At 41.1% G+C, this 55,412-nt stretch overlaps 2 protein-coding genes, 1 long non-coding RNA gene and 1 other non-coding gene across 9 annotated transcripts; 1 reads left to right on the forward strand and 3 right to left on the reverse strand.

The window, feature by feature from the left end:
- Positions 1-457: 457 nt before the first annotated feature.
- slc2a10 (solute carrier family 2 member 10) lies at positions 458-8,173 on the forward strand. Of its 5 annotated transcripts, none has more exons than XM_028576319.1 (6): positions 458-568; positions 3,125-3,202; positions 4,679-5,935; positions 6,207-6,329; positions 7,437-7,572; positions 7,665-8,173. In XM_028576319.1, exons 2-6 carry the CDS (start codon positions 3,199-3,201, stop codon positions 7,759-7,761), a joined length of 1,617 nt encoding a protein of 538 aa, XP_028432120.1. In that variant the 5' UTR covers positions 458-568; positions 3,125-3,198; the 3' UTR covers positions 7,762-8,173. The 5 variants fall into 5 exon arrangements, with proteins under 5 accessions (XP_028432120.1, XP_028432119.1, XP_028432117.1 ...); XM_028576318.1 differs by lacking the exon at positions 458-568 and adding an exon at positions 681-765; XM_028576316.1 differs by lacking the exon at positions 458-568 and adding an exon at positions 1,289-1,490.
- Positions 8,174-9,677: 1,504 nt separating this feature from the next.
- Positions 9,678-11,238, reverse strand: LOC114554793 (uncharacterized). Its single transcript, XR_003692465.1, has 5 exons — positions 11,033-11,238; positions 10,436-10,512; positions 10,273-10,355; positions 9,989-10,191; positions 9,678-9,914 (listed from the first exon to the last, which is right to left on the reverse strand). It is a non-coding gene; the product is annotated as an uncharacterized LOC114554793 (long non-coding RNA).
- A 1,131-nt stretch (positions 11,239-12,369) lies between these two features.
- Positions 12,370-38,188, reverse strand: csnk2a4 (casein kinase 2, alpha 4 polypeptide). Of its 2 annotated transcripts, none has more exons than XM_028576364.1 (13): positions 38,029-38,188; positions 36,300-36,551; positions 33,658-33,769; positions 33,449-33,550; positions 27,596-27,646; positions 27,229-27,288; positions 26,876-26,959; positions 25,898-26,008; positions 22,465-22,566; positions 21,070-21,170; positions 18,234-18,382; positions 18,043-18,129; positions 12,370-13,869 (listed from the first exon to the last, which is right to left on the reverse strand). In XM_028576364.1, exons 2-13 carry the CDS (start codon positions 36,398-36,400, stop codon positions 13,751-13,753), a joined length of 1,179 nt encoding a protein of 392 aa, XP_028432165.1. In that variant the 5' UTR covers positions 36,401-36,551; positions 38,029-38,188; the 3' UTR covers positions 12,370-13,750. The 2 variants fall into 2 exon arrangements, with proteins under 2 accessions (XP_028432165.1, XP_028432164.1); XM_028576363.1 differs by having other exon boundaries at positions 36,300-36,592.
- On the reverse strand, positions 27,397-27,537 carry LOC114554995 (small nucleolar RNA SNORA57). Its single transcript, XR_003692514.1, has one exon. It is a non-coding gene; the product is annotated as a small nucleolar RNA SNORA57 (small nucleolar RNA).
- Positions 38,189-55,412: the final 17,224 nt, after the last annotated feature.

The raw sequence follows: 55,412 nt of genomic DNA on the forward strand, positions 1-55,412 counted from the left end.
CTAGTTGCTTTTAGTCTGAGACTGTAAGATAACCAAACTTAATTTAAATATAACGTACAAATAGGGAAATAAATGTTGACGTTAAAGTCTTGTTTATGAAAGGAAAAGTGAATGACAAAAAGATACACTGACCCTTAACCATCTCTACATCATACATATATGTATATAAACTATCGCTCCGTTCAATTAATTAAATGATAATGTAATGAAAATGTATTTCCACAATTGCATTATAGGCTAATTTGAGTAAAAATGAAAATCCAACAAAAAATGGCAATTAGCCGGCTCTGTTTTAAAGCTAGAGTAAAGAAAACTAGACGACCTAAGGAATCCAACCAACAACCATGTCATGCTAACTCCGTTCTCTCTGGAACATACAACAACAAACTTCTAGCTAGCAAGCTACACTAGCAAGCTAGCTAGCAAGCTACACGCTAAATGCCAAATTTTGAAGAAGAACATTTGGATTGTGCAACAAGGCAGGCCTGTTTGGTCATACGCAAAGTCCCCCTCACTTCTGAAATAAGGCTACACCCCTGCGTGAAGGGGGCTAAATAATACTCAAAAGGTAGGCTACATTTTGGCGAAGGAAAAACTGAAGCGACTCCACATGATTCTAACATAGAAACATGTTTATGGAGGCTTTTGGGGAGAATGGCTGTAAAGTTGATTTAGTGCTCAAAACAGGGTTTTCACATCACAGGAAGCATTGTGGAGGCGTCTTCACATCATTCCCACACAGAAACATGTTAATGTGAGCTTATGGTAAGAAGTGGCTGTAAAGTCGTTTTAGTGATGCATACAAACTTTTCACCTATTCAAAAATAGTGTAATTGAATTTTTCTGCATACTGGGTAGAGGTGTTAAAAGTCGCATTGCCGACGTGGACAATTCTGCATGATGCAGTGCTGACCATGATCGATTAGCCTACTGCTTGTGGATTTTGCAGTCGCTGCTGTGTTGGTTGTGTTAAGACTGTTAAGTGTCATTTTTAAGAGCAGATGCAATAAAAAGGGGAGTTCATGTTCATAGTAAATATCTGACTGCTTGAATTTGTTGATGAAAACCACGTGTATAATAATATTGAGGAAGCAATGCATCATGCTGCCAGTATGTAGGCCTACATCATTCCGAATGATGTAGCCTGCATATTTCTCGATATTCTTTTAATAAATGGCTCGAAAAATAGTGCAAATACCTGCTGTTTGGGAAAAAAAGACTAGGTTTGGATTAAGCCCTGAATCTAAACAGCTGGCTCCAAAGTCCAAAATTAAAACTACTGACTGGTCCTTTAACCTGTGAGTGGTGTGTTGAGCCTCTTCGGGACTTTCCTTCCTGGGAAAGTTGGACAGTTGTCGACCTCTGGTGTCAAAACTTCGCCAATAAGTTTTTCCTCTTATGACTTGACACGGCTGCCACGTAGCTCAGACTTCGAGGGAAGGGCCATAATCTTCAGGAGCATCTCTTTATTATCCCCTCCGCTGTTTATGGTGAGTCTATTTCCCTTCCCGGATGTCTCATAGCCGAACTAGTCCACAGCGGATTAAAGTGTCTTCATAGTTCATTAACAGTGTTACAAACACAGCGAGGCAGCAGACTGTCGCATCTACTGTCTGTCCCTTTAACAACGGACAAATAGTGCGAGTCGATGAATAGAGGCTCTATTGTCCACAACTGAAACTGTTAGCAGGTCAGGGACTGTAGACAGCGAGGACTGGAGAGAACATGGTCACTGGTCAGGTCGGTTTTCTTTTAAACTAAAGGAGACAGTTGTGAGATAGACCCAGTGGTGGAATGTGACCATACAATTACTCAAGTACTGTACATTTTTGAGCATTTCCATTTCATGCCACTTTTTACTTCTAGGCCTACTCCACAACAGTTTGGAGGGAATATTGTACTTCTTACTACACTTATCTGAAAACAGTTAATCTAATTAAGAATTTCCATACAAAACATATAAAGAAATAATAAAATATGATGCATTGCTCCAGTACATTTTGCTTGAGTAAAGGATATTCCTCCTCCACTGGATAAACCACACTCTTCACTTCCTTATGTATGATCACTCTACTGATTTAGTTTCTGCAGGTATATATTGCATATTGTAAACTAGCTAGCAGCTATTGTAAAGTTTCTCTGTTCGAGTTGAAATTGTCAGAATTCTGAATTATGATGCTAGGCTACATATGTACATACATACATACAACCTTCACAGTTACAATTGATGGGAGGTTTTGTGTGCCTGTCCAAATATTGTTTTGAGTTTTAAATATCCACAAGTTAGTCAGTTCTGAACCAAAAATTATAAATGAAGACTGACCTCTGAAACATCCCTCTCCCAGTTAGGACTGTCCTCAATTGAAGAAATTCTTGATCCACATCTTTTAAGATTACTTTTTGGGGATTTCCACCTTTAATGGGTAGGACAGCTAGATATGTGAGATTCAAACCCTTGACCTTCTGCACCGAGGAATAAACCTTTATATACGTGCGCCTGCTCTACCAACTGAGCTAACCCAGCCACACACTCATGTGATTTTGTTGACTAATTGATTAGTTGATTTATTCGACAGATCTGTAAAACTGAGTTTCCCCACAAGAAGCATGCAAAGCACCACTTTAAATCTTGTTTACCAGAGATAATAAAATAAGTTCCTTATAGGAAATAAGTCATTCAGTATGAAAAAAAACATAAAAATGACTAATCGACTAAAGAAATCTTAGTCGTCTAAGACCAAAACGGGGGGCAGCCCAACTCAAAGTTAATTTCTGTAGAGGTGGTGCTTGTAATCACACTGGTGTAGATTCCTCAACCTAATCCCCACTGCTCTGTCATTATCAGCTGATATTTGGTGTTAATATAGGACTAAACAAGCTAACTGATTGCATCACAGCTATTTATTTTGTTGAGCCCATCTCAAGTGGATTCCCTAATGAAATCATGGCAATCAACAAAAGGGTTGTCATGGTGACAGGGCTGCAGCAGGCTCTTGTGGGCTCCCTTGTCTTGTCTATTCACAGTACACAAGACTCACAGTGGGTGCCAGACCAGGAGAGCACTGCAGGAACTGGAGATTGTCCGAACCATTTTATTTTCTTATGTTTTGCTTATATTTCACAGAGGATGTCTTCCAAGAAAAATTAATCCAGTCTTGCACAGCCTGACTGAAATGTGAATGTAACAGGACAGAAGAAATGGGTAAGTTAAATGTAAATGTGTGATTCTCCATTGTAAAGCAGTTAAACAGTGTTTAGTTTTACTCTGATGTAAAGGAAAGCAAGGGAAGGAACAAATGCATTACATTGTTTCCCTGTAGGGCTGACCAGTGTGTCCTGGTTGGTGATGGTCCAGTGAATATGAAACATTCCTTTAGTGTGGGAGATCTGGGTTCAATTCCCACTGTTATACATTAACCAATGTGTCCCTGACCAAGACACTTAACCCCTAGTTGCTCCAGAGGTATGCAACCTCTGATATACTATATAGCAATTGTAAGTCACTTTGGATAAAAAGTGTCAGCTAAATGACATGTAATGTCTGTTTAAAGTCAATGCAGATACCATTACTTTAGTATCACAGCTCTGAAACTACATTTAGACCATCAATAGTACTTAAAAAAATCATAAAACTTTTCAAATCAATCAATCAATAAAATGTGCAAAGAAACTTAATTATGTCAGGTTTACACATGGACTGTGTCTGCAGTCAGTGAGGAACTGTTGAATTGATGGCAGGGTTAATCTTTTATCAGTATTGAGATTCAGAAGCTTTCATGTGGACTACCGTCTGCCTCATTTGCATTTTTGTCAATAGAACACTGCGCATGAAAGACTCAGGTTAATGTGAGAAACAGCTGCGGAACAGTTGGAGTGATGAATGTGAATCATTCATTTGGAATTAACTAAAATATGATACATTCTGTAAACTAATGTAAAAAAAAAACATTTTGAGATTGGATATACTTTGCACAACAGAGCTTTGATCAAATTCATAAAAACACAGGAAACCTATAGACTGCGACGACTTTACCTTATATTGTATATTATGTATTGCGTAAAGCTAATTTATATCTACCTGAGTAAAAACATAGTCTACATTTAGACTATAGACTGTAGAAAACGTGGCTTTAGCTTAGTGGTACCCAAACCTTTTTCAACCACAGCACCCCTTCATAGGATTTGTTTAGCTGAGACACGCCGGAGTGAAGCAGCACCCATTTTGGAAACCACTGCTCAAGCATTTATGACCTCATCCATTGCTTCCTGTAGGCACATTTTTAGGATATGACTTATAGACTTGCTGCTATCTGGAGAGGTTAATAGAGCATGAAATTCCTGTAAATACAGTAAACAATCTCTAAAATATACCTTGCTTTAAGCCAGAATCAAACTGAACACTTGTTAAATATGAAGTCAAATCTGCTGTCTTGAAGAAAAAAAGGACTTTGTATTTCTTTTTGTTTGAATGGATGTTAATAAAGCTGCAGATTTTTTGGAGTCAGCATCTATTGGCCATTAGTGGTACTATCTGATGAAAACCCCATGAAGGTGAAACATTGATATAAAATTCACAAGTTCACCACAGAGTTTATTTTGCTGTGTAAATGTATATATCTTTTGTTAAGAGTGCTCTTCTAAAATAGTATGCCACTGATTTTTTTTCCCTTCCTCCCAGGTAGTTCCATCCTCCCGTTGGCCAGTGTTATGTCCAGTCTGGGCGGCCTGGTCTTTGGTTATGAGTTGGGCATCATCTCAGGTGCTTTGCTGCAGCTCAAAGCAGAGTTCAGACTCTCATGTGTCCAGCAGGAGGCTCTGGTTAGCTCTTTGTTGATAGGAGCTCTGCTGGCCTCCATTGTGGGCGGCTGCTTGATCGACCATCGGGGCCGCAGGAACTCCATCCTCCTCAGCAATGTCTTGATCCTTATCGGCAGCCTGGTCCTGCTCATCGACTCCTTCTCTGCACTGGTGGTGGGCAGGATGACACTGGGCTTCGCCATGTGTATATCCTCCATGTCCTGCTGCATCTTTGTGTCCGAGATGGTTAGCCCGGACCGAAGGGGCTTTCTGGTAACACTGTATGAAGCTGGAATCACTGTGGGCATCCTAGCAGCTTATGCTATGAACTACATCCTGTCTGACTCCAAAAGAGGGTGGAAGTGGATGTTTGGATTAGCCGTAGTACCAACTATGATTCAGCTGGTCTCTATCTGGTTTCTTCCATCCAGCACAAAGGAATCTTTAAGCCAAAAGTATTGCTTTCAAACTGAAAGAGACCAAATAAGTACTGTCGGAAACCAAGAAGCAGATGACTCAGAAGTCAGCTCCAGTATGGAAAACAGGAAGGTTCAGTTCAACAGCATGTACCTTATCCAGCGTAAAGACAACATGAGGACTCGGACTGTCATTGGCCTCGGACTGGTGCTCTTTCAGCAGTTCACAGGCCAGCCCAATGTTCTCCTCTACGCCTCCACTATCTTCCACTCAGTGGGGTTTCAGAGCAATGCCTCAGCAGTGCTGGCATCTGTTGGCTTGGGGTTAGTCAAAGTGATCGCTACTCTAACCTCCATGGTGTTTTCAGACAGGGTGGGCAGGAGGCCTCTGCTCATCAGTGGTTGCTCTGTTATGGCGCTGTGTCTGATAACCATTGGATTCCTCAGTGGGCATTCACTGATGAATGCTAAGAGGCCTTGTAATTCTGAGGACTTTAACGTTAACAGAACAGATGTACCTCATTTAAATGTTTTTGACATGCCTGAGAGCCAAAGACTCCTTAATACCAACACACAAGATGTAGTACTTGATCAAGTTAGACAGAAACTACCGGACACTCCTCTGGCATCTCCTCCTGGCGCCCATGGCACAGTTGTGAACTGGATCATTCTTGTGTGTATGATGGCTGTCGTCAGTGCATACTCCGTTGGATTTGGACCAAGTTTGTATATTCACTCAAAATGTTTATTTTTAATTTTTAGATATAACCATTTTTATTCCGAATTGTGCATTTAAAGCTACACAAGGCAAGATTGATAGAAATAGCCATACTATAAACTAATACACGTACTAGTATGTGTAATAGACACTTTAATAAGCATTTTGGAGCTGCTAGCATGCAAAGATGCCTACCGCCTTTAAAATAACCCTATCCAACTTTGAGTGGGTTATTAGAGCTAGTAAATTAAGCCGTTTCTTTTGTCTTTGACCAGTGACCTGGCTTCTCCTGAGTGAAATATTTCCACCCGCTGTCAGAGGAAGGGCATTTGCATTCACCAGCTGCTTCAACTGGGCTGCCAACCTGTTGGTCACATTCACATTCTTGAATTGTATCGGTGAGTTCCCATACATCATTTACCTGGCGCAAATTTTCACTAGTAACCGTAGGAAAAGTGCAGGTGTAACTAAAAAAAAGAATAATGTTCCATTGACATGATAATATCACCTTTTAAGAAGATATGGTGAACTTGTTGGCAAAATGCAAACTGTAAAGGATGAAGTAGAATGCAAATGAGTTGCAAGGTGGGATATGTTAGACGGAAACAGTAATTGGAATAATGTTAATTTGTCAGTCCATTTTAAAATTCAGTTATTAAGTAATTATTAGGATATATATATATATATATATATATATATATATATATATATATAAATGTAATAAACAAGTGATCTTTTATTATAATAGTGTAGCATGTTGACTTACTGGCATGGCACACAGAGACACTTCAATGAAGTGGAACTGTTCATTTAATTAGTTAAAGGTGCTCTAAGTGATGTGACACGTTTTTTAGGCTACAACATTTTTTGTCACATACAGCAAACATCTCCTCACTATCTGCTAGCTGCCTGTCCCCTGAACACACTGTAAAAAAACGTGGTTTCTGTAGACAGCCCAGGCTCCACAAATGGCAACAAAAACAAACCGCGCCAACCTGCACAACGAACCATAACAAACAGTGTTCCAGCCAATAACCGACAAGGAGTTGGTTGAGTCATGAATACGCATTGTGGAATTAGCCTACGTGCTAATGCTGCTGCAGTCCAACTCCTTCTTGTCGGTTATTGGCTGGAACACTGTTTATGTTTACACACTTACACAGGAGGACGTCTTATCAAATGAAGGGAAAACATCTGTGTGGGTGGACTACTGTGTACCACTTTAATGCTAAAAAGCTAGCAAGATGTGAAAGTAGCATCTCCTCTGGGCTCCGTAAATCCATAAGTTATTTATTGCTGTCGGTGTGTAAAGATCATTTCAAACTATATTTAAAAAAGCTTATTTTGGAAATAGTTACTAAGCCTGCCTTCAAGATAAAATAAATAAATTGTAATGCTGCTTCAAAGTAAATTTAAGAGCAAACATGACTTATTGTGTGATCTTATAAAAATATGATACTACTACTAATGACCAGCAGAGAGTGGACTCTGTTTTTAATCAACAGATGCGATCGGTCTGTCTGGGATGTTTCTTTTGTATGGGATGGCTGCTGTGGCAGCTGCGGTCTTCTTCTTCTTCATGCTACCAGAGACCAAAGGGAAGACTCTGGAACAGATAGACAAGGAGCTGTGTTCAAACAAGTAAGATCTATATTTGTCTGATTAAAAACACAAAATAATTTCAGGTGGCATGCTAAGACACTGATGTGTGTGTTCTTGGCCTTGTTTTGCAGGTTTTATCATAGTGAGGAGTGCTGTTGCATCATCAGCTGGAGAAACACTTCCCCACAGTATCAAAGAGTGCACTGTCAAGTTAGCCCCTCAGGGTGATTAATACTGACAGGCACTGACGTAAAAAAAACAAAAAAAACATGATGGTTTTAAACTCATGAGTTTTTTTCTCCATTGCACGTAGATATTGGAATACATGTGTGGTATCTTCGTGATATCTTTGTGTTTTGTTTTTTGTGATCACGTTTTTTGTTTTGTAGTCGTACCAGCTATCAAACTGGCTCTTTTTGGCATTGAAACATTTTTACAACATAGATAGACCTTCTTATTTAACTTCAACTTATCACAAAGCTGAAAGCTATTGTAAATGACATGTTGGATGTGTTCATTTACATTTTTTTGCTTACTAGCAATTCAGTTTACACTCTTACCTGTGGATTTGTCTGATCATTTGACCACTCTAGTTTGGGTCTCCTTCAGCAATAAAATGAATTAATAAAAAAAGTAAAACTACAAAGAACACAATGATATTGTGAGTTTTTAATGATCTTTGAGCCTTGAGCCCTTGACAGTATTGCTCGTTCTTAGCATGGCCATAGTGAGCTGTTAGGGGACGCCAGGGAAAATATTTGCTGTTGCTTCCAAGTTCCCATGAAGTACGGTGCACACAGAACTATAGACTATAGTTAGAATATTTTTTTATATTTTGCAGAGAGCACCAGAAAACAACCAGTACTCCTTTACAGTAACATAACATAGGATGGAATAGAATAAGTATCAGATATAAAAGTATAAAAACAGTATAGTATGGGTATCATATAGTAAAATACAGTACATGTAGTAGGTCTGCAACTAATGATACTTTTCATAGTCAATTAATCTGTTAGTTTAGATTAATGTATTAGTTGTTTGGTCTATAACATTTCATAATATGGTGAAAAATGTGGATTAATGTTTCCCAAAGCCCAAGATGATGTCCTCAAATGTCTTGTTTTGTCCACAACTCAGATATTCAGTTTACTGTCATAGAAGAGTGAATAAACTAGAAAATATTCACATTAAAGAAGCTGCAATCACACAATTTTTACTTATTTCATAAAAAAATGACTCAAACCGATTATCCAAAATAGTGTCTAACTGCTTGTCAATCACTGCTCAGGCACACGCATTAATTCTCCCTTGTGGGGGGAGGGGCTTAGGAGACCATTTGGGCTTTAGCAGAAAGGGGAGGAGGGACTGAGAAGTTTTTGATGTTCAAATTCTCTGGCTAAATCCTGGATCTTCACAATCCTACCTACAGCACCTTTAATATTATGAAGATCTACTGTATGCCAATGCATGGCTTTGTACAGTATTTGTATTTAATTGCATCTATAATATTTATGTCCATGTAAATTGTTCCCTTCAAGTGGACTTAAATTGTTAAAATGTGTGTGTGTGGATAGCAGCAGGTACAAAGGACTGCCTGAAGTGCTTAGATGTTCAACCTGGGACCTATTCCATCAAGCAGGCTAAAGGCAAAGCCAAGCTTAAATGGCCAAGTCTGGCTAATATGAGTGAGAGTTCAGTTCCATCAAAGAGGCTGAGATTAGCCCCAACTCAGTAACCATGGAAACTATGACTCAGGCTAAGCCTCAACCATGGCTAAGCCAGAACTGTGGCTCAGGTTACCGTTCCATCAATCTGAGCCTCAACCCTGTTCCACTAAGGTGGCTAATGTGAATGCCAGCCAAGTAACCATGGTAACTTATGCTGCCGGGCAAACCTGGTCTGTAGCAGGCTAAAAGTGAAGCTTAGCACCATCTATGATCAAAGAATGTCCAATAGACAGAAACAGAGTCACACAACTGTCATGGAATGATAAAATAATATGTAAAACATAAAATATATATTTGTTTTTTATTATTTATACTAATTATTATATTATCTATAAGTACATTAAAGAACATTATCACAAAAATATAATAAAAAATAAGACAAATAAATACAAAATTAAACTAATTAGCAAACAAAATATAAAAGGAAATTGACGCATTGAAAATAAAAGATTGAATATGTACACCAAACCAATTAGACGTAAATGCCCTCCAATCTCATTCAAACATTCTTAAATCCATTTTTAGAATCTTTTTCTACAATTTACTGTAGGTGATATCAATCAAAACCAAAGTTCAGTGTCTTTGACTAAGTGAGACAGGACATAGTAGTGTTGAAACATTTGAATGTTATGTTGGTGGGTCACGCAGGTCAGGCTGTGGAGACAGAATGGAACATTAAATACAGTAAGAACAATAACCTTTTGCTGTGCATTTGGATTCATACTTACATCCTTTTCCATCTTCCTGATCTCAAGTTTGATCTTCTTAATCTGTAGCCTCTTATACTCCGTTGCATGGAGGAGATACCGCTTCTAAATTGCACAGATGTCCTATGATGACTTAATGCAGTTAATGGTGGGTAAAAGGGAATGGCTACTCACTTCACTTCGTCCAGCAGATGTAGTCCTCTAGCTGGGGAAGGCCTAGGTTCCTGCAGGAGGGTGTGTGGTATATTATGAAGGTGTGATTTTAACATTTCAAACACAACCAGTACATTAATGATTAGGCTTACATCTTGGAGCTCACTGTCTCGACCGGTGAGTGTTTCATCATCGTCATAATCATCATCATCATCATGTGGCTGTTGGCTTGGGCCTTCGAGAAACAACAGTTAATGGGGGAGAGGGAGGGGGCTGACTGCATGTAGTGCAATGTTTCAACAGGTTAGGACCTACTGGGTTGACTTGGGTCCCGGCTGCATCCTCAATGTGCACTTGTGGTGGGTCAAGGAGAATAATTTGATCCCCTGTCACTATCAGACACACAGGTGCATAGTTAGTTATCCCTAATGAGGGTCTGTCACCTGCATTCACTTAGTTACTGTAACAGGGGTCCTCATCTCCATTGAATTGTTTGATTTGCTAAATGATTCTAGATAAATAATAATGCAGGAAATCAATTAAAGCTATCCCATCGATTTGCATAACAATCAGTTGATAAATGTGATGAATATCACTTTCTAACATTACTACTAGGGCTGCCAAATGAAAAAATATGGAGAATTTCACATAAATTGCAGTGAAACAATAATGCTATTTTAATTATTTTCATATGAATGTTACTTATTAGGCCTGTGTTTTTTTTTCTTTGGGGATTTTCCTTTTCATTTTAGGAATTTGGTTGCATTAATAGGTCCACATAATTGATTAGTTTAAAACAAAAACCATCAAGAAATCAATTGGTAGATTATTGTCTACATATATTTTGTCCCTTTGATGGGAGATTTATATAACATGATGATGCTGAAATACTTAAATTTCTTTATCACTTACGCATTCAGCCTGTCGGCAATATTCTGCCACGCCACATCCCTCGCTTTATTGATTGCCGCGGTATTGCCCTTCTTTCGGATTATGTGGCTGTAATCCTCATATACCTCCATGAGGAGGGTTTGCTCCACTGCGGAGAACATTTCTGCACGCTCTTTTCCCTTGCTTTTTGGCATTTTGGACAGTTTTCATTATCGACTAGATGGGGCTTTTTATTTTCCCTGTGGGCGTGCACAAGTTGAGGCTTAATAGGTGAGGCTTGACTAAGTGTCAAGTGGAGCCAGCTGATTTCACTTGATGGAACGACTTGGAGCTAGATTGGGAAGTGGAGCTTAGTCAAGCTTCAAGTTTACACCTAAGTCTGGCAATTCTTAGCTACGTTGATGGAATACCCCCCTAGTTGGGATGATCCAGTGCCTAAATGAGCTGCCCATCTGCCAACAGCTTGTGTGCCACTGACTCCACATTGTCCAGTTCTAGCCCAATCAGAGCTGGACTTGATGCCACCTACCCAGCACACTGGCTACTACAGAGTGATGGAAGCGCTTCAGAAGCCTGTTGCACACACTGAAGGATCCGAGTCTCCTCGGGAACAACAGTCTGCTCTGGTCTTTCCTGAAGAGGGCTTCGGTGTTGTGGAACCAGTCCAGTTTTTTTTTTTTCCTTCCGAGTCCACCCTCTCCACTTCCTCTCCCTGGATGATAAACAGGACAGCGGCCCTCTTGTTCCTCTAGTAACCCACCACCAGCTCTTTTGTCTTGGTGATATTGAGCTTCAGTTGATTGTTGTTGCCCCACGTGATGAAGCTCTCCATCAGTCCTCTGTACTCGACTTTGCTGATGCATAATGCATTACCAACATGTGCATATGACATTTAAAGTTATTTGTCTTCGTATTTAATCTTCCTGCCCATACTGGCCACAAAGTAATACCTCCCTATTTTGACTCAAATGTTAAATCGTGGACAAAATCTAGTCCTTGTTTTGTTCTTTTAACACTGAGGTGATTTTGTACTCCGAGGCTAACTCAGAAGATATCCACTTCGGATTTGTCGAACTCAAGACTGCTGGAGCCTCATATTAGCACAGCATATAAAATGGACTGTGAATTCTGTTTGTTAGTGTCACATTAGAAAGGGATAACTACACAACCAGTATGGACAGAAGGAAGAATTACAGTAACTATTAACTCTCAATTTTAATAAAAGTTTATAAATAATGCATTCAAAAACTTGGAAAAACCTTTAACTTATACTGTAAATTGTAGCAGTGTTTTAAATCCATAATTTGCACTGTTGTATATGTAAGAAGAGTGGTCTGTATGAACATGACAGTCAAATGTTCCTGATAAATAAAACACGTGTTTATTTACACAAATATTTTCAAATACTAGTCTTCTACATAAGGACATAAAAATATATACAGCGATGTAGGGACTCAAATTGCTCCGTTCTCAGGTCAATGTACACATGTTCAGATTTATTTGCATTTTCAGGTTTTGAAAAAAAAAAAAAAAAAAAAAAAAAAAAAAAAAAAAAGATGCGCATGTACAGCCGGATCTAAAACGTACACTTTCAAACTAAAACACTGGGAAAAACTCTACCCTTGAAGTGCTATTCAACTCCAACATTTCCCTCAACAGGTTTGTGAAAGCCAGTAAAATGTCTTGTCACAAAGCTTACCCATGTCACTACTCATTACAGATCTTAGAATGGCTTACAGCACTTCAGTCACCTGCAGCTTATTGTATCATGTTGTCATCTTATTTACTAGAACCCACATTGTCAACCTGCATTACAGTATCTCCATTAGCTACTCCCACAAAACAAAACTAGGTTTGGTCAGTGTCTTCTTCCAACCAACTGAGGAAACTTTGGTTATGTCTTGAAGTAATTCAAGGAACTGGAAAGCAGCACATTTGAGAAACCATTTCTTTGAGAACCTGAATGAACCTTACCTGGCTTCTCAAGAGATCGTAGTACAACACTAGAGTCAAACCACTTGATGGTGACGAACCTTATCCAGCAGTCTAGAACATTTCAATACAAAAATGTTTAATAACAGATGATGTGACGGACAGCCGCATATCAAAAGAAGACTGGTGATCTGGTTTGGCAAGAAATGCAAGCCAAAACTACTCAGAAAGTGTTGAAGTGTCATTGTGTTCACATACACTTGGAGCACTGAACAGCACTAAACACTTCCAAAATGCTGTGATCTGGAGGGTGTTGAGACTCACTTGGGGTGATAAATTAAGTGTCATCAGGTCTTGTTTTTGACAATGCTGCATTAGTAAACTATACAGGATGTGCTCTGTTTGGTCCTGATGGCCAACATCTATTTTTTTGCTTTCTACTGATGTACTTTTTGACCACTGCCTTCACAGTGCAATCTAAAACACACAGGACGGGTTGTTAAGTCCCCGAATCAGCCCTTGATGACACTGTCTCAGACTCGCCACACACAGACACGCAACCCTTTGTATTGACTACGGCTTGTGGGAAAATGAAAGGAATACCTGTATATTTCAATAACACAGAACATTCATTTCAGACGTCAGGTTAACAAGTTCATTTGAGGAGGAAAAGGAACGGAAAAACATCGTTCTTTTCTTAGACAACTGCTTCCTTCAGCCAGAAGGTTAGTAACCCCCCTCCCCTATGCTAGGTGGTGTTGGAGAGCCTGGGGAGAAGGTGGTGAGTGTGGCGATTTGGGTGGGGTATCACTGCGGGGCACCGACAGCAGCTGCCACCGGGGTGCTCAGGACGTTGGTGGAGGCAGAGAGGACCGGCGAGCCAGTGAAAGGGCCCAGGGCAGTGGAGGCTGGCAAGGCAGAGATACCTGAGGGAACGACAGCCAGAGTGACGGTTAGAAAACCAATACCAAATACTTAGTTCAGTCACCAAACAAACGTGCAAAGATGGTGTGGCCCTAGTTCAGCACACCATCTTTCTTGCTATTCATCAAAAATTGACCCAAACAGACACGGCGACTATTTGACAAAGTTAAAGTCACGTCAATATATTTGATAAATGCACAACTTCAGACTGGCTGCCTGAATTAGGGGTGGAAAAAAACATTGATTCACGTAGGCATTGTGATTTTTTTTTTTTTTTTTTTTTTTTTTTTTTAATGCAACAATTTTTAAAATATTCTTTTCATTAACCAATGATTCCCCTAAGTATGTTCTGCTTATACGGTACCGCCAACGACGACTACATTCAATCCAGCAAAACAGCAAAAAATTGAGAAAATACAGGTTATGTACATCTTTACAAATTAAATAAATGTCAGACTGACATGTTCATAGCATTCTTTTAAGAAAACAATTGAAATGTATCATGACATATTGTCTCTAGAATAGGCATGGGCTGGTTCTCGGGTGTAAAAGGCATATCACGGTATGAAAAAGTAATGATTTCAAAACCACAAAAATGTCCGTTATATCGTTCCTGCGGTAGGAGCTGTTTTTTATGAATCGTCACGGACAGGAAGTGCAGTTCAGAAATCCCTCTGCCTGCCAAGCGTTGAGTATGGCAGACCCTCCCCCTCCTGTTGTTGGTGCGAGGGTCTGTGCATGATGGCTGCAGGAGATGAAACCCTCAAACTCTTCCCGCACGTCTAAAATGACTGAAGCCGGCTATGTCTCAATATGTTATGATACATTTCAAATGTGGGAATTTTTCGGGTACCGAAAAAGCACAGACGCCCAAAACAAATTCAATGTAACGCAACGCTGTCTTTGAATGAACCTTTGCAATCAGATATGAGAGTTAAATAGGTGCTATGCAGTTTTAGCCATTTCTTTGCCGTTTTCTTCGATTTTGCTCGCAGGTTTCTCTATAGAGCTCCCCCTACAGCTTCGGAATAGAGGGGCGAGACGACCACCATTCAACTTGAAAAAAAAAAGTCATATAACCGTTCCAATGACTCCGAAGCTGTTCAGTAAGGTAAATTAAGCTAAAGAAACTGCATAGTGCCCCTTTAATGTAGCATGTCTAAGGGCCGGGACACATCAGGCCGATTATCGGCCGTGGGACAGTCTGGCGAGGTCAGTGACTCAAATCGGTTCGGTGTGTCCCGTGCCGTCGTCCGTCTGGGGGGCTGACGGGACTCACTCGGAAATGACGAGCGGAATGAGGTCACTACAGTCTCTCAAAATCTGATGAAAATCTTTTAAACTGACTTGTTGAGCTGAAATGAAGACAGATTCAGCAACTGCACGGCCTATTTCTCGCTTAAAATGTTTTCAGAAACACGTTTCAGTGAACTACTTTAGTACAATATGAGATCGTATTCTGAACGGCCGCCATGACAGTCCAGGTCTGAATATCCGGAGAAAACAAACCCATGTGACGCGTTCGTCCAATCAACTGCCGGTTTTCATTTCTTGGGCGACATTACAGATTAGCGCCGCCTGCTGTTATCGAGGCGTATTACGTCTCGTCTCCTCTCGTCTTTTTGATGTGTCCCGAGGCAGTTTTTTGGACCTCGGGGACGTGACTGATCATATCGACAGGGTTTTCTGTCAACGGTCGGCCGTCGGCTATATGCGTCTACACCAGAGCAATAGTAATTACTTCAGGCTGCTACCGAGGCAGATAACAGGGCTAACGTCTGCTAGTTTCCTATCCAATAGTGGTGGGCGGATCGATCCAAATATCTTTAATATCGATACCAACGATACTACCAATTGATAGTGATCAATACCAGTGTAACTAGATCGATACTTTAGTTTCTCTCCAGTATGCACTGTTGCGGTTTCATCAAAGAGGCAAACCTGGCTGTCTGTGTCTTGGTAAGTGCTTTCAAGTGCCGATCCCGTCACAGCACGGAGCAGGCACACTTTGCTCCCCCTCCCCCCTGTTGTGATTTGATGTTGTACCATTACGTGACTCAGCGGCGCCAGGCAAACAACAAGCCAGGCAGCGACAGACACAGACACAGACACACACACACAAGATGGAGCAGAAGAATGGCAGAGGGGATGAGGACCGTCGTGTAGCTATATTTTCAGGCCAAAAATGAAACAACGGCAAGCTGTATAATTTGTAAAAAGGCTGTAAGATACAGTGGTAACACAACCGATTTATACAAGCATATGAAAATTCTGTCCTGGGTTTTAATAATCCAAATGAAAAAAAAAAAAAAAAAAAAAACATCACAAAAACACTTAGGCTAAAGGTCATGAAAAGTCATCCTTAATTTTACAACCTATCAGTATCTTGTCGATATCGGCGATACTGGCCCTGTATTTACTTGGCATCGGATCGAAGTATCGCGCACCACTACTTTCTATCGTAACTTCAAGTACACATTTTCTGCTAAGTTAGTACTTTTACTGTAGTGTTAAAATAAGCTGGTGTCACGTCTGTTGTTTAAATCTTCAACAATTGTGTACATTTGGTTTGTTTTTTACCCAGACATTTCAAAATAATACGTTTAAGAGCTGTAATTGCAATACCGTGAAACCGTGGTATTTTGGCTGGAGGTTATCATACCGTCAGAATCTCATACCGGCCCATGCTGACTCTAGAAGTGTATTATTCAACTTTAGTTTTTGTTAAAGAAGGAAAAGAAAATTGCACAACGCAATATTGTCAATTGCAATACCTCTAGAATCGCAGTCAATGAAAATCCCAATACTAATCGAATCTGCACCCATGTATCTTGAAAGAATCCACTCTGGACAAAAGCATACGGTCCCAAGCCCTAGCCTGAAGGTACAACAAGTAAAAACAAAATCACCACCGTGACTGCTGTGTGGGCTTCACCAGACATCGATCCACCTGGCATTTTTGTGATTGACCATGAGTGTCCTTTCTATAAAGCCCTGCTGAGAACTGAGTGTGGCTTTAACTTGGATAGAAGAACGACTCAAATGGTGGAGAAAGTGCAGCTAGAGGCGCGGGTAGAGATAAAGAATAACCTTAACAGTAAAAGATGCCATGTTGGTCATGTGAGCACTCATCACAGTCATCTGCTTCAGTCAACAGAACAAAACAAAGCATAATGTAGAGTGTAAATGCTGTTGAAAGAATTGGGCATAACATAAAGAGTAGCGCAGTGCCTATCAGACGAATCAGTGTATGTGCGAGATGTGTCCGTGTGGAGAGCGGTACAGGGTGCAGCTGTCTTGAATAGGGCTGCACAATTAATCTAAGTGCGACTCAAAAACGCAACATTTTTTAATTTAATTAAACAAAAATGTGTGCCATGTGCGTGTGCACAGCAGTCTCCACGTTGTTACACCTTTCCCGTTTCACTGTGGTCAAGCCAACTATCGCTCAGATGCTATTTGAATGCATTTATCATAAGTATCAGTATACAGGTGCACTGTAATTTTAGCATTGGCTGATTTGACCCAGGAATCCAAGCGACAGCTGCCTTGACCGCAGCCCTGTTTCAGGCTCCCGGACCGTGGTCGGGAAGCACAGGGGAGATGTTCCCTCCAGCGCCGATGCTCTTTCGGATAGGTCTGGGCAATATATCGATATTATATCGATATCATGATATGAGACAAGATATCGTCTTAGATTTTGGATATGGTAATATCGTGATATGACATAACACACTTTTCCTGGTTTTAAAGGCTGCATTACAGTAAAGTGATGTACTTTTCTGAACTTACCAGACTGTTTTAGCTCTTCTATTATTTGCCTTTTCCCCACTTAGATATTATGTTCACATTACTGATGATTATTTATCTAAAATCTAAGTGTGAAGATATTTTTGTTAGAGCACCAATTGTCAACCCTAGAATATCGCCGCAATATCGATATCGAGGTATTTGGTCAAGAATATCGTGATATCTGATTTTCTCCATATCGCCCAGCCCTACTTTCGGGTGCAACACCCTTCACATAAATGGAAGTATTAACAGATGAAGCCACCGTGTCTTTGGAAGCTTGTGGTTTGCAGCAACAGAAAGACATTATGAGGGGATGTTGCCATAAATGTTTAACCAGATTGGGGGCAGTACAATCTCTTCATGGCACGTGTGAGTATTCTCACCAGTGATCATGTTGGCTGTGCCAACAGCTGTGTTCCCACTGGGCAGGTTGGCTCCGGCCACACGAGACTGATCCTTCACGATGGGGACTGCAGGAACAGCAAAGATAAAGAAATCACTTATTTTGTCATTGCTATTATGGATTTTGATCTCATTCTTATAAACAAAACACTGGCTGATTATGAGGGCTTACAAAAGTAAGGGTGATCCATGGCCTCGCGGGCAGTTAGCCGGGCCTGGTGGTCATATCGCAGCAGCTTGTCCAGGAAATCCAAAGCCTCGGGGCTGACCAGGTGCTGGTTCTCACTGTGGACAAACCGCTCCCATCGCTTACGAGAATGCCTGAAGGTAAAAGGCAAATCAAGACGAGAATTACCTCCTCGTGGTTGTATGCCTTTACCAGTTTGTCCAGACATATATAATATCTGTAGTGTAGAATTTGAAGAAATTTATAAAAAAAAGGTATCAAGTCTTGAGTTTTGGCACAATGCTGGATGCTTTACACACATCTTCAACCCGGCAGCACAGAAGATCTAAACAATCACCAGTTTCAACATTAGTGTCACCTAGTCTATATCAACAACATTTCATTGCTGGGATTGTTCAGTGCAGCTGGAAATTCCACTGGATGTCCCTCATTTCGGCCGGATGTCCATGACCTTCCACTTTCTTTGTGTTGGCGTTCTAAACTCCGGTGGATTTATGAGGCCTATGGTTAACTGCTCGTCAACCAGAACACGTTTTTCTACCATCCCGGAATGCTGTGTTGAGCCTAGTGTCACCAACTCGGTATCCGACCAAATGTCTCCCTTCTCTTCCTCAGTTAAGGGTTTTGCAGAACATGATGACATCACAGTGAAGTTGACCTTTAAAAAGGTCCAATATGTAATATTTGTACTGTAATAAATCCAAAAATGACACCAATGCCTCATCAGATATTAAGGAAACATGTTAAAATGTAATTCTATCTTTTCTGACAACAAGGCTAATATCAGTATTTTTTCTTTTTGAAATTTACATTCCGTGACGGAATTTGTTTATGTTTTGATCTGTGTGTTGTTATCAATGGCCCAGTTTAACAGGCAGGCCGGGTGGCCAGATATACCTGTAAAAACGTAAACCCAGCGCGCTACAGCTGTAACGGTAGTACAGCCATGAAAGCAGCAAACAAACAAGATCAACGGAGATAGATTCTACATGACATAAAAAAAAGAAAACAGCATGTTTCTAACAGATGCGTGACCAGAGACGTAACAACCCCCTGGTAAATATTGGAGATGTATTTGAAACATGGACACAGCTTAGAGCCCAAAAGGACGCAGAGTTGGCTTATTTTCTCCTGAACCGGTAAGCATTAGCTTCAGGCTAATTTATCACAGCTACTAGGGAAGGGCATTTTTTGTCATTTCAACATTTGTGTCACATTGAATTATATAGCTGGAGTACCCGGGTTGGTTACTCGCAAAAACAATTGAGACACAGCCAGTAAAGTGATCCCGACTGGTCCCGGCTAACGCCGCCATGCTAACCTGTTAACTGCTAACGTTACCGGGAGGACCAGGCAAGCAGCCCATGGCTGTTTACAGCGTGTAACCTCTTCAGCGGCTGGAGCCGACAACGGTGAGTATTTTAAGCCATGAGAGGGGGGCTGTAAATTGGAAAGAGGGGACTGTGAGTTTGCAGTGTGTTTAGCAATTGTTGCCGTAATTCTAAGCCAATGAAGTGTGTTCCGTCGGCAAGGTAGTGGTATTTTTAGCGTTTCGTATTGTAATTCTAAGCCGAGGAAGTGTGCCTGACTGGCGTGTGGAGAGGACGGTGAGGTTGTTGTGTTTTTAGCGGTTCATACTGTAATTTTAAGCCGAAAAAGTGTGTCTGTCAGTTGGTTACAGAGCTCCGCGTGAGCATGGGCTTTTATGACTGTCAATATAGCCAGCATCTAACGTTAGCTACTCTGCTGTGCTGTGGAGTAATGTCTGGCTATGTGAGAAAAGCGTCCAGCTACATTGTTGTGAATGCTGCGGTCTCAGCCTGGCAACCTCTGTGAACTTCGAGTCTGGGCAGGAGGGGGCGGGGGAAACGACTCTCCAGTATTTTGAATTGGTAGTGCAGTAACTATTTTAACCGCTAGCTGCCAGTATTACATACAATATTACATATTGCACCTTTAACCACCAAAATCCACTCAGTTCAACCTTTTCGCACGGATGCCGATACCAATTTCTTTTTCATCAGCCTTAGCCGCTGACCGATACGGGCTGCCGATTTTCTTGAGCCGATATTCGGAGTTGAAACTGCTTTTGCTCCCTCAATTTACAACATAAAAATGTAAACCCTGCCACACTGGATTTGTTTTCCGAATCTGCTCTGCCATTTCTTTAAAAATAAACAAAAACACAGATCAGTGTCACTTCTGCAATCATCTTACATTCATATCACCCAAATTATGTGTGCAATGTGCATCATATGGATGGGTGCACTGCATATGGTTAACTGTGCAAGGGTAAAAGGCTTTCATCAACATCTACAACACAGCCTTGATAATGCATTGCCTGCGGACATATTATAAGACAGATATAATCAGGTCATCACAAAATGTCAGTCAACACATTTAAATAATTTAAGAAAATGAACCTGAAAAGTAGCCATTGAAATAAAGTGCTTGATTTGTAATTTAAGACTGCCATGGTGCTGGAAGCCTGGCAGGCTTCCAGCACCAGCACTCTGCTAGTGGGGGAGGGGCAGTGCATGGTCTGCAGGTGAACTGCAGCAACACAGAGCTGCCTGTGGACACCTGTCTGTAAATAATGCCGGGAAAAAACTATTGCCGAATATCAGCCCGATATATCGACCGGCCGATAAAATCGGTCTATCACTAGCCAAATTTGCAGATGTTCCCTCCAGGGGTCCGGAGATATTGCATTCACCAGAATGGGATGGACAGACATGAGGCATTTGGACAAAACAAAAGCCTACATATCAAGACAGCACTATCACCATCATCATCATGTGTCAGTGGTAACTGCTCTCACCTTCCCAGGATATCGTTGAAACGAGGTTCCAGCTCAATATTGTACTTGTCAATGTAGTCGTAGAGGTCTTCAGTCCCCAGAACCTTCGCTATTCTCACCAACTACAGGAGCACAAACAAGTAACAACCTGAATCTATTTTTTTTAAACTCGGAAACTTACATTTTTGGATCCGAGTTTGTGACAAAAAAAAAAGAAGCTAAATTTGAATATTTGTTTTGAGTTAAGATCCATTTTTTATTATTTTTATATTTGTTGAACATACATAACCGACAAACACAACTGAACAAGAACAACAACCCTCTCCCAATTCCCACCCTCTGCGGTCAAAAAACAAATCACAAAGAAATCACACCTTGCCGAGTTGCTCTCCTCTAATTCTTGTGATTCTGAGGCCATTAGGTCTATAGTCGATTTAGCTTTGTTAATCCTTGCTGTAGAGAGCTCAAGCATAACTGTCCAAAAAATACGCCAACCACTGTTTTATACAAAGTGAGTTGGGGGGGGCGGTGAAGAGCCAGCGCTGAGCTATCATTTTCTTGGTCGCAGTCTCCCAAGCAGGTGTAATTTAGAGTCATCATTAAGTAACAAAACAATCGGGTCAGTAGGAAGTAGACATCCTATCACATCAGATATTATTGATGTTTTATTCCAAAACTCATGCACCTGTTCACACTCCCAGACCATGTGCAGGAAAGTTCCAGTTTGTTCAGGTTGGCAGAATGTGCAATAGGGAGTAGGAATGGCTTCAGAGACGCATGTCTTCTGAGGGGTCCAATATGTCCTATGGCATATGTTGAAGTGGATCTGCTGGTGATTTAGGTTCTTGGAACAGTGGGAAATGTTGTCCTAAACTGTATCCCAATTAATTACGTTCCCCTCCGGGCTCAGCTCTCGATCCTATTTCTTTACTATTGGGAGTTCTCCTACGGATACTTGCATCAATTTATCATAAATCCCGGACACTAATCCTTTCACAGGAGAATCAACACGCCATTTAATGATTGGGTGCATCTCAAGACTGTTCTTGTAGCTTTTAAAAATGAAAATCAAGAAATGTCATACTTTAATTTTAAAGGAGGTGAATATAGAACAGATAATTTTTTTTTTCAAAAAAGGTTTTCAAAGTAAAATATTTCAATATTAAGTATTCAGTGAGTGTTAAAATTAAAATACTTGTGTCTCAAGACAAATCAGTTAAAGAAATACCTGGCAGTTGCCACTCTCACAAGATCTCAAGGCAGAAATGCAATCACAATAATCATGGCTAGCTACATTTCTGGCAAGCTATAAAACGCAGTTGCTTGTCACCCCATAGCCTTCCGATGAAGATAATTGTATGTGGCATTTACAGTAGTTAGAGAAAGCCCTACCAGTCAACCCTGCTTTGTGTTTACCTGGTCATAGTTGTCATGTCCATGGAAGAAAGGCTCCTTCCTGAAGATCATGCTTGCCAACATACAGCCCAAGCTCCACATATCCAGACTGTAGTCATACATCTGAAACACACAGAAGTGTCAAAGGCATCACAGATAGGATTAAAGCAAATAAATCAAATTAGCTAGGGATGCAGTAAAAAGAAATCGCTATTTCTATACCACTAACAAGGCTCAAAATAGCACCACACTGGTATAATGAGGGTCCCTACATGTAAACCGAAGCATTGAGAACTTTGTAAGTGTACAGACAGTTTATTAAAAAGAGTTTTTAGAAAGACGTTTACGTATACAGGCAGGCGCCATCTTGGGAAAACAGTCACGACCAGTAAAACAACGAATGCCGTGCAACCAGTAACCAGTAACATAGCTCATGCACGGCTTTCGACTGGTCGTGATTGTTTTCCCAAGATGACGTCCGCCTGTATACGTGAACGGTACTGTCTTTCTAAACTGTATGTACACTTACAAAGTTCTCAATGCTTCGGTTTACATTTAGGGACCCTCATTATGCTACCATTGTGGCGCTATTTTGAGCCTTGTTGGTATTATAGAAATAGCAATTTCTTTTTACTTTAGCTGTGCCCCGACGACTAGCGTTATAAGGGAATGAGCAGTTTGCGATAAAACTGGTCACATTCGATTAGCACGACAACATATCCCAGATAGAGAACGGTCGACTCGGTACACATATATAATTAACCCCTGGGTTCATTTTGTGCCGGATTAATCCTTTAAGAAATTCTGCATAAATATATATTGTATAAGCAGTGTTGTGACTGTAGTGGAACTTCCAGAAGAAAGTTTTGTACCTTGAGAGCAAAATTAAATGGTTAGATCTATAAAAAACGTTGTGCTCTAGTAAAGACTTTAATCATAAACACATGTATAAATAGGAATGGTTACAATCATTGTATTGATATCATTGGTGACACAGCAAAAAAGTCACAACGTGATGCGCAATGAGCACAAAATATCGACACTCCGAATCTCTAACGCAGCCGAGCCACTCTGCTCCCTTAACCTGTTACCATTGACACCAAATCAAAAAGCAAGAGGTTCCAGTATAACTGACTGTTATTGGCCGGAAATTGTTCTAAATAATATGATCGGTGGACTCTATAAAGGCTGGTCAAAAGAGCAGATCCGATGACACGAAACATGCAAGACAATTTCACACAATGATAAAAATGGCTTCACTGGTCTGGCACTGGTAAGTTGTCTCTAACCCCCTTGTCTAGAGCGCAAGTGTGTCGGACTCATTTTTTACTCGCACATCTCAAGCAACAGCTACGCTTCCAAACAGGCATGTGTCTCACAGTCGTAACCGCAACCAAGTGTTTAAGTTTCAAGTTTATTTTTCTGACAATTTGCGTTTAAATGCAAGGTTGATGGCCAATAAAACACCACAATTAACTACATATTTTAAGGTTTTACAATTTAGGGGCGGCTGTGGCTCAGTGGTAGAGAGGTGGCACCTTGTACGGCAGCCTCGGCCACAGTGTATGAATGTGTGTGAATGGTTCCTGTACAATGTTAAAGCGCTTTGAGTAGTTGTTGAGACTAGAAAAGCGCTATATAAGAACAGTCCATTTACACAATAAGTTATTCCGTCCTCTCTCAAACTGTATCAGGGCATTGTTTAGCACGAGATTCTCATCTGGCGGTCAAAATAATTAGGGCAAAGCCTTGCTTGGGCTCAGAGAAAACTGGAACCTGAAAACAAGGATGTATGGGTACATATACATACTGTATATCAAAGGAAAACTGCACCAGGGCTCCACACTAACTTTTTGCCTTGGTTGCACTGGTGCGCCTAACTTTTTTTATTTAGGTGCACCCAAATTTTCCCTAGGATCGCCGTAACGCTGAATGGCGATACACGATCTATAGCTCTGTGATTTCTTTTTTTACAAAGTGGGCTACATGTTCAGTTTTAAGTCAAAGCCACTTTTCACAAGCGCTTTTATTAAAACAGATTGAGATTAAAATAAAATGCAAAGACAGGGTTTCCTTTACCAGTTTGAAAATATACAGCTGCAACACATGTAAATGAAAGTTATCTAAAATAAATAGCCTAGGATATATAAAAAAATATATATCTGAGAAAGCTCCTTCATAAGCTTTCAACAACAATAACAGACCGATTAAAAGAGAAAGAGGACGCCCGGATAGCCGAGTTGGTAAATATAGAAGTTTGACTCCGACCTGCGGCCCTTTCCTACATGTCATCCCCCTACCCCTTTCATGTCTTCAGCTTTCCTATCAAAAAAACGACCGAAGAGGGAGTGCGATGGACTGAAGCATATGCTAGGCTACTCAGAGAGTGACGGCTGACTCATTAGCAGCATTACACCCGTCTTGTGTAGGCTATGAAATGTCTATATCGTCACTGCGCTGCATTTTTATGAACTATGATCCAGCAGGCTCCGTCTTACACGCTATTACTCAACGAACTGAAATTAGTTGCATTTAATAACTTCTAATGTAGTTTTCGCCGTGGCGGCCGCAGTAACAGAGAGTTACCAGCAGAAATACTGGTACCAATACAGGTTTCCCTCTCATACTTAACAATATACAGCTGTGTTAATAACAATTAAAACTGTAGACAAATGTCGGGAGTTTGGACCAGCGGCGCTGTGTCTCTCCATGTTGCCGTGTGTGAGTGAATGGGGGGCGGGGCTGCGCAGAGAGATCCAAACACAGGCACGGCTTTACAGAAGGAACGGGTCATATAACGCAACATTAAACCATATTGATATAAACGACATTGTTTCGTTAGTCGAGAGGCAGCGGATGCGAGGACGTTAGGTGCACCGGTGCGACCTAGGAAAAATCTTAGTCGCACCCTTACAAATTGGTCGCACTCTCGAGCCCTGTGCACCCTGCACAGAAAGCTCCTCAGGTGCTGTCACTGCCTGATCCGTACCCAAAACCTGATCCATTCAAGTCACATCGCCTGACCCTAACTATTCTGAGTTTAATGCCTGACCTCAAACATGTTCGAACATAAGCAAAACAAGTTGATTTCCGGTATGGATCAGGCAGCCACAGTGGCTCACTGCTTTGAAATTCTTGGACCAGACAGAACCAATACAGACAGTCGCTTTGAGAGTAGTCGCACGAGAGCGACACTGATGGGACGTTTGCGGACATGAGTGGAAGATGTTGCACATGTTGCTTGTCAATAAATAAACAGTTATCAATTAATAATACTTTCTCATCTCTTAATTTTCATACTTAATATACAACGTTATAATAGAATATTAAAATACATAAATAATGCTACACAATAAATTGAAGACTGCAAATAGATGTGATCAGTTTCGGCCAATAATGCCCCATAAATCCTGACTCAGAACATGTCAACTCCACCTAAAGCACACAGCTGTACCTGATAGTCCACCAGAAGCTCGGGTCCCTTAAAGTAGCGGGAGGCGACTCTGACGTTGTACTCCTGTCCTGGGTGGTAAAACTCAGCCAGACCCCAGTCAATAAGGCGCAACTACAGACATGGAAATTAAGCAGTTAGCAACTACAAACCGACTGTGCATGTGTTCAACGTGAGTGAGTGAGTGAGTATATACAGTACAGGCCAAAAGTTTGGACACACCTTCTCATTCAATGCGTTTCCTTTTTATTTTCATGACTATTTACATTGTAGATTCTCACTGAAGGCATCAAAACTATGAATTAACACATATGGAATTATGTACTTAACAAAAAAGTGTGAAATAACTGAAAACATGTCTTATATTTTAGATTCTTCAAAGTAGCCACCCTTTGCTTTTTTATTAATAAGGGAAAAGATTCCACTAATTAACCCTGACAAGGCACACCTGTGAAGTGAAAACCATTTCAGGTGACTACCTCATGAAGCTCATTGAGAGAACACCAAGGGTTTGCAGAGTTATCAAAAAAAGCAAATGGTGGCTACTGTGAGGAATCTAAAATATAAGACATGTTTTCAGTTATTTCACACTTTTTTGTAAAGTACATAATTCCATATGTGTTCATTCATAGTTTTGATGCCTTCAGTGAGAATCTACAATGTAAATAGTCATGAAAATAAAGAAACATTGAATGAGAAGGTGTGTCCAAACTTTTGATGTATGTATGTATGTATGTATGTATGTATGTATGTATGTATGTATGTGTATATATATATATATATATATATATATATATATACATACATACATATATGTGTGTGTGTATATGTGTGTGTGTGTGTGTGTATATATATATATATATATATATATATATATATATATATATATACATATATATATACATACATACATACATACACATATATCACACAAAACAACCAAACAAGGTTGGGGAGACACTGACCGACTTATTTACTCACCTTGCGGTGTTCATGATCAATCATCACATTATGTGGCTTTACATCTCTATGCATGATTCCCATGCTGTGGCAGTAGTCCAGGGCCTACAGACAAGAGCAAAGGAAGTTTGTGATCCATTGGTCAGTTTTTTTTTCTTCCCAGTAATTGCAAAACAGATAGCAACAGATGAGCAGATGCTGCCTACTAGATAACACACACAACGTTGATGGTACTCTACGAATACCCAAGCATGTGCAAAAATCAAAACAAGGAGTTGTACGGAGTCTTGCTTAAAGACTGCTTCACCTCCCTCAGGACATTTAGATGTTTTAGATTATGAGCTGAGAGGCAGCTGAAACCATGAAAGACATACCTTGAGGATCTCGTACATGTAGAACCGGATGTCATAGTCTGTCAGGGTCTGGTACAGTTGCTGGAGATAAGAACAATACCATTAGGCTTTCTATGGCAATGTATTACAGTAAACCAGCAGCACACATTCATGGAACAGCCATACATCACATCTCACAACAACCTGTGGAAATGTGCCAGTGATTGAGGATAGAACCAGACGATGGTCGACTTTATGGCACCGAAGACATAGCATTGGACTTTCATATTCCTCCATCACATACACACACACACACATACAGGAAAACAACGAGTATGCCAAGAAAGGAGCTTTCCATAATCTTACAAACTTTTATAGGATTAAAAAAAAAGTAAAGTTTAGTTCCTACCTTGAAGTCTGTGTTGTTAACATGCTCAAAGACCAAGGCAGGCGTCCTGGACTGAAAAAGTAAAAGGTTGTGTATTAACATTTTACCACTGGGCCCAGGTTATTTATCTATTTTACTGAAACAGCAACACTGTAATAAGCTATGGCACTAATGCAAACTCTGTACCAACTAACCAGGCAGCCACACTGTGAGCAACACTATGGCCAAGTCCCCAAATGTCTCATTCATATTCTATACACAAGTAAGCAAGGAAACTTAGCCAGCGTGTGGACAGTCAATTAAGCAGTAGTTTGGCTCAACGAATGTACATTCCTGGGATAAAGCGTCACATCAGACACACCCAGTATGTGAGGGATGGGCCAAATGTCCCTTCCCTCTAGCCATCTCCACTATCGGGGCTTAGCACTGCCAAGGACATCTGTGATTGTTTTATTTAAAGAACAAGCCAGAGCATTTTCTACCCTATCCCAGAATAGATAGGTGGTATAGCCAGACCATACACCATTGTCTTAGCCATTTTATCACTACCAAATATGCAGCTGTAGTAAGTATCTCACTATCTTATTCACAAATCATATCCAGTGACAAAAAAGCCTGAAAAGTCATATGTTAGAATGGATGTATAGAGAGTCGTTGCTATGGAGATGATACACCATATTGGTCACATTGGGGTAAACTGGCAGGTTTCAGAACCTTGCAGACCGGCACATTGCAAGTAATTGCAAGTTTCAACTCGCCTCATTGAGAATATTTGATCTGAACTGGGCTGAAGGGCATTGTTAGCTGTGATAAGGGGTTGAAGTGGGCTGGAACGATCCAGAACGGCATTCTGGCAGTTTCATAAATCAGGGTTTCCCGTTCTTTTAGAAAACTACACCAAATATCCATTCCAGTGCTTCCCCTATTCACTCTCCGCAGAGCACCGCCGTGACTCCATGCACAATGTAACTGTCTGTAGTAGAGGTGTTGAAATGAATCAAATAATCGATGCATTGCATCGCGGACATGGACAATGCTGCATCAATGCAGTGGCCGACCATAATCGATTATAACGCAATGATGTCGCTGGTTAATTTTCCAGCCGCAGCATAAACGTTCAAATGAAAACAACATTCTAAGTAGCCGGGCTTTTATTTTGAAGGCGAAGAAAACAAGGGGCGTGAGCGGTTCGCATACGTGCCAGAACAAAATGAGGAACGCTAAAGAATTTGGATTCACTAAAGGCACACAATAACACTAACTAACCAACCAAGGCAGTGTGTAGACCAGCAACTCCCGTGTTCTGCGAGGTAAAATTACGGTTTGGTCAATGGGGTACGGTGGCTTTGAAGAGAGCAGAGTTTCAGTTCCCCGTCGTAAAGGGATACTTTGCTGATTTTAAACCTGCTCTGTGTCACGGCAGTGTGTGTGCAGATCAGTCCCTCCAGGATTTCGCGATCACAACAATTCACGCAAATTCAACCAATCACCGTGAATTCGGTCACAAGCAATTTTGACCAATCACCACAACTTTACCGCAAATTAGACCAATAACCGGAGTTTCCCACAACTTCAACCAATCGCAGCAGTCCCACATGCCAGACTTTGCGTCAGTATGTGACGCTGAGACCAAGCGAGAGTGAAAACGGGTTGACGTAACACACGTACGTCACCAGATTAATTTCCTTGTTTATGATATGAGACGAGACGTGCGTGACTCAAACATCTCACATTTACCAACAAAACTTACACCGAAAGACCGTACAACACATTTCATACAGTCCTTCCAACCTGTATACATTTTAACATCAATGTACGCTGTAATGTTTTTTTCACTCTAAAGTCGCTGAAAGCTGCTGCTGTTTCAATCCGGCTGTCTCTCTGCAGCGGGCAGGGCTGCTGCTCAGTTCTCCCCGTGACTGACGCGCACACACACAAACACACACAGTGGATGCAGGAAAAACTAGAGAAGAGACGTACAAGATAACCTAAATTGAGGATAGCTACGCTCGTTATTGTATGTGCAATGATAAGTTAAAGTCCAATAAGTACTTTATCAAACCGTATGAATGCGTGTCCCAGCCCAGGATAGGAAATTAAACAAAAAGATCAACAAGCCATTGACAGAAATTTTTATTTTATATTATATATTTATATATATATTTATTAATAATAATAATAACAATAATAATATTTGCAGCATCCTGAGCCTTTTTGGTAAGGATACTAGGTAAACTCAGCCCAGAGTAGTTTTATTCTCCCTCAAAAAAGTTTCCTTTTATTTTTAAAGAAGTATACCAAAAACAAAATTGCAACTTTCTTTTGCAATTTTCATTGTATCTCGCAACTTCACTGCAACAAAAATACAAAAGACATTGCAACTTTTATCGCAATTTTTTACAAAAGCTCCCGCAAATTAAGGCATTTTGGGCCAGAACAATATATTAAAAAAAAAAGGCAGCGAAATCCTGTAGTTAACGGCAAGTTCAGAAGTCTAATATTTTCTCTAAAGCGCAGATTGATACTTATTGTGCAAAGGAATTAGCTGCCATAGTAGTGCTGGGTAGAATACTGCCTCAACCGGTATACAGGTCTTACATTTTCCAAATTATATGAATTCTTCACAAACCGTTACACCGGTGCATAGCCACAGAGAGCGCTATGGCTACGGTCGAGCGAATAGAGAATGGAAACCCTGTTAACTGTGTACACTTTCTTATTCATGATTGTAACTTTATAATAAAAAATTAAATAACCCACAACTAACTCTCTTTAACAGGGTAAAACACACTGGCACACAACAATTTGTGACAAACAATTTGTAACACTTAATTGTACATTTACAAATTTACTCTGACGAACGTTATAGCTGCTAGCTAGCCAGGTAGTATAACAGTCTGTTAAGCTGGGAGACGCTCTGGTTGCCACTGCACATTCAAGAACAGAGAAGAAAGATAGAGGATGAAGAAAGACCAGAAAAAAATAAAGCAGAAAAAAAAAAAAAACATATGCCCAAGAGAGGAGCAGTCTGCTGTTCCAAAGTTTTGTTTAAAAAAAAAAAAAAAACGACATAATTTAGCCACTGTTGTTGCCATCGTGCTTAACGTTACTCTTTGAAGCAAGCGGTGGAGCAACATTATAAACGCAATAACCCATCTACAGTCCCACTACAGTCAAGAAAAACACCACCAAACATACTAACACCACCGAAGCAAGCTGACAGCGGCACTACATTCAGTTTCCCACTTTTCTACAACAACATACCAAGGCGGCCAAGGTAGTGTTTATACAACTATCAGCAATGTTAAAGTTGTCAGCATATCTATTTAAGTTCATTTATTTTACTACTTTGCACAATAAAAAAAGTTTACATTCTGTAACCATGCATTCTAATTTCCTTCATATATTGTTTTACAATTGATGAGGTGCAATACAGCCATTCAGTTTCCACATTTATAGATTGTGACTTTAAATTCTAGTTAACCAACATCTCCAAAATGGGGATTGAGGAACAGTTGAATCTATTGTTGAGTTGATGTCAGTGCTCAAGTGTTTGAATTTTTCCCCCCTACTTACTGCTATGCAATTAGCACTCGTTAGCTACAATAAATACAGAAATATTTCATAATAATTATAGCAGTTTCGATACTAAAAGTTTGAAAAATAAACGCATACAGATGGTCCCTTGTTGCTGACAGTGTGAACTAGAGCTGCTACCAACCAACTTTCACAATTTGATCTATTGTTATATTTTCTATTAATCAGCCTCTTAAGTCACAAGTTGCCAGAGCCCAAGTGATGTCTTAAAACTGCTGAGCAACAATCAAAAAGGTATTTTTTGGCTCAACTTCAACTAATTATTATTGTCATAATGAACGGTAAAGGAAAAACTTTTTTTTTTTATGTCAAAGCAGAAATCTTAATTTTAAATGATAATGACGGCTCTCCTACATCATGATGTATCAACAGTGCACTGTTGCTCCATTCTTTGGAGAGAGCCCTGACACAACATAGAAATACAAGGCTGTATAACTGCTAAGATACATTTATCGAACTAACGACCGTAGCTGGTTAAGTACTTACAGACACATACTTCCCAAGCAAAATCGATAAGCTTGCACAGGTGGTGGGCTTGCCACGCTATTGGTACAGTAATGATATTTCAGACATTCCAACAGTCAGAAAAATACAAACATAATTTATATATGACCTCTGCTGTACTTAATGACCAACGTTTTCTTGCCAATCAATATACAGTGGGGGAAATAAGTATTTGACCCCTTGCTGATTTTGCAGGTTTGCCCACTTACAAAGAATGCAAAAATCTACAATTGTAATCATATGTACATTCTAACAGTGAAAGACAGAATCCCAAAGAAAATTCCAGAAAATCACATCATATGAATTTATTAAAATTGATAACCATCTGATGAGGAAAAACAAGTATTTGACCCCCTGGACAAACACCATGTTAATATTTTGTAGAAAAGCCATTATTGGCCACCACAGATGTCAAACGGTTTTTATAGTTGGTGACAAGGTTTATGCACATTTCGGCAGGGATGTTGGCCCACTCCTCCCTGCAGACAGCCTCCAAATCATTCAGGTTCCGAGGTTGTCGCCTGGCAACTCAAATTTTAAGCTCCCTCCAAAGATTTTCAATCGGATTCAGGTCTGGAGACTGGCTAGGCCACTCCAGAACCTTGATGTGCTTCTTCTTCAGCCACTCTTTTGTTGCTTTGGCAGTGTGCTTAGGGTCGTTGTCGTGCTGAAACACCCATCCTCGACCCATCTTCAGCTCTCTCACTGAGGGAAGGAGATCTCGGTCCAGAATTCCACGATACATGGCCCCGTCCATCCTCCCCTCAATACGATGGAGTTGTCCCGTCCCCTTGGCTGAAAAGCACCCCCAAAGCATGATGTTGCCACCACCATGCTTGACGGTGGGGATGGTGTTCTTTTGGGTTGTACTCGGTGTTCTTTGCCCTCCAAACACGACGAGTTGAGTTGAGGCCAAAAAGTTCTATTTTGGTCTCATCTGACCACATCACCTTCTTCCAGGCCTCTTCTGAGTCGTCCAGGTGGTGAATGGCGAACTTCATGCGGGCCTGTACATGTTTCTTCTTGAGCAGGGGGACCTTGCGTGCGCTGCAGGATTTCAATCCATGACGGCGTAGTGTGTTACCAACCGTTTCTTTTGTAACTGTGGTCCCAGCTGCCTTCAGTTGATTCATCAGTTCCCCCCTTGTGGTTTTGGGATGATTCCTCACCGTACGCATGATCAGTGACACCCTACGAGGCAAGATCTTGTGTGGAGGCCTAGATCGAGGGAGGTTGGCGGTGGTGTGGTGCTTCTTCCATTTCCTGATAACTGCACCGACAGTTGAACTTTTCTCTCCAAGTTGCTTTCCGATTCTCTTGTAGCCCATCCCAGCCTTGTGCAGATCAACAATCTTGTCCCTGATGTCCGTAGAAAGCTCTTTGGTCTTGCCCATGGTAGTGATGTTGGATGCTGGTTGTTTGGGTGTTGACAGGTGTCTTTTATACAGGTAACGAGGTGAGGCAGGTATATTTGATGTAGATAATTGGTTCGGATTGGGGCTGTGTCTTAAAGAAAGACTAACTGGCTTGTAGGAGCCAGAATACTTGCTGTTTGTCCAGGGGGTCAAATACTTGTTTTTCCTCATCAGATGGTTATCAATTTTAATAAATTCATATGATGTGATTTTCTGGAATTTTCTTTGGGATTCTGTCTTTCACTGTTAGAATGTACATATGATTAAAATTGTAGATTTTTGCATTCTTTGTAAGTGGGCAAACCTGCAAAATCAGCAAGGGGTCAAATACTTATTTCCCCCACTGTACTATACTTACTACTGGGTCTTTCACAATATCGATGAGGGAGATTATGTTAGGACCTCCACGTAGGTTCTCCAAAATCTTGATCTCACGCTTGATTTTCTTTTTTTTCACGGGCTAAAAGGTGAAAAAGACAAGGCAGTTAGGCACATGGGATTAAAGCATTTAATCATTTCATCAGAGCAATTGCCTTGATCGAAGCCTGTGTCTCGGAATATTTTTACCTTGAGTATCTTCACCACCACCTTCTCATTATTAGTGATGTTGATTGCTTCAAAGACTTCACTGTACTTGCCACGCCCTAGCTTACGCACCAATTGAAAGTCATCCTGGTTTCTGTGAAAGAAAAAAACAAACAAAAAAACAACATCAGCTGGGTTGTATTTTTAATACATTTTGTGTGTGTGTGTGTAACATACATACTTATATTTGTTCTGTTTAACTATTTTAGAGAATGTGTGACATGCACCTACAACACCAAAACAAATTCCTTGATTGTGTAAAAAAACATACTTGGCAATAAAGCTTTTCTGATTCTGATCTGAAATGTCTTAATATTTGTGTGTATTATAATGCAGTTTTTTGTTTGACTCGTATCTCCATGTGTAACTAGCATTAGTTTGACTCATCCTTTTACAAGCAATCTAGCTAAGTTAGCACACAGCAGCGGAGCATAACATAAGTCTATGCAGCTGACATGTCAGCTGAACAGGCCTCGCAGCACTGTAGCTAAGTTAGGTCTTGCAATGAGAGACTGAACAGCAGTAGGCACTACATGTCACACTATAGCCACGTGCAAGTAGTTTTTAAAACTTTGGTTACATTACCATGTTTTATTAACCTTTATTCTGTTGCTATATTTGCTTGCGAAGGAGCTATCCGTTGCTAACGGTAATTTATCTCAAAAAGCAGAAAAGTTAGCTAACTACTGCCAAGATATGGTTTCACTGGAGACCACAGAGGTGTAAGACTCGTGAAGTGTTGTCATGTGTTTACACTGTGCATGGTAACGTTAGTATATCCTTATTTATTTTTAAATGCATTTAAAATGAAACCATATCTTGGCAGTAACATAAGTCAGCTACTGATTTTTGACATACATTAGCAATGGATAGTTACTTTGCAAGCCAACAAAATATAGCCTTGGCAAACAGAATTAAGGTTAATAAAACACGATAACTACATAACCAGTATTACAAGCTTCTTACATGTGGCTGTATTGTGACATTTTAGGTGTGTTGGGATGACATGTTGGATGCATAGACTTTATCTATGCTAGGCTAACATTAGATTGCTTGTGAAGGATGACGTTAGTCACACAAGGAGATGGGTTATTGTAATTCCAACACAACGTTGTTTATTATTATTACCACAACTATTAAGGCATGTCTGTAATATACTGGTAGGTCAATAATATAAAATACTGTAGATTAGTGCTTTCCAACCTTTCTGGTCTGAGGTTCCCCCACAGCCCCGTCATATTAACTCATATACCCCGCCCTATCAATTCCTAATGTGTTCACACTATTTATTATATTAAAGTGAATATTTTTACATTTTCATGCAACTGAACTGTAAACATTTTGGTCAGAAATTCTACTACCTAGGCCTACTCCTTGAAGTGTGGCTTAATGTTTCAACAGTCATCCATCACTTTTAGCTAATTATTTTAACTGTTGAGTCAGTAGGCCTACTTTAGCTATTTATTTCTACCAGTCATATGTTTAAACATCTGTGTTGAGCTGTTTTAGCTGACATGTTGTTTTAAATAAATCATAATTTAAATTATTATTTTGAATAGTTAAGCTGCCCCACAATCTTTCCAAGTACCCCCTGACAACAGCAGAAATAGGCTACCCATTACTAGGGAATCACTGCAGGTGTTGTATCAAAAGACTGTTCCCCCGGAGATATGTTTCCTGCTACTTGTGATCTAATTGGAGACGAACAGCCTTATCAGAATTGACCTTTACCTGGTTGATTTTGTGGCACACTTTTAACGCTGTGAACATTTGAGCGAGTGTGTCAAGAGTTGAGCGTGCACAGAATGAAGAGGTTGACAGTGAGGAAGACATGACCTGCGCGCAGCAGTGTCTACCTGCGCGCAGAGAAAGAGTTTTTGAGAGGGCACATGAGTAAACTGCGTGAGAGGGGTTATTATTGCACATTTATATTGATAATAGCAAACATGCAAATATATTTACTGAGCACGGAATAGTTTTTTTTTTTTTTGCTTAAACGAAATTATTTTTTGCCAGTGTTAATTTCTGTTCAAAATGTAATGTGGTTTCCAAATATAGTTATCTGCGCTCAAAACATACAGTTACTCGCTCAGAAATGAGGCACATATATAACGCCATAGTTCTGGAGGCGCCCGGCACCCGCGAGCAATCGCAGCCATTCAAGTTAATGCTTGATATTCAACAACCCGCGTCATTGCACGTCCCAGGCGTGCGTGATGTGGCTCTCCCTCCGCTAAAGATACGTGCCAGGTCTATTTTCAACGCACAAGGCATTTGGACAGCCAAGCAGGAAGTGAAACAGCGAGAGCATCAAGTCAATTTACCAAAACACCCCCCAATATCGTACACGCTTCCTCTACAACACCATGGACGACACCAGAAAAGAGAGGGCGTGGAGTTTAATTACTGGAGTGGACAGTAGATACTAGCTAACAAACACGTGATTGTTCTTTCAAGTACTTGTAGAGACAATACAATCTGTGAGTCAGGCAAGCAAGACGCTCCGCATCTGGTGTGGTGTGGTATGGTGCATGACGGAGAACGGAACAATCCTGTGGCACCTCCGGAACGCACCACAAACGTGGCCAGTGGAAAATAAGGGTTAGGGTTAACAAAATATTTACCCCCATTCAACCACGTGAGACTCATAGTCCCAGTACTCCCTGGGCCGGTGAGTGTTGACCTCGGTGTACACTCGGGCCCGGCTTGGCACTGGTCCCGACATGTCCGACAGCTTGGCAGAGATGGTGGGGAGATTTTACTGCAGCGGAGGAAGTACAGGGAGGATGGGTGGGAGAGAGGGAGGAAGAGGAGGGAAGGTAGGGGTTGACCCAACGGGGCAAGGGTTTGGGGGGGAGGGGAGGGGTAGGCTTTGCCTGAGGATGGGGGGGGGGCCACCAGGGGCAAGGTGGGATAGCTGACAAAGAAGGTGGGAAAGGAAATTAAGAATTAGAGAAATTGAATTCCTTATTCATACTGATAGGTGTCAGCAGTGTCTTCATCCATCAATTTAAAATGACATGAAATAGAGAAAAGCCAGAAATCCTCACACCAGTGCAAGTTTGGCAATGTGCCTTAATAAATGTATCATTATTTCTCAGCAGATGAGGTGCCTGTCAGAAAAGGTATAATAATGTTTAAATATTTATATTTTAAATGATAACATGACAGAAGGCTGCTTAGGTCAGAGTGGAAAGGTAAGGTCAAAGAGCAGAGGGCGAGGCTGGTCGCCAGTCATAAGCTACTTGTTTACCAGGAAGAACATCAACAGAAAATGTGGATTTATTTGTATTATCATCAAATAGCATATACAAACTTTCTTCAGAAGGATTGTTGGATGGCCATTATATTTATCGATCAAAACACGCCCAGCACCGGAGAGAGAGAAGACTACTAACATTACGTAACTATGTAAGACACTGTTTTTTCCAGATAACTTTTGTAATAATAAATAGCAAGCAAGATTGTAATGTGTTTGGGGCTGTGGCTCTCGGGGCCATTGGAGTCCGGAATTTCTCTGTCCTGTTCGCATCCGCGATCTCAGCTTTCTAAATAATAGACCAGTCTGTCCGTCTGTGAATAGCGACGCAGCAGTTGCAGTGCGATCACTCAAAAATAAGTTCACAGCTTAATTAATGTACACAGTGCCATGGATACAAATGATTCTTGACAGGCCGGCATGTAACCATGTCCCTAAAGCATCCCCTGCTTTATTGTCAATTTTAAAATAAATTGGACCATAACTTACAAAACAAACACCATGTTTTAAAGAAGACTTGAAAGTAGCGACTGAAACCATACTCAACGGCAACCAGTGGAGTCGCCCCCTGCTGGAAATTAGATAGAACGTAGGTTTAAGACACTTCCGCATTGGCTTCACTTTTCGGGCCCGAAGGCTAAATCAATCAATTCTTTTTTTCTGTGAGTCTGAGCTAGGAAGACCCTGCACAGTGTTGTGTGCAAAACTCATGTTGACCAATTTAGCTACCGTTAACATTAACGTGACATATATTCATTCGGAATGATGCGATATCGGTAATGTTAATATGTCGATAATCTCCTAACACAGAAAATGTAACATTATAGGGTGTTTACAAATGTGTCATGCAGTGGATAAACTAACGTTAGTTATATGCTCCAATGACTAAAGCTTAGTAGTTAACGTTAGCTGCAGCCACCCGACTGGAGTGTCTCTGAGTGTGAGCAGAAGGTTTTAGTAACTTATCGGCTCTAGGCGGGCCTAAATTGCTAGCTCGCTAACCTTAGCATGGCTAACGGGAACAATCGCTAGTTTACACAGAGAATGGGAGTCTGCATTATCAACAGTACAAACACACTGCATTGGTTATTCACCCCCTTGATCAGTCCGACGACCGAAATGCTTCCCAGTAAGATGACTTTCGTGAAGCCAACGATCCTCGCCTCCCTCCGTCGCCTCTGTGTGTATGTGTGTGCCAGTGTGTGATTTCTGCTGTATCAGAGACAATATGGCTGACCAACGCCATCTAGTACTGCAACGGAGGCCGTGGAGGGACAAGCCATTGCACAGTTGCCGCCGACCAACTGAAAAGTGGTAACCTGTCACTTTCATGTTTTTTTTCTTCTGTACGCGTTTTTATGGCTTGACTTTACTGTGTATGAAGTCTATGAGTAGTCTGGCTGCAGTCCAGGGCAGACTTCAAATGATTAACAACAACCACATCTTCGATACAATGACTTTATTCAAGTTTATGTTAACATGTTACCTTACATGTATGTGCCCTTAAATTGAGGTAGTAGCCTACTATGTATTGAACGGTCTGCAATTCCTACATTGTCATGGGATGTAGATGAAAACACACCACTTTAATCTATGCTTTAACTTCATAGTCACCGTTTCATTTAAAATCCAGTACAGAGCCAGCAGAGCACAACTGAAATAGGTCACTCTTTTGACTGCAGTGCATTTCCCAAGCCATTTAACCACCAAGTTGGTTCCTTATTCATGTCAGTCATGTCACCTGTGCACAACAATAACAGAAGAGGTCGTTAGTCGTTAAATCTTAGGCCTCAGGCACCTCCAACAATGCTCATTAAATAACTAAAAAGAAAAACATGCAAGTAAAAGAAAAATCTAAGTAAAAAAAATAGTGCGAGTTAGGATAGGGCTAAAATATGAAGAAATAAAATTTAAATAAAGTAATGATTGTAATTTGTGTAGACAATATTGCAATCTTTTAAATATATCACCCTTTGAGTCTGTCTGCACTCTGTGTGTGTAACACCAATTGCATGCCCAATGTGTCCACTATATACCCACAGTATGCCCAATGTGCTCACTGCATGCCCAATGTGCCCACTGTGTACCCACTGTGTACTCACAGTATGCCCAATATGCACGTGTTTTAAACTGGCTAGGTGAAAGGTAAGAAAAAAATGTGAAGGGAGAGAATTCAAGACCTTATAGTTCCTCTGAAGTGAAGACTAAACTGAGACAAGCATGTACGAATAGGTGGCAACAAGAGTTGTCTCTTCAGGGATGTCGTTAGGCCTATTTTAGGGTTGCTGAAGCTACCCCAAAATGTTCCTAAGCCCCCTCCCCAAATAATAATAATAAAAATAATGTTTTTTTTTCTTTTACAGTGCACTCTGTATCACTCACTACTTTGAATCAATATCCCTTCCCCATTCATCTGTTTGTGTCGTCGTGCACTGCAAACTGTCAGCTGGTGGAAAAGGTAGACGAGGCTCAACGAGCCCGCGTGCACGTAACGGTATGTAGAGAGAGAGCGCCTTACGGCATTAAAACAAAGCAGTAAATCCGAGAAATAAAACGTTGTTTTTGCCGATTTATCACTCGAAATGCAACTGTAGTAAGCATCTCACTATCGCTAACGTTATCCAAATTCATATTTAGAAACAACAAATAATATATATATAGCTACAAAAAAGCCAGAAAGTCGAAAGTTAGACAGAAGTACAAAGAGTCAATGGCTATGAAGATGATACACGTCCCGTCTCGTCCATAGACTGTTACACAGTTACTGTTCTCGCAGGCAGTTTCGACTTACATGAGCTGTTTATGTTTAATTACTAATGTTAACTAGTATTTAACAGTATATAAGTATAGTATAGTACAGTATATATTAGTATATAACAATAATTAGCCTGTGCCCACAGGGACGTCGGACTGGGGGTAAAACCGATACGGATTACCAGGGCCCAAGGGGAGAGAGGGCCCTTGAAAAGTCTGGAATATATTTTATTTCACCTGGTTATTTTCATTTCCTAATTAAATTTCATAATGCATGTCCGATGAAATGTAAAGTTAGTGTATTGGCTGAATAACTTTGTTGATTGACTGACTACATTTTTTATACAAAAAAGACTATCTAAGGTCTCACCCACCCCTTGCTAATGCGCCAAATGGTTTAGTCCATCTGCACGCATTTTGTTTACGTTAGATCAGTTGAGCGTCTGGTGGAGGCAAACTTCTGCTGTAGAAATCAAGGGGGTAAGCTTCGCTTCAGAACTCGAACCTCCGATGGCGCCATTTTGTTGCTACAAAGGTATCACCTCTTGTTAGCATTCCACTGACCGCCATTTTTTTTTTACGTCACTTGACAGCGAATAACTTTACATCTGAAGCGTTTAAAGACTCTATTTGTCCGTTGTTTATTTCTAAAGAAACACGACAATGTATAAAATGCTCCATTACCTTGTACCTCACGTTATGGCTCCTTGACGTTTTTGTAAAAATAAGCTAACGATTGCGTCATAACCACGAGACTTACTGTCACACAGTAGAGGAATTACTGTATAGTACAGGAGAAGCTCACAGGCAGTTTTGACTTACATTAGCTGTTTAGGTTTAATTACTAATGTTAACTAGCATGTTAGTGATCAATAATTAGCCTGTGCTTATGTTATCTCCTTACATATACCTACGCTCTCCGTCTCTGTAAGATTGGGAATGATTGAGATTTCTCTTGGCACAGCTACCAGAAGACTTACAACTTTCAGACACGTTGCTTACGTCACATTTACATTGTCTCTGTCAGTTGGAGGCTGCGCAGTAAAGCAAGAGATCACCGGAAAAGTGCTTCTAATAGCCTTCACTGGTCTCCGTCCAGAGCAACGGGGTCTATTGGCCCATTATATATATGTCAATGGTAGAAATGTCTTTCTCAAAGAAAGCCAAATCAGACTACCAAAAAGAAAGGAAAGACAGGAGGAGGAGGAGAGAAAATGAAAGGAGGGGAAACAATTGGTAACTGACTTCCTTTCAAAGAAAGGTGAGCACAAACTAGAAAACGAAATCCATGGTGCTAAACTGCTTGAATATCTCCATATTCCGTTAGTGCTAAAAACGGACTGAGACAACCCATTGAAAGAGCAGAACATACACTTTCAAATGATAATTTGGTTATACATGTAATCTGAGCTAAAGGCTAAATAAATAAAGTTGTTTGCATACAACACACCATTGTAATAGCCTAATTTAAAACATGTTTAATTTTAAATGAATAGGCTATAATGTCTATAATTAGCAATAATAGGCTAATCAGTGTCATAGGTAGCTTGGTAGCTCATTGGTAGATACATATCATGTCAACATTATAGTTATGTCAGATTCAGTAGATGTTAACATTGTGAAACACATGGCCCTCAGTTTCAGAAACTGTCACACCAGGGAGCAACAGACCCCTCAGCCTCCTCTTTGGATTTGAGACAAGGTGAGCTTATATCAAAATTAAAGCAAACCATGTTTAGCCATTTTGACTGAACGGTGTTAAGTACTTTTTATTTTTATTTGTTTTATTATATTAGGTTACAATTAGGATAAGAGGTTAATATCAAATGTATCCTTCATAGAGAAAGATGATAGAGAAGATGTGATTGAGGATGATGGGAGTGAAGACAGCAGGGAGCTCTGAGCACAGTGTGGAAATGAGAGATGAGGAACTGGAAAGTAGGCAGAGCAATGTAGACCAGTTTTTGCCAGAGGATCCAGGACTATGGCCAGATAAATTAACAGATGATCAGAGAGACACCATAGTATGCAGGCTGGCAAATAAAGGTACAGAGAAAACCAACAAAATGTAGTAGTAACCACAGTAAAGTAGGCTAGAGAATGTTGAGAAAGGAGGTTTGAAATGTGTGTTATCAGGCTACTCTAAGCATTACAGTTAATAGTTATTACCCTATAAACATCTAGGCCTACAGATTCATGTGTACAGAGGCCCGATTATTATTTTATTTCTTTGGGAGGGGGGTGAGTTGAGGAACATGGGGGCCCATCAGGACTTCCTATGCATAGGGCCCAGGGTCTTGTGCTACGCCCCTGTGTGCCCATGTTATCTCCTTACAGATACCTACGCTCTCCGTCTTTGCAAGATTGGGAATGATTGAGATTTCTTTTGGCACAGCTACCAGAAGACTTACAATTTTCAGACAGTCTCTTTGTTTGTGGTTGTTACCATGGTGAATTGTAGAATCATGGCTCCATTCATACTGCCTTTTTTTTTTTTTTTTTTTTTTTTATATATATTTTTATTGAAGGAAGAACAGAGTGATGCATCACATACAGAACAAGTTTAACAATACTCCTTGTTTTTACAGTTTTTTCCACTTTCCCACAACCCACCCACTGAACAGAGAAAAAAAAAAAGAAAGAACAAAGTTCTTATGTTGCAAACAGTGAGAAAATAATTGACAACATTGTTAGCCAAATGTGTTGGATTGCCTCATCCGATCCAATGTATACAGGTCTTTTGATATCAATAATTATTTTTAATTATTTTTAGTTTGGGGGAAGAGTTGCATTCTTTTCAAAATAAGAAATCACTGGGGTCCATACAGAATAAAAACGTTTGGTGGAACCTCTAAGAAAATATTTAATTTTCTCCAGTTTTAAAAATAGCATCACATGACTAAGCCATAGTGAAACTAAGGGTGGTTTACTTAACTTCCAATCAAGTAATATTCTTCTGCGAGCCAAAAGACATGCAAAAGCACATGCGTCTTGACATTTTTTGGACAAGACCACATCTTGTTCAGGTACTCCAAAGACAGCCATCTCAAAACTAGGCCTGATATCCTTAACATGTACCACAGACAAAATTTTAAATATAGCTGTCCAGTAATCCAGCAGTCCAGGACAAGTCCAAAACATATGAGCAAGGTCTGCCTCAGCAGAGTGACAACGCTCACATGTATCAGCTACATTTGCGTATATCTTAGACAGCCAGTCTGTGTAGGACCTTGAACTGGATTAAACCCAAGCGAGTACATGAGGTTGTTCCATTCACTCTAGATTATGCATTATTCCAGGTTTCCTCTGATATATCCACTGCCAGATCTTTTGACCATTCTGCACAAATTTTATCGAGATTAATATTTTTTATCGACATTAAAGTATTATATATATTAGAAATTATTCCCTTTAAATTTAAAGGGATGTTTAAAATTGCATCCAATCCTGTACTGGGAGGAATGAATGGATATGTGGGACAAAGATTTTGAATTAGATGACGAACCTGAAAATATCTAAACAGGTGTGATCTGGGCAGATTATATTTTGAGGAGAGGTTGGAAAAAGAGGCGAAACAATCATCATTGAAAAGATCACTAAATTTGACGAGACCTGTCTGTTGCCACTGACTGAAGACTGAGTCCAATTGAGCTGGAAGGAATAGGTGATTTTTGCATATAGGGCTGGCTATGAGGAAGTCCTTGAAACCAAAACATTGTCTAAATTGAAACCAAATCTTGAGAGTATTTTCAACGCCTGGGCATTGAGTATACATAGAAATACAAAGGGGTAATTTAGATAAAGCTAAAGCAGGAAGGGATGATGAGGTACAGGAGTTTGCCTCTGAAACACACCAGGTATCTTGGGGGTTCTGAAGCCAATAAAGTATTTTTGAGATATTTGCAGCCCAATAATACCTGAAATTAGGAAGAGCTAATCCGCCTTGAGATTTCTGTCTTTGGAGAAATTCCTTCCTAATCCTAGGTGTTTTTCCACTCCATATAAATGATGAAATTAGTCTGTCTAAATTTTGAAAAAAAGGATTTCGTTAAAAATATTGGAATGCATTGAAAAAAGTACAAGAATCTTGGTAAAATGTTCATTTTTACACAATTAATTCTACCTGCAAGAGAGAGAAATAGCAAATTCCATTTTTTGAGGTCTAATTTTAACTTTTCAATTAGAGGAACAAAGTTCTCTTTGTAAATGTTAGGGAATCCCTGTGTGATGTTTATACCTAAATATCTAAAACCTGTTAAAGACAACTGAAAAAGTATATCAGTATTTGAAATCTGGAGGCCCTTACTGTTTATGGGGAAACAAACACTTTTCGAAAAATTCAGTTGATAGCCTGAGAAAGTTCAATTTTTTTCAAAATTTTAACTACCTGTGGAATACCTAAGATCGGATTTGAAAGGTACAACAGCACATCATCGGCATATAAAGATACTCTATGTTCTATGCCCCTACAGCTGATGCCAGTAAAATACTGTGAATGTCTTAATGCTATAGATGCTTAATGCTTTTTACTTTAGATGGCTAAAGTAAAAAGTAAAGGGCTAAGAGGGCAACCTTCTCTTGTACCCCGTGATAGGGGAAAATACTTTGAACACACTCTGTTTGTAATTACAGATGCTTTAGGGGAGAAATATAATAACTTAATCAATGAGAGAAGAGATGTACCAAATCCAAATCTTTCCAGCACAAAGAATAAATATTTCCACTCCATCCTGTCGAATGCTTTCTCAGCATCTAATGAGATGACTGAAAAAGTTTAGACGAGTGTATTACCCCCAACAATCTCCAGATATTACTAAAAGAATGTCGACCTCTGACAAAATCTGTTTGGTCTTTTGAAATCAAGTTCTCTATTACTGTATCTAAATGTAAAGCACGGATTTTTGCCAAAATCTTTACATCTGAGTTTAAGAGAGAGATTGGCCTATAAGAGTTACATTTTAAGGGATCTTTTCCAGGTTTTAGTAAGAGTATAATGTTTGCCTCATTCAAGGTTTGTGGTTTGTTTTCCAGTGAATCCTCAAACATATCAAGAAGAATAGGGGCTAATTGATCTGCAATTGTTTTATAAAAGTCTATTGGATAGCCATCAGGGCCAGGAGTTTTTTTGTTCTGCATTAATGTGATCGAGTTTAAAATCTCTTCTATTTGTATGGGCTTGTCCAAATTAGTTTTCTGCGCAGAATTGAGGGTGGGTATATCTATATTGTTCAAAAATTCAAAAATGTCATAGTTAGATTCAGGGCTTTCAGAAGTATACAAATTTGAGAAGTAGTTCTTAAAAGTGTTATTAATTTCAATTGGATTAACTATTAAATCATTATTACTGTTACAAATTTGAGGTATAAATTGAGAGGCAGCTTTAGATTTTAGCTGGTGGGCTAGAAGTCAACCTGCTTTTTCTCCATTTTCATAAGTGTAACCTTTAGAACGTAATAAATACCATTCAGTTTTATTTGTTGATAAAAGATTGTACTGAACTTGAAGGTTCAACCTCTCTTTACAAAGTTCAGGTGACAGAGACGTAGAGTTGAGGTTATCTACCCTTCTTATAGAATCAATTAAGTTGTCCAGTTTTTGTTTGCGTTTTTTATTGAGATTTGAAGTATATTAAATTATTTCTCCCCTAATAACTACTTTAAGTGTCTCCCACAATGTAGATGCTGTAATAGATTTGGATCGGTTATATAATAGGAAATTATCTATAGCTGTGGAAATAAATGTACAAAACACAGGATCTGATAACAAGGCCGTGTTTAGTCTTCACAAAGGTCGTTCGTTATACCTCAAATTGCAAGTAAGGTCTAATTGTGAAGGAGCATGGTCTGATTCCACAATGGGTAGATATTCGATTTGGTCAACAGAAGGAAGAAGAGATTTATCAATAAAGAAATAATCAATTCTTGAATAGGAGTGATGAACATGTGAAAAATAGGAATATTCTCTGTTGTGTGGAAACTGAAATCGCCAAGGATCAACCACCCCTACTTGATCTATAAATGTACCTAAGGCTTGGGCCATCTTAGAACGGGACGAAGATTTGGGATTAAATCGGTCAAGGGACGGATCCATTACGCAGTTTGTGTCAGAACCAAAAATCATAAGATGGGAATTTAGGTCCGGCAATAAAGAGACTAGCTTATTAATAAAACTCACATCATCCCAGTTAGGCGCATATACATTAACTAATACAACAGGAACATTATATAATATCCCAGAGACTATAACATATCTTCCCTGAGGATCTGCAATAGAAGCAGAGGCAGTGAATTGAATGCTCTTGTGTATCAAAATGGCAGTTCCCCTTGCCTTAGAGTTAAAGTTAGAGTGAAAAACTTGCCCCACCCATGGTTTCCTAATTCTGAGATGATCGACAATGCGTAAGTGGGTTTCATGTAAAAATATTATTTCAGATTTAAATTTTTTTAAGTATGCAAAAATTCTGCCTCTTTTGATTGGGCTATTTAGGCCTTTGATATTCCAGCTAACAAATCTAACTTTCGACCCCCCATGAGATTTACTGGTAGTTAAATCGGCCATATCAGACATGAACAAATGCCAAAAGTTTTTTATTGAGATTTGAAGTATAGTTGCACCTGACCGTGTTGCCGGTGCGGTACTTTGCTTCTGCTTAGAGTTGCTCATTTCACTTTCTGGATTAGGTGTAGTTCTTATATGTTATATTGTGAAGCAATTAGATTAGAAAAAGAAAGTTAAGTATGTTTAAGAGGAGTTGTGGTGGAAGTACTCCTTGAAGCAGCAGCGTTAGTGATATTCATTATAAAATCAAAACGAATAACGACCGTTTGAGAATTAAGCCAAAGTTTGGTCTTTGAGTATTTATTTACATTTGCAAATGGAGAAAACACAGTTTCAAAGGTACACGCAGCACAACTGAAAATGTCTTTCTAACCTAAAGTCTAAACATCCAAACATCATATAGTGAAGAAACTCCGTTAAGCCACCCCTCTAAATGTATCTTTTAGCATGGCCATAGTTGAAAAGAGACATCATTAACAGTCACACCATTGTCTCACCTTCCCCTCTGCTCTCTGTTCTTAACATTAGCCTAAACAACACTTTTATCTCAGGAGACAGAAGGTTTTGGCCTTCTCGACTTCGTCTGCTAAAAAGTCAACAATGTGAGAAGGTTCAAACTAGTAAAACTAAATAATTCTACTGGGCTATAGTTCACGGTTGCCAACTATTTCCCTTGGAGCCTTTTGAATCTACACATGAAGAAGCTAAATCTTGTGGCGTTATAAAACAATCATTAAACCAATGGTTAATATCATTAAACAAATGGTTAAAATAAAATTTGCCACCACAGAGTGTGGTTGGGAGGTCCTCGTCTCTGCTGCACTCTCTTACATCGCCAAACCGGAAGTCCCATTCATACTGCCTTTTGTGCACGCACGTAACCCTGAGTGAACATACTCCGAGTTGATTGAACCAACTCAAATCAGCTGTTCTGGAACCGAAAACTCAGAGTTTCCCATCTCAGGGTAAATCAACTCAGACATCAGGGTTGGACTCAGAGTTTGTTAAACCTCCTACCTGGAACGGACCCCAGGCCTACACCAGGGTTTGAAAAGACTTCTGTAGAAGTTGAAGTATCAACTCAAGCTTTTTACTCAAGTAAAAGTGTAAAAGTACTGGTTTCAAAACTACTTAAAGTATAAAAGTAAAAGTAATGCAAGGGGGAAAAAATGCCATTAAGGACAAAAGCTTAGCCCCCACAGACTAACTTTTTGCCTTGGTTGCACTGGTGCGCCTAACTTTTTTTTATTTGTGCACCAGCACAAAATTTAGGTGCAGCTGCAACACATGTAAATGAAAGTTATCTAAAATAAATAGCCTAGGATATAAAAAAATATGCAAGGTAGAGATGGAGTGACCCTGCCCGGAGGAAGCCCGGGGCCCCCGTCTGGAGCCAGGCCCAGACGGCGGGCTCGTCGGCGAGCGCCTGGTGGCCGGGTTTGCCACGGAGCCCGGCCGGGCACAGCCCGAACAAGCTACGTGGCTCCCATCTCTCCAGCCCATGGGCCCACCACCTGTGGGAGGAACCGTTGGGGTCGGGTGCGATGCCACATGGGTGGCAGTGAAGGTCAGGGGCCTCGACGGACCAGACCCGGGCGGCAGACGCTGGCTCTGGGACGTGGAACGTCACCTCTCTGTGGGGGAAGGAGCCGGAACTGGTGCGGGAGGTGGAGCGCTACCGGTTAGATCTGGTGGGGCTTACCTCTACGCACAGTCTTGGTTCTGGAACCATACTCCTGGATAGGGGTTGGACTCTTTTCTTCTCCGGAGTTGCCCAGGGTGTGAGGCGCCGGGCGGGTGTGGGGATACTCACAAGCCCCCGGCTGAGCGCCGCTGTGTTGGAGTTTACCCCGGTGGACGAGAGGGTCGCCTCCCTACGCCTGCGGGTTGTGGGGGGGAAAACTCTGACTGTTGTTTGTGCATATGCACCAAACAGGAGTTCGGAGTATTCGGCCTTCTTGGAGACCTTGACTGGAGTCCTGCATGGGGCTCCAGTGGGGGACTCCATTGTTCTGCTGGGGACTTCAACGCACACGTGGGCAATGATGGAGACACCTGGAGGCGTGATTGGGAGGAACGGCCTCCCTGATCTAAACCAGAGTGGTTGTTTGTTGTTGGACTTCTGTGCTAGTCATGGATTGTCTATAACGAACACCATGTTCGAACATAGGGATGCTCATAAGTGTACCTGGTACCAGAGCACCCTAGGGTCAAGGTCAATGATCGATTTCATAATCGTTTCATCTGATCTGAGGCCGTATGTTTTGGACACTCGGGTGAAGAGAGGGGCAGAGCTGTCAACCGATCACCATCTGGTGGTGAGTTGGGTCAGGGGGTGGGGAAGATTCTGGACAGACCTGGTAAGCCCAAACGTGTAGTGCGGGTAAATTGGGAACGTCTGGAGGAGGCCCCTGTCCGACAAACTTTCAACTCACACCTCCGGCGGAGCTTTTCGTGCATCCCTGTGGAGGCTGGGGGCATTGAACCCGAGTGGACAATGTTCAAAGTTTCCATTGCTGAAGCTGCGGCGAGGAGCTGTGGTCTTAGGGTCTTAGGTGCCTCAAGGGGCGGTAACCCACGAACACCGTGGTGGACACCGGTGGTCAGGGAAGCCGTCCGACTGAAGAAGGAGTCTTTCCGGGATATGTTATCCCGGGAGGACTCGGAGGCAGTTGCAGGGTACCGAAGGGCTGCAGCCTCTGCCGTGAAAGAGGCAAAGCAGCGGGTGTGGGAGAAGTTTGGAGAAGACATGGAGAAGGACTTCCGGTCGGCACCAAAGTGCTTCTGGAAAACTGTTTGCCACCTCAGGAGGGGGAAGCGGGGAACCATCCAAGCTGTGTACAGTAAGGATGGGATACTGTTGACCTCAACTGAGGAGGTAATAGGGCGGTGGAAGGAGCACTTTGAGGAACTCCTGAATCCGACTAATACGCCCTCTATGTTAGAGGCAGAGCTGGAGGATAACGGGGGATTGTCGTCAATTTCCCAGGCGGAAGTCACTGATGTAGTCAAACAACTACACAGTGGCAAAGCCCCGGGGATTGATGAGATCCGTCCAGAAATGCTCAAGGCTCTGGGTGTGGAGGGGCTGTCCTGGCTGACACGCCTCTTCAACATTGCGTGGAAGTCTGGGACGGTGCCAAAGGAGTGGCAGACTGGGGTGGTGGTTCCCCTTTTTTAAAAAGGGGGACCAGAGGGTGTGTGCCAATTATAGGGGTATCACACTTCTCAGCCTCCCTGGTAAAGTCTACTCCAAGGTGCTGGAAAGGAGGGTTCGGCCGATAGTCGAACCTCGGGTTGAGGAGGAACAATGCGGATTCCGTCCTGGTCGTGGAACAACGGACCAGCTCTTCACTCTCGCAAGGATCCTGGAGGGAGCCTGGGAGTATGCCCAACCGGTCTACAGGTGTTTTGTGGATTTGGAGAAGGCGTATGACCGGGTCCCCCGGGAGATACTGTGGGAGGTGCTGCGGGAGTATGGGGTGAGGGGGTCTCTACTCAGGGCCATCCAATCTCTGTATGACCAAAGTGAGAGCTGTGTCCGGGTTCTCGGTAGTAAGTCGGACTCGTTTCAGGTGAGGGTTGGCCTCTGCCAGGGCTGCGCTTTGTCACCAATCCTGTTTGTAATATTTATGGACAGGATATCGAGGCGTAGTCGGGGTGGGGAGGGGTTGCAATTTGGTGGGCTGGGGATCTCATCGCTGCTCTTTGCAGATGATGTGGTCCTGATGGCATCATCGGCCTGCGACCTTCAGCACTCACTGGAGTGTGAAGCGGTTGGGATGAGGATCAGCACCTCTAAATCTGAGGCCATGGTTCTCAGCAGGAAACCGATGGAGTGCCTTCTCCAGGTAGGGAATGAGTCCTTACCCCAAGTGAAGGAGTTCAAGTACCTTGGGGTTTTGTTCGCGAGTGAGGGGACAATGGAGCGGGAGAATCGGCGCAGCGGGTGCGGTATTGCATTCAATCTATCGCACTCGATCTACCGGTCAGTTTTCGTTCCTACCCTCACCTATGGTCATGAAGGCTGGGTCATGACCGAAAGAACGAGATCCAGGGTACAAGCGGCCAAAATGGGTTTCCTCAGGAGGGTGGCTGGCGTCTCCCTTAGAGATAGGGTGAGAAGCTCAGTCATCCGTGAGGAGCTCGGAGTAGAGCCGCTGCTCCTTTGCATCGAAAGGAGCCAGTTGAGGTGGTTCGGGCATCTGGTAAGGATGCCCCCTGGGCGCCTCCCTAGAGAGGTGTTCCAGGCACGTCCAGCTGGGAGGAGGCCTCGGGGACGACCCAGGACTAGGTGGAGGGATTATATCTCCAACCTGGCCTGGGAACGCCTCGGGATCCCCCAGTCGGAGCTGGTTAATGTTGCTCGGGAAAGGGAAAGGGTCCCCTGCTGGAGCTGCTCCCCCCGCGACCCGACACCGGATAAGCGGACGAAGATGGATGGATGGATGGATGGATAAAAAAAAAAAAAAATATATATATATTTTCAACAATAATAATAGACTGATTAAAAGACAAATAAGACGCCCGGATAGCTCAGTTGGTAAATATAGAGGTTTGACTCTGACCTGCAGCCCTTTCCTACATGTCATTACCATCGGAAACACTGGTACCAATACAGGTTTCCCTCTCATACTTAATATACAGCTGTGTTAATAACAATTAAAACTGTAGACAAATGTCAGCAGTTTGGACCGTAGGCGCTACGTCTCTCCATGTTGCAGGGGAGCCGTGTGTGAGTGAATGGGGGCGGGGCTGCACGGAGGAGAGATCCAAACACAGGCATGGCTTTACAAAAGGAATGGGTCATGTAACGCAACATTAAACCATATCGATATAAACGACATTGCTTCGTTCGTGGAGAGGCAGCGGATGCGAGGACGGTGCATCCCTTACAAATTTTGGTTGCATTTGCGACCAAATTGGTCGCACTCTCGAGCCCTGCACAGGGGCCTATAGTGCCGTCTGCTGGTGACCTCTAAGCGCGCAGAGGCGCGAGGGCCCGTCCATCGCTGCTCGTAGCTTTAATTAGCATTTGTTCTCGTAAGTTTCCTTTGAGATACAAAAGTTCCTCTTACGTGATGTTTGCTCGCTCTCATTTGAAACAACCCTTGGATACTGTTCGATAGCTGTTGACAGGGACGGACTGGGGCTAAAAAACAGCCCTGGACTTTATCCCAAATAGGCCCATCATCCGGCCATTCGCCCCTAGCAATGCGCGACAGACACTAGCCAGGATGTCCTGATACTATGCCACAATACTGTAGCCTATCAGACAAGGTATTCACAGCAAGTAACATCTCAAAACCAATGATGATAATTGGGGTTGTGTTTATTAGCCATTTGCGGTTGGTACCATCTTTACAACTAAACACTCTCTGTAGAGACAGGTGTTTAGGCTTTTGCTGAGGGTGGTAAGCAAAAAATTGTTCCAGGCTGTGACTATCTGACTTGGGCCATGTGAAATATTGTGATGTAGAGCATCCTGGGACATCCTGGCACTTCCCTGCACTCTCCCTGTCATCTTTTGTGCTGCAACTATCTTCAACCCTACCCCTGAGAGGCCACAGCACACAACAATAACACAAAACATGCAAATAAACCACAGCATGCAACAATAAGACAACACATGCAAATAAACCACAACACGCAACAATAAGACAACACATGCAAATAAACCACAACACGCAACAATAACACAACACATGCAAATAAACCACAGCACACAACAATAAGACAACACATGCAAATAAACCACAACACGCAACAATAAGACAACACATGCAATTAAACCACAACACAACAATCAGCTTCGTGGGAAATTAAGAATCAATGCCACCAACGTAACCAATCACCTATGACAGACCTTCACTTAGCACCAACTGCAATGTTTAATTTTAAATGAATGTAGCCTACTGGAAGTCTGGCACTCGTAGGGTGCTCAGACGTTTTTGTAAAAATAGGCTAACGAGTGTCTCATAGTAGAGGAATTACCGTATAGTACAGGAGAAGCTCGCGGGCAGTTTCAACTTACATGAGCTGTTTAGGTTTAATTACTAAGCAACAAGTATCTGAGTCCAGAGCAACGGTATCTGTTGGTCCATTCTTATATAGCCTACTGTCTATGGTGATAGCCAGACTAGTAGGCCTACTCTTCTTCCTCAGTTTCTTTTACACGTAGCATATACAATAAGTGATCGTATTAGCGCCCCCTGCTGTTGGCTGTTAATATCGCTTTATTAGACGTTTTTGTGCCGACGGCCGTTGGACTTTTCCAGAACGCACAGATTGTCAGTCCGTCCCTGGCTGTTGACTATTTACTTTGTACATAATTTGTGCAGTTTTAAAATAAAAAATATCTCAGAATTTTAGTGCTTTTAGTTTGATGAAAAGTGGATTAGTTGGTGCTCTATAAGTGGTTTTATTTACAATTTTTAAGCCCCTTCTAAAGGGCCTTTAATTAAAGCGCAAAATCTTAGAAAAAGGCCTTCTAAATCATACACCTTGTTACTGCCTGGCAAAAGGGATGGCTGCATCATTAATGGGTGAGAACATGGTTATTTATATATCTTTATATGAATGTTATATGTCTTTATACTTGCAGTTTCTGAAAGGTTATAATAGTTTAACAAATCAATAAAAAGAAACAGAGAAATAATTGATATACATTGTTTTATAAAAAAAATCATTATTTTGCTTAAGCTTTAAGAAATAATTTTAAGAAATCAATCAGGGGAAACATGTCTTACTATGTCCAAAAGGGGGCGCCCCAACATTTATAAACCATGCACACTGTATTTAAGTCTGCTCAGCAACCCCCTTCAAAGAATAGTGGAAACATGCATTTACAACACTATACTAAAAATCATAATATACTTACAACACAGGAACATACGGGGATAATATTAGTAAGAGGTGATCAGACTTTACCAATTAGTGTTCTTAGAGTTCTTAGCCATATGAGCTCAAGGTTTAAAATCTCTGGCACCTTTGAAATCATTTCGTAAGACATTGGTTATAGTCTTACTTTAACATAATTATGTTTTAATAGAATGCCCCAATTGATTGACCGCCGATCATTATCGGTCGTTATTCACAAAAACATGATCAGGCATATGGCATTAATCTCTTCTCCTCCGTCGATTGAATACTACACACATATACTGTAGTTAAACACTCTCCACAGAGAGCAATATGCCTGTGCCTGATTGCCTGTTCATGTGTAGTGAAGTCCTCCTGTGGCTGCCTCAGGAGCTACACGTGGTTTCTCAGGCACGTGCTGCAAATAATACAATAGTTACGTATTGTAACTCCAGATTCAATGATTATAGGCATAATGTTAGCCCTCTAAGAGCTGCTGCTAAAACATGTTGGCTGTGTGGAACTTCTACAAAGTGTGTGAGACTGATATTACACAGTGCCGTAAATGGGCCAGAACCTACCAGTACTGGCACTTCTGATTTTTGTCCACATGAGTACCGTTACTATTTACTGCAGACCGCCACCTCCTGTGGTGAGTAGGTACGTCCCATAAAGGTGCTTACACACCAACCAGACGGCCGACCCTCAGCAGAAAAGGCAGTGGAAATGATCAGTTGCGTCCCCGAGGTCCAAAAAACTGCCTCGGAACACACTGAGGTGACACCGACTTGAGAAACGTAATATGTCTACATAGCAGCAGGCGGCGCTTTTGTTGCCCAAGAAATGAAAACCGGCAGCTGATTGTACGAACGCGTCACATGGGTTTGTTTTCTCCGGAAATTCAAAGCCAGACTGTCATGGCAGCCGTTCAGAATACAATCTCAAATTGTACTAAAATAGTTCACTGAAACATGTTTCTGAAAACATTTTAAGCAAGAAATAGGCCATGCAATTCCTGAATCTGTCTTCATTTCAGCTCAACAAAGGTCAGTAGAAGCAGAAAAACATTTTGACAAGAGCATTGTAAAAAAAAAGTAGAGCTGCTGACTGCTTGAGTGACACGCGCACACGCTCCAAACCATTTTCACTTAATCTTTTACATTCCTGCAATAGGAAGCTACTCTTTTAATGTATGTGTATGTGGACAAAAGGAGGTTTACACACAACCTTACCACAGCCGAAGCCAGAGTGGCTGGTGAGCAAAAAAGTTAATGTCAAACCCTGGATGTATGTAATGAAATGCATACAGAAACACATTTTAAGTGATATATTACCAAGACATGCTTATTTAGAGATGCACTGATTGACCGGCTGGTGACTGGAATTGGCTGATTTTCACGTGATCGGCCATGACCGGCGACCGGCCGGTCAGTCTGACATATGCCGATTTTTCTGCCGGTCAAATGCACACGGGCGCCGCATGATTAACATCACGCAACATCAGCATCACACGTGCACATACAGGGTTTCCGCTATATGCATGTAGCAGCGGCGCACCACACACACACACACACACACACACACACACACACACACACACACACACACACACACACACACACACACACACACACACACACACACATTTGGCACAGGACTGTCCTCTTGCTTGATATGTTACGTTCATTTTTATGGTGTTAAAACAGTCTCATAAGAATTTGTAACTTGTAAAACACAATTCACAAATGAATGCAGAGTGATTTGTATTCGTAAATCTGTGTTGTATCTGTGTCTCTAATTTGTGACTTGTGAAACACAATTCACAAATTAATGCAGAGTGATTTGTATCCGCAAATGTGTATCTGTGTCTGTGCAACTAATTTGTAACTCGTATTTCATCATTTGTAAATGAACTTCTAAATCTCTGTGTAAATGTGTAAATCTCCTTCTATGTGCGTGGGTACTTTTGAGACTGTTTTTCCGCGCCGTTTGTGGTCAGAAACAATTCGTAACTCAGGTGACAATCCCAGCACTCTCCAGTAGATGGCGGTAATGCAACTCTTATGGATTCCAACCGCTGTTAAAATAAATGAAAGCTGTGAAGAAGCCTAGCAAAATCTACTTGATGTTCCTCCAGGTAACTTGATATTATTAGGACTTTGTCGTCCGATAAATTACATTCATGTTTTCAGCATCATTGTTGCAGTGCATTTACAATTCGCTTTGTGTTGTTATGGCGGCAGTGACAGTTCGCTACTTTTTAGAGTGTGCGAATATTCACGTTCTTGTACAGCTTGAACAGCGA

This window comes from Perca flavescens, chromosome 4 (assembly GCF_004354835.1).
Source record: "Perca flavescens isolate YP-PL-M2 chromosome 4, PFLA_1.0, whole genome shotgun sequence".
Classification (NCBI taxonomy): domain Eukaryota; kingdom Metazoa; phylum Chordata; class Actinopteri; order Perciformes; family Percidae; genus Perca; species Perca flavescens.

Excerpts from the sequence above, each read along its gene's own strand:
- slc2a10 (XM_028576319.1), top strand. Across the intron at positions 5,936-6,206 it reads CTCCGTTGGATTTGGACCAA|TGACCTGGCTTCTCCTGAGT; the intron begins GTTTGTATATTC and ends GTCTTTGACCAG. Across the intron at positions 7,573-7,664 it reads AAGGAGCTGTGTTCAAACAA|GTTTTATCATAGTGAGGAGT; the intron begins GTAAGATCTATA and ends CTTGTTTTGCAG.
- csnk2a4 (XM_028576364.1), bottom strand. The coding sequence starts at position 36,400 with ATGTCGGGACCAGTGCCAAGCCGGGCCCGAGTGTACACCGAGGTCAAC. Across the intron at positions 33,551-33,657 it reads TGGTGGTGAAGATACTCAAG|CCCGTGAAAAAAAAGAAAAT; the intron begins GTAAAAATATTC and ends TTCACCTTTTAG. Across the intron at positions 27,647-33,448 it reads ATATTGTGAAAGACCCAGTA|TCCAGGACGCCTGCCTTGGT; the intron begins GTAAGTATAGTA and ends TTACTTTTTCAG.